Genomic DNA, 72089 nt, shown 5'->3' with positions numbered 1-72089 from the left:
GTTGGATCCTTGAATTGAACGAGTTTTATCTCATCGCACTGTCGTGCCTTCGGGTGAGTGTTCACGGGCATTGGCATTAGGTGAGGTTTTCCCTGTATCGATAGACGAGCGTATGTCGATATGATGTATTTAGCTAGTATCACATTTGAAGGATTCGCTAGCCTTTCGAAAAAAAACTCTCTGTGAATTTAATATAAATGTGTAGCATTAATGTTACTTTCATCTAACTTGTTGACATAAAGACTGTTTGGTGCTTTGTAGCATTCATACAAAATTAAAAGTGTTTGATTCGTAAACGAAAAGGAACCACCTATCTAATTTATTCAAGTCACTATTTAATAGACAATACTTACCATTCTATCTTATATTGACTTTATTTTTGCTACCGATCAACAATTATTTTTAGCTTTTCAGATTTTTTAACGACCAAGCGATCGCTTAAACCAAAAAAAGAACTAAACGGAAACCATTTAAAACTGAACCGAATTACGTATTTAATTTTTGGTTCAGTTTTAAATTGAAATTTCAGTTTTCAGTTTTCAACATGAAGACCAATAGACCAACACAACAAAGATGATCCAAACAATAGCAAATCATCACTATTGTGAAGGCCAAGACTAAGCAACATATATGATATACGAGTAAATGAGAAGCGTCCGAAACTAAGTCCACGACCCTAACTAAATGTGCTTGTTAGGGATTCTTGAGTTATGCATAACAGCCATCCAACTCCTCGATCTTCAACTGCCAACTAACTCTAAAACACTGTCAATTAAAAAACAAAATGAGAATTAACATATAAATAAATGTCCAGAAGCAGAATTAAACATTTTATTAATACTCATCGTTTTAACCGTTAATACGACGAAAATTGTTATGGCAATAAACAATTATTAGATATTTAGATAGATACTTGTTCATCTTTTTACGTTTTTGCATGAGTACCAGATTGTTAATTAGGAGGTATAATTTCTGAAAATTATATAAAGTATGCTAAACCAAGCATTCAAACAAAACAATTTATCTAATCAACATATCAAGAAATTACTTAAAAGGTTAAGAATACCTAAAATCGAATTTGAGAAATGATGAAATGAGGATGATGAACCGATGAGAAGATTGATATTCGATAGAATTGGATTTGAGTTGTTGCTACATGCTACAGCTTTCGTTTTTTTTCTTTCTAAATTTGAATTGATAAATTATCGCTTATCGCTACATGCCTACACACTCCCTTCAAATAAACGAAAAGTAATGTTGGCCTTTGGGAAACAACTACTGACTTTAGTTTCCACACTACGAATTGCCGGTTTGCCGCTAATCACTTTTTTTTTTAAATGACTAAATTTTTGCACTTTATAGGGTTTGAAGTCATGGTTTCCTATATCACACAACAATCACCTTACCACCTACCAAAACAGGGATGTGCTAATCACTTAATTGGTTCTAACTTTTTAACGTTAATGTTTAATTGGGCTTTGATTGTCAAAAGTAAGTATTCGGTTTAGATGGGCCGATATGGTTAAAAGCGTTAATGGGTTTTAATGGGCTTAAAAACGTTATTGGGTTTTAATGGGTTTAAAAAACGTGGACTCTAAATTTTTAAAGGTTATTAGATTTTTAAATTCTAAAGTTCGGTTTTAAATATTTATACATATGTTATGTGTTTAGAAAATGAAATTTTTGACGTTCGTTATAACGGACCCTTAGTTATGATGGACCCTGTGCGGTCGTTCACTATGCACGACAGTGTGTAGTGGGGTGGAATACCCCAATTTTGGGGCGAACCATATAGAATAGCTAATTGTGTGTGTTTAAACTTTAAACGGGTACATGGCCATATCCGTCACAATGTGTGAACCACGTAGAAAAGCTAAGAATCGGTGACCAATGTGTGTGTTTAGTGTAAAATTGTAATATGTATTGAGTGAATCTGTCATTGGTTGTTGAGGTTCTATTAATAGTGCTCAAGGGTCATCGATAGCATTTAATGTGATCTCTGTTCACGCTCTACTTTGGCGTTGGGTGCGCTTTGCTTTACCTTATCAGGGTCTTATTCGAGTAATAGTTTTCTAGGAAGCCGTCTCGTGTCAGAGTCTCGCGACTTGATATGCTTCAACGATTGATAAAATACAGTGTGACTGATGCTTCGTCCATGCACCTGATTGACAGGAGCCCTGAGGTTCGGATCCAACATCCGTCATCACTACTGTAACGCTTGGGGGTTGTAGTAGTTTTTGAATCCTGTGTAGTACTGTAACAGGTCCGCACATATGCCCCATCTAATATGATTGGATAGAGTCCGGACTCTAGTGCCTACATCATCGGTCCGTGTGCCAACACGTCCAAAATCCCGAAATCCAGATTGAGCATCCTTCATCACAAACCAAGCACCCTCATCTAATCAATTCTTTTATGACATAATTATTATTTTAAACCATTACTTTATTTCAATTTTTTCTAAAAACAAAGGTGTGATTCGATTTAAAAATATGAAAATCTAGAACAGAATATATAAGAATTATTAATAAGTAATATATCAGATTTTTTTTTTTTTTCAATGACCAACAAAAATTCATTAAAAAGTATGATTGGAAAAATAAAAAAAAAGAAACTAAAAAATGTAGAAGAACCTAAAAGTAGGATAATGAAGACGCTGAATGTCGGCAACTCCGCCGTGTAATCTGCAAGAACCTTCGGTAATATCATAGCTAGGGTTTTTAAGGTCTTTGGACACTTTAGGTTTCATAGCCTTCGAATCTTTTTACAATTTCAGCAACTAATTAATCCAATTAATTAAGGTTGTAAAACATGTCCCTGAATGAATTCTATTTTAAATAAACAGAAAAAAGAAAACATGTAAAGTAAAGGCTTAAATAATAACAGCAAGCAAAAAAGCTTCGAGAGGCGTTTTTATTAAATATATATTCATGTTTTATATATACAGATTATTCACTTAGGGAAATTTGTTTAAGAAAACGTCTTTAAAAGAAAAAAGAAAAATGATAAACTATGCATATTGGTTGGTTAATCAGTTTACATCTACTTGTCGTCGACTTTTCGTTTAGTTATTCAAACTATGAATGCTTGTGTTTAAACATTTTTTGAGTCGACAATAATGTTGTTATTTTAAATATGCAACCGGCCATTCATTTAATTATGGTTATTTTGTCTATATAGTAATCGAAATATATATATTAACAATATTTAACATATGTCTTTATGAATAGTTCAAATATACGGTAATTTTTGTGCAAAGACTACCGCGCTTATCAGGTTTTATTATTTCAGTTTAAAATTTGTGTTTTTGATTTACAGTTCGTATTTCCGTTGCATTTAAATAGGTTGATTGCTTTAGTAGAACAAATCATTAGGTTCATGTTCGCGCCATTTGTTGTCCTGGTTTCATTTAGTATTGTGAATTTGTGATGGCAGAAGACGGAAAAACAAACCCGTCTACAAGATGGAGCAAATGAGTTCCAAGGAAAGTTAATATCTATAATGGTGTAGACAATGTTATTGAATATATCGTCTGCCGAATAGAGTAAATATTTGTAACAAAGACATCGTTTTACATAACATTTGTGTGTGAGTTGTTCTAAGCGTGTGGAATCGGCTGACCACCTTTTGAGGAATGCTTCATCGCATCTTTGATTGGAGCGTTGCCCAACCACAACTAACCGAGTAATTTGGTGTCTTCGTTGGATAACTCGAATAAAAAGAATCTTTTGAAAGCATTAGCATGGACAACGTGGTGGGTCATCACGAAGTCCATATATAAACGAGTCTATATATCAAGCAAATGAATTAAAGAAGGAATTCATGTTTAACTTAAATTGTCAATTCTCATACCATTGGATCGTTAATTGAAATAGTAAGTTGAAACTCGGGTAGGACGATCATATTAATAGAACTACTTTACTTTTCATTAGGCAAACCAAAAAGGATGGCGATAAGGGTGACCAGACCAAGCCTAGTCTCCCGAAAGAACCATAATTGTTAGAAAAATTATATACATTTTATATATAATTTTGTTTTAAAATAAAAAACAACAATTGTTTCATTGGTTTAATCGAAAGAATGTTAGTTCATGAAACCAAAGCTAATGAGTTTAATTTCATGTTTAGTGTTCCTTTTTATCATTTAGAAAAAAAAAAAGAATTCATTTGTGTTTCATATGAGCCACTTATTTTTATTTTGCTTTTATCCGTATTGGAATTTGGAAATACAACTCAATTAGTAAAATTGTCAAATTATTATTTATCATCAGTGTTGTAAAATTCGGATTCTAATGCCTTGGTATCGGCGATTCCAAGGTCTCGGACATCAACCTTGACGCATTTCCTCAACTCGGCTACCATTACTCGCCAAGGTCCAATTCGGTCAAAAGTCGGAATGCTCAGGATTACTCGGGCTCCAAGGTCAACTCGGCCACCAATTTTTTCTTTTTAGTAAAAAATTAAAAATAACAACAAAACATGAATTTTTTGAATTATATATTTTTTTTCATATGAATTATGCTTATTTTAATATGAATTATGTTTGTCTTAACACATATATAATATATATCAAAAATAAATATTTTATGTTATATTTATAATGCCCGAGTACAAGCCGAGTACTTCCTACAAGGAGGTCAGCCATATAGGGACCGTCTAGCGAGTTTTACAAAATTGTTTATTATATGATTAAAAACGTGATTCAGGAGCCATTTTTTTACTTGTCTCGACACCGAAACTTTATTTTCAAAGACAATAATGCTAATTTTCATGTAAATGTAATTGTCAATTGTGATATTGGTTACTTCTGTTGACCAATATCTTCTTTTTATTTTAATCTTCTTGCTGCTCAAAAGAATTTGTAGATCTTTAATTTCAGTCTGTTTTTGTTTTCCTACACCTTACCGTTGTTAAAATATGTTGTTAGATCAGGTATTCAATTCTTTTAGGTAATAATAAATTTTGTGCGACAAGTAATCAAAGTTTGAATTAAAGACGCGTAAATAATGATAATGACGTGAAATCCTTTTGTTATTTATTTAATAACCCATTAAAAGTTATATTAGTATTCTATTGACTTGAAAATTATTATGATCTCTACGTTAATCGTACTGTAGTGGATCGATCATTCAGAGTTGGTGCATGGTGGATGTGTTTTTGGATGTATTGGAGAGAGTTGGGATTGTTTATATAGTAATCAAGATTATAAAAACTTTCTTAATTATCTTCAAAATATTATTTAAACGTACTACTAGTCAGGCCCTCCAACTAACCGGAATAATTCAGATATTGTGATTATTAATATTAGTTTTACAATTCCGTTTATGTATATATCACTACTAGAAAACTATACCAACGTACCGACAGAAAATATCTGTTCGCGACAATACGTCAGAAGCAGTGGCGGCCTAAGGTTTTTAGAGGCCTCAAGCTAACTATTAAGGCATGAGCTTTTTTTTAAACTTTTTCATATAAACACTTCTTCTTTACTCGGTCTTGGGACCGGGAATATAGACTAAAAGGTTTATAGTTGGCAGGGCTAATTTTGTATATATATTTTTTAGTTTTATCTTGTGTTTGTAAAAAAAATCATAAAATTCACTTTTATAGCTTAATTTGATGCAAATTGTTTAATGAAATAATTATGAAGCAGTAAACTAATAAGTAATTACTACTTTAAAAAAAGTAATTACTAACCTTCAGTATTCAATCCATTGATATTCAAATTGTGCAAATTCAAATTGGAGTGTAAATTCAAATTGAGTGCAAAAGTGCAAATCCAAAAAACAGTAATGACCAACAAATCCAAATGGTGGTTCACAAAAACACCAAATTACCCGAACCCGAAGAAACCGTGAGAGATTTGGGTTGGGTTTCGGGTCAAGATTTAAAACTTTGAAACCCGAAGAACCCAACCCAAAAAAACCCCAAAACTCGAACAACACCCCTACTTCACGCTAGCTTCAGTTTCTCAATTGCATTATGCAACCTAATTATCAAATATGCATCAATATAATAATTAGACTATGTAATATATTAATTATTTTAGAAAAACTGGGGGCCTTTATAAACATGAGGCCTTAAGCCCTTGCTTGGGTTACCTACTCATTTGGGCCGGCAGTGGTCAGAAGTACCAACGGATTACGAGGGTTAATGCCAAAATCCATTTTACTGTACTGGTTGCCGATGGTTCATCAGTTTGAAATTGTAAAAGTATTTTAAAAACAAAAGTTGCTCGTATAAATAGTTAACCTTACAACATTGGTTCAGTTTTTGTCTTGTGAAATTACCGACGGACTTCCGTTGGTAACGTTACATATTTATACAATTATACCCCTCTCACTTTCGTTCTAATCAGCAAACAAAATGTTGGTTCATTTTCGTTATCCTTTCCATTCCGTCCCTCACATAGGCAAACTCTAGGTGTTGGTTTCTTTAATTCTGATTAAAATGCTGACATTGGTTGTCTCAAAATTAAAATACAAAAGGTGGTGGTCTAGCAACAGCACCCGTCAAGTTGTATTTATGTTTTTTGGTTGCGCTGCCTCAAAGAACGGGCAATCTTAGAGATCCGAAACATGGATCAAAAGGCATATAACAAGTTTATATATGAACATCAAAAGGCTTGATTAGTAACTTATGTAAGTGGAACTGGTTTTTCCTTTCACTTAGAGGAATAAACACGTACATTATCTAAAGATGATTGTAATGAATCTAATTCACTAGATAGTGTCATTGAGCGTACGGCTAATGAATTTTTTTCTTCAATACTTTGTGATGAAAATGACATAAATAATTATATGTAACTTTTCAACGGGCCTGCTCGCATTTTGATATCTTGTCGGTATAGCATTGAGAGTGACATGTAAGTGTTAGAAACTCATTATATGGCCATTTTAAGTGACCACAAGAAGTCAAGTGCTCAACGAGACACTATGCAGTTAATAGCGGTTGGATATTGATTAGCGGACTTTTGCAAAATAGCGGTGCCATTAGCGGAACCGCTATTGATCGTTATTTGACCGATTGTTTATTCTTAAATAGCGATCATAATACCGAATTTCAAGTTTGGTATATTTTGGCTAAATTAAGAAAAGACCATAACAGCTCAAACTTCAAGTTTGATCTATTATTTGTTTATAACTGGTTTTTTTAATCCAAGCTCTAGAAAAATTACGTCCTCGCTCTTTTATCTATCAACAATTCCTTGGTTGATGTGGACTCGGATGACGATTTCATTGCTTATGATTGAATCATGCTTCAGTTATTGGTATATTTGTGTTTTCATCTTTTGATATTACTATTCATCACTACTAGAAAATAGATCTTTAATGACACGCCAATTATGACACACACTAATTTTATGACGTGCAAAGCATGCGTGTCATTAAAAAATGTCATATTTTATCAAATTTAAAAGGAGGGTGACAAGTATTTTTATGTGTCATCTTTTGTATGTCACTTTATAATTTTCATACCTCGCGCATAACACCCCACTTCCCTCGGAGCTAGGGTTACGATGATTTCTTCATAAACTGTGAGCCGATTCCTTCAGGTAGAGCCAGTTTCTTCCTTCGATTCAACCTTAATTAGATCCAATTTCTTCACAAACATACAACAATTCCTTCACGCAGAGCTGTACGGCGATTTCTTCGCAACCACAAACCTAGATTTCTTTCTTGATTACGAATTTGAAGCACATGCAAGTATAATTTTGTGTTTATTGCTAACTTAGAGTGTCTAGGTGCAATTAGGTTTTATTTAGTTCAAGAGAACACAACACATGTCACTCTGTTGCTCACTCCTATATCTTTCATTACTTCTTTTGCCCTAAATTAGATTCATGATCAACTATATGTGTTCATACTACAGCGGTTACCAAATTTGTGCCTCGGAGTACGCATCATAATCCACTCCTCAGGGACTTTAAAACCTGGTTTCAGAATGAGACACTCATTTTCAGTAAAAAGGGTTGAGAATTTCTTATCACAGATCTGAGAGACGCTGAGCAGGTTGTGGTTTAGCTGTTCCACCAGATTGACTTCATCGAATGTCAAAGTACCATTCGAGACCTTCCCTTGTTTCGTTATTTATCCTCCAATATCACCGGCAAAAGAAACGTGACCACCGTTGAATGGTTTGATATCGAACAACAGCGACTCGTCTCCCGTCATGTGTCGGGTGCAACCACTGTCTAAGTACCAAATACTGTTGACAGGCCGTCCAGGCTGTCCCTGCACACATGAAAAACCAGTTAGTGGAGGGTTTCCCGAGACACTCTTGTCTCGGGAAGGTTAAACACAAAATCACCAAGTTTAATTTTATGATTTCTGAAAATATAATCCTTTGGTGAGTCAGAATCTGAAGAACAATCCCTCGAGAAACTTGGATTATGGTTTCCTCGGTTTTTGAAAAGTTTTCTGGATTGCCTTCTTTTTGGTTTAGACTTAACCACAAAATCTTTTTGATTAACCTTTGAGAAAACCTTTGAAGGGCTCTTGGGCGTTTCAACTTCAGAACCCTTAGCTAACCGCTTTCTTTCTCTTTGGGTTAGACAAAATGGTTTCTTGGGTTTTTCGGTTCTTTTGGATCTTAAATTTGTCTCACTGGCTGAAGTGTAAGTTTGGTAAGGCATTTTCTTGGTTTGAGCATTATACCTAGGAATTGTCTGGCCAAACTTATTGTTGAAGTCTCTTTGTTGTTTATGCCAGTTCTTGCAATGCCTTGCAAGATGAGACGGATTTCCACAAATGAAACAACATTTTCTTTGGTTGCATTTATAGACATCTTGCTCACTGAGATATGTGGGATGAGGTGATGTTGTTTGGTTAACATGTTGGTAACCTCTATCTGACTGATAATTGTAAGCATTTGAATGATGAGTTGCAAAATAATTGATTGCTTAGGTTTCTGTCGCGAGTAATAAAAGGCACTATCAAGTTGATCATAATATTGAGAACTATTGTTATAATTTGTATTTTGAGAAAATGAAGTTTTCTTGGGTGGCACATATTTACATGAAGTACTTGGTTTTTCATTTTCAAAGCTAATTTTCTCTTTTATTAAGTTCTCAATTTTATTATCAGTTGATGAGCAGCTTTGACTAGTCTGTTTATTGACCTTGACTTTGACGGTTTCATCAAATACAGTTTCACATTCGGAATCAGAAGAGGAACAATCACTTTCATTGCAAACATTTATACAACCGTCATCACTTGATGATTCACAAAATACATCCTTTATCTAGACATTAACTTCCTATCATTGATTCACACACTTTGTTACAAACAGGATTGTTAATTGATTTTGTTAGACCCATACAGGATTCAAAACGTGGTTCTAACTCTCCCTTTGGTTTACAACCCTGGTTAACCTTCCCACTACTTACATCACCTGCTACACAAGACATGTTGACGTTAGAATTATCAGATGATGAAATTTGAGCTGTTGATGGAGAGGCAGCTGAAACAAATTTCACTGGTTTTGGTAGTTTACCAATACCATAGGCCATCTCTTCATCAGGAGAAGTATTATAGCTAACATGGGGTAGGCAAGTGTATTTGTCATTCATTGGTGGAGGCACCGCTGAATAATCACAACCTAGTCCCGATTTAACTTTAGTACTTCTCTGAGCTCTGATGAGATCATCTAATTGTTCAGATGATGCTTCAAATCTTTCAACTTGTTTTTCTTTTCTCGTTTATCAGAAAGATCAAGTTTCAACTTTTTAATTTCATCTTTTAATTTATTTACAATGTCCTTGTAATAGATGACATTGTGCTCTCCTTGAAAGATTTTAAGTTTAAGATTTGCTACGTCATCGTGATGTGTTTTAATATTTTCAACATATATATTGTCAGCTTTTACATACTCAGCATTTAGTTGACGAAGTTTTGCATTTTCTTTCAAAACTTCGTCTTGAAGATATCTATAATATGTAACCTTATTTACGCAAGCTTGAGAGCAAAGATTTCTTTTTATCTCATCAGATGGTGACGCATCAGAATTTGCAGCAGCAAATGAAGAAGCTTCATTTTTTGTGAGAGCCATGCCAGCCATGTTGAGAGGATTCTGCAGCTCTTGGAATTGATCATCCCAATCCACACCAACTTGGACCTTCGATTGGGAGACAAGGGCCTTTGAGTTTGAGCTTGAGTTGCCCTTGTGTGGATGACCTCCAATTCTTTGAGATGAGCTGCTTGGTTTCTGCACCTCATGCCTTTTTCCTGCAGCCTTTGCTGTTCTCTTCCTCTGTCACCTCAGTCACACGAATATCATTTGCAGGTTTTGATGGATTCGTGCATTCTTGGGAGAAATGACCCATCTCACCATAATTGTAGCAACGCAGCTTTGACTTATCAAACCCGATCCTTTTCCTGTCTGAATCATTGAAGCTATCCTTCCCGTACGTCTTCATGAAGTTAGTAGCTCTTTGCACCACCATTGCCATCTGGTACTTGATATCCATCTTTTCAACATCCTTTTGATTGATATCTCTTAAATCTCCATCTTCAAACTGTGGTGGCAATAGGTTTCCTTGCATCAACTCTTCATGGCTTGACAGAAAAGCGTGAACTATTGCGATGTTGGAGTCATTCAGCATGGGTAGTGCTTCACATAAACTTGAAGGTTTGCTTGGTTGAGGTTTTGAAGAGAGGAAATCCCTTGAGCTTTTAAGGCTTGGGCAACCGCACTGTCGACTGTCTTTTGAAACGAACTTGTATTGGAAGAATCTGATTGATTACTGGTTGAGATGAATGATGTTGGTTGTGAAGGTACACTTGGGTGTGGTCACTGGATACACATTCTGTTGAGCTTTGCTTATGAAAGCAGTTGGCATTGAGGAAGCAGAACTCACTCTAGCTTGATTCAGAGAACTTAGATGATTGTTCATTCTCATCTGCTCATCCATTTCAAATGACTTGATAGTGGATATCAAGTCAGTGTTTGACATCATATTTAGATTGGTAGTTCTCTTGATTGTGACAGTATTCGTACTCCAGCTGTATGGAAATGAATTCATCAATTTGTGGTTGACCTCAGCATTTGCAATGTTGACACTTGCAGCCCTAATTCTTACCATCAACTTCTCAAATCTCTTTACCAAATCCAAAACAGCTTCACCTTGATGATGATTGAACATATTGAATTCTTCCTTTAATAGGGTCTTCTAGTTTTCTCTAATTTCGGCATTGCCCCCAACTATTTCAACAAGTGCTTCCCACAGACCCTTGACACTTGTGTGTTCACGAAGAGTTTCAGTGATTTCATTTGAAAGGCAAACAGTCAATATGAGATAGGCTTTCTTATCTTGTGCCAACAGGTCCCTGTCTGCTTGATCATAGTTTTCTGGAGCCTTAAGTTGTTCCCCAGCATCAGTGCGAGTCACAGGAACATGAGGACCTTGTTCAAAACATCTCTTCAAATCAGTCTCAGTCAATGAGATATAATTCATAAATCTCCATTTGAAATCCACAAAGTTATCATCCAAGGTCATATACTTTGGTGGCTTTGTAGGTGTACCCACTTGGTTTTCTAACAGCAAATACCCCTTCAGCAGCTCAGAATTAGTACTCGTCATGATTTCAGTAGTATCTACCCTTAAACAGTTCAAAATTTGAAAACAGTTAACTTTTTCGCATGAAACATCTTTTCAAGCGAAGCGAAATGATGTCAAGCGAAGCGAAAGAGTCCCAAGCGAAGCGAAAGACTTCCAAGCGAAGCGAAATAGAATTCAGTTTTCTAGAAGCAATCTTCCTCGGGATCTGTTTTCACCTAATCTTGTCAGTGATGGGTCAAAAGTTGTTACACAAACTTTCATGCCATGAGAAGCGAAACTACTTCTTATCACCTTTGACTAACTGTTTGAACCCGTAACCCAAACTTTAACACCTTTTAACCCAAAACTTCTTAGATCTAGAGTTTGTATACTTGATATTTTTACCAAGAATACTTTTTAAGACAATTTTATGAAGATTTTGCCCGATTCTTTTTGTATTTTTCTTGTTTTTGAGGTTTTTGTGAACTTTCTTGTAAAGAGCACTTGTTTTCTTCTTCTCAAGATCGAAACCCAAGGTTGTGATCCAAAAACCCTCAACTAGTGAGCCGAATTCTGATACCAATTGTAGGTCCCTATGTGGGTGGATCTAACAACGTCTTTGGATCAACCGAGCTTAGTGCTAGCGGAAATCACACTAAGCCACCAAAGCGGTCTCGGATCTTGAGATGTTATTTTCTATTAGTTTGAGAGAAGAGGAGAGAGAGCCGAGACAGAAGAGGAGAGAGTTGCAAAAGTTTTCTTTTGGATTAAATTACTTTAAAAAATGAACAACCTTACTTCTCATGGCATGCTTCATATTTATAAGGAAGCATGCATAAGAAGTAGATTACATCATATGCCCAATGGGCTCTATAACTTATTTCTTTTTGGCCTATTACATTCAATATTGACAACTAAAGCCCGAAACACATAATTACAATACAAAAGACTAAAATAAAATGGGACTAAGATTGTCATATTCAACAGTAGTCTCAATGATATTAATGACCAATATTTTAGAACTTTGCAACATTAAGCATATTAATGTTCGCATACGTTTCAAAATTCAAAACCTCCCATGGTCCCACTATCAGACTTACGTTCTGAGACACTTCTCATGAAACATGATAGAGAATTACCAAATTATTGTTTGATATTCTCATATTCCGCCCATTTCTTTAATTAAGTGACATATATACTAACCAGATACTGCTAAACTTTGAATAATGATTGGATGACATAGGCATGCAACAGCAGATGCATCATGTGAATTAAGGCACATGTAAAGAATATTTTCATTGGGATTGCAATATATAGCACATGCAAACGCAGATAATCATTCCATTCTTATGTAGATTAAAAAACACTAAAATCCCTTTTCTTTAACATACAAATAGCTGATGTACAATCAAAGCTTGTTATCAATTTTTCGATGACATACAATCAAGAAAAAGAGAGAGAGAAGTGGATTTAAGATGTTCAAATAAAGAACACATGGTGTTTCATTAACTTTGTAACTCTAATAAACAAACTAACAAAGTAATTAAGAAGAAAGGGATAATCTGGTGGTTAACAACACAACAAAACAACAAAAGCTTCAAGAATGTAAAATTTCCAATTCATTAAGCTATATATCCTTTTTGAAGAATATATTCACCTAGCTAACCTTAGTTCAAGATCCACCTGACCCTCCACAACACCAATTACCAGTGGCGAAACCGCCGATGTCTTCTGCCTCTTGCAATTCACAACTTCTTCATCTTCACACCCTAGATACAAGTTTGTTTTAACTGGTCCAAGAACCAACAGTTCATCACAAACACAACTTTTTGCATCTGAGTTGCTAGCAAGAGAGGGACTTTCTTGACCTAATATAGGTATGGAAGAAACCCTAGTAGGTGAATCAGGTGAGGGGAAGAAACTAGTGCTTGTAGACTCCAATAAGAGTTTAGGGTTTTGTTGCACACTGTTTAAAGATTGCTTCAGTTTAGCTCTTTCTCTTCTGTGGACGTTCATATGACCACCTAGGGCTTGAGCTGATCTGAAATCTCTTCTACAGAAGCTACAAGAATAAGACCTTGGAGGCCATACGAACCCGCCAAGGGGACCTCGAGCATCCTCAGCGAAAGCTTCTTCTTCCCATGAGTGGCAAAATGAGTTGTTGAAGATACTGTTCTTGTTCTTCACCCACATCAAATACTGAGAGTATTGCTCCATAGATCTCTTATAACTTTACAATTTTCAAACTTGTTTGAAAATTTAGAGAAAGATAGTGGATAAGTTTTGTTGTGTTTTAAGGCTTGGTTATACATACTCATATAACTAGGACATTGTGTGTGTGTTTGTGTGTGAGAGAGAGAGGGTGTAGATTTACAAAATAATAAGATAGGTGAAAGTTTCTCATTTAGCTCTTTTGAGTGTCGGGAGCGTAATTGAATATTTTAAACATGTAATTTGTCCATCTCTCTTTTTAGGAACGTTTCGAACTGCCTCCAATATCCGAATTAGTCTTTTTAAGATGGGGTGTTATGTATCCATTTGATGTTTCAGGCAAGAACACCATTAAGGAGGAAACTTATCACTTTGAGAAAATCCCATTGAATCAGTTCTCAAACCTAAGACATAAAAATCTCAAACCTTAATCATCATCCTGTATCATAAGACTAAAAGGCCAATTTCAATCAGTTGTCCATCTTATAATATTGTTACTATTTCAATTCTTTAACTAATTAAAGCCTTCATCTTTATCCGAGGCCCAATATATGGAACCTTCATGTATTTCAAGCTCGTGAAGGCCGGATATCATTAAGGTTGATACAAACTCAAAAGTATTTCAGATAATTTTCTTATTCAGATGGTAAAAGCTAATGAAATTTGAGGCCCAAGATCATAACATCAAATCGGAAAACTAAACTACTTGAAAACGCTAATGAAAAACCGGCATGCGGACAATATAACACCTACTATCAACTATAAAGATTGATTATCATAAGTTTCTTGATTCTTATTCGAATTAAAAATTTTGAAATGCGTTTATAATGGAAATTTTCGATTCTGTCAAAATGGTTCTAGTACTTGTTTTGGTGTTTGTTGTTGGTTTGCTAATTTCTTCAAAGAAATTTCAAGATTCATAAAACTAAATTAATAATCCAATGGTCACTATTTCATGTTAAAGTCAATGAACAAAATTCTGTACAGAAGATTGCTAGATAGAAAAGGACATAAATAAAAACATTAGGCTAACATGTTGTGGTAATTAAATTAATAAAAGTAATTGAAAATGGATGTCTTGCTTTGAATGTTGTCATGTAAGTATATGCTCACTCAGAATATTTAAATGTGACCCGAATTGGATCATAGTTCAAGATAATTAATGTGTTTTTCTGTCTTATCGTCCACATAACCAAAAATTTTAAGTCAAAATTAAGCAGAATGATCAATATTTTATAATCATTAATTTCCCTCTAGAAAGTGATGGTTATATATATATATATATATATATATATATATATGTGTGTGTGTGTGTGTGAAGGTTCATGTACGTACATTTTAATCTTAAAATGAGAACGTAGGAAAATAATATCAATTTATAAAAAAAACGTAAGAAACAATATCAATCTATATAAACAATGATTTATAATAATAAAGAAAAAAACCTAAAAATTACAACAAAATAATTAAAATCAAGAACAAAATAATAACAACATATACTTATAACAGTAAAAGAAAAATTCAAATAATAACAACAAAATATAAATCAGCAAATACTTATAATGTCTTATAATCGAAAATTAGCAAATACGATCAGAAAATAACAGCAAACACCTATAAAAATAAACCTAATAATAACAACAAATTGGTTCTAACTATTTTTATGTTAAGAATAAAATGTATTTGATCATGCTTATATATATATATATATATGTATACACACACACACACTAGATGGGTGCCCGCGCGATGCGGCGAGATATGCACGCAAACATGACATCGAATGTGTAACCGGTGTTACATTTTAGTATATGCGTGACTTCACAACAGTGCATGCGTAACTTGACGATAGTATGCTCGTAATGTAGCATTGGAGCTTAGCCGGTATTAGTAAGCACGTCACCCAACAACTGTAGACGCGCAATTAGGTGTCGGTGTGCACGTAAATCTAAATTGATCGCATCCCCGCAACCCGTTCTGCCTGACACTGTTTTAATTCGAAATCTGTTTTAACTTTACCCATTTTGACCCGAACCTGTCCAAACCAGACCCAAACCAAATTAACCTTTTTTGTATCGACTCATTCCAAACTTAACATTTTTGACCCATGACCTAAAAAGTCGAACCCGCCCAACCCATTTGACGGTCCCTAATGGTAATTATGTAACACATGAAGTTTTTAAAATGAGAAAAGTATAGCAATACTATAATCAAATTAAAGAGAATAAAATACTCATTTTATGATATTATGTTTTTTAAAATTATTAACATGTGAAAATAACGTTAAACGTCGTGGGGGTAGTTAGTTTAAAATAAAGGGTATATATGTAACTATTCAATAAATTAACATAATGTGATCAAAGTTAAAGGACCAAACCTATAATTATTTTTTAATAAATTATAATCAATGTACATGATTTTGATAAAAGACAAAATTGTTAAAAGTCAAAATTGCCCTTAAATTGTCTTAATCTTATGCATTATGGTTTGCACTTAAAGTAATAAGTTTGATACCTCTTAAAATTTAAGATGCCCCTCACTCATGCTTTATATATAGTATAGATATATATGGAAAGGATATTTTAAAAACTTGATTAGTTAGTAAAAACTATAATAACTCAATATGGATCACACAATCATTTTAAAGGGTATAAAATATGTGGCTGAGATTAAATCTGATTAAAAAATTAATTAGGAGAAAAATAAAAAATGTGTGATGATTACACTAGTGTAGAGTGTAGACGTTAGTTACACCTATTTAAAAAGTCGACTCGGTGTGCAAAAAAATATTGTAATTTTTTTATGTACATGTAACCTACATATTACATATATATAAAAAAATTCAGAATTTTTTTTTTACATTGAGTTTTTTCGAGTTTTAAAACTCAAAGTAGCTTTAAAAAAATCATATATATATATATATAGGAGATGGATCAAATACAAACAAAAATACCATACTAATCGTGCGAACCAACTGAAATCACGATGGCAGATTCGTAATTAATATCCAAAACCAGAGAAGTGAAGGAAACACATAAATTAAACAATGGAAAAACCTAATTTGTAACTAATCGTTCTTCTTCGGATAATATCAATCAAATCATAATCGACCAGTTCATATTTGTTTATCTAACCCAATCGGTCATCCAATGAAATCGATCAGATCATATTCGCAAAGCTAACCTAATCAATCAAATCTGATGAACTGGAGATTTTGATTGATGAATTGAAGCTTGCAAATCATATTTGATTATTTAGTTCAGCCTTGCGAATTAGATTAAACTATCAATAGGTAGTTACAGAGTGAATTTTGAAGGAGATTGAACAACTAAAGCTTTTTGCAAATGGAATTGAGTAATGATTTGAAACTTGCAACTAAGATTTTCTAAAACAACCAAAAATTTAAAAAAAAGAGTATAATATGTTGCTGGTTATTACGCTTCAAATGTTTTCAAATGCTAACTAGAGTAATTATTTTCCTAAATAGAGTAATCATACAAATGGGTATTATAGCCTAAACATATAACTAGAGTAATTTGTGTTATAAGTAGAGTAATTATGTTATAGAGTAATTTTCAATTTCAAATAACGTAATTTTTTAACAAATAAACAATTTTCAATTTCAAGTAGTGTGTAGAGTAATTTTCAACTTCAAGTAGTGTAATTTTCAATCTCAAGCAATGTAATTTTATATTACAAGTAGAGTAATAACTAATTTATAAGTAGAGTAATGTGTGAAACAGGAGTTTCTATTGATGGTTTGTTCATCAATTCTAGATTAGTTAATGGTAATTTTTTTTATTTCATAATTGCTCTAGCAGAGCAATTATCCTATCTTATTCTACACCTGAACATCATTTAAAAATCCTAAAAACTTCATAATCTTTAATTTTGAACTAACGGAGTGTTTTCAAAAGTTTCAGATAATAACATGTGTTTTCAGTAATTACTCTATTAAACAACTTGCCGATTTGTTAATAGCATATGTCTAGAAAACGGGTGGATTTAATTGTCTAAAAGTGAGTTTCTTGAATGAAGTTGGAGGTATAGATCGATTATGGAGATGCTGGATGTGATTGAAATAAATGAAAAGATGATTTATGTGGGAGATGGGGTTTTCTTGTTATTTACAATAGTGCCACCGCCAATTCTTTTGGATTTCTTTGATTCGCACGATTAGTACCAAAAGTTTATTTGTAAGTTAACTTCCCTATATATATATATATATATATATATATATATGCTAAGTATAAAATGAAAACCCAATTTAGTTGTGAAAACTCTAGAAACTCATTCTCAACCACATTTTTTAATTAATGTTTAAATCTTGTGGTCTATAATTAAAGTGAATAAAAAATATAAATATAAATTTTTCTCTCTTCTGAAAACATATATAACAATTAGTAAAAAATGTTAAAAAATAGCAAAACATTTTTTTTTATGTTTCAATGTTTTGTATTAAATGTTACAACATATATTACATGTAACAACAAAAAAAAAAACGATGTTACATAGGGTTTTTGCGGGTTTTCACAACTCAAATGGGTTTTCATTTTAACCTAACCCTATATATATATATATATATATATATATATATATATATATATATATATATATATATATATATATATATATAATACTCTTTATAATTATTGAAATTATAAATTTTAGTGCAATTTGATTTACTTGTCAACCAATGTTAATTAAATATAATAACTAATGAAATTTATACTATTTATTATGTTAGATATTTTTAGTGTGATTGGATTTAATTGTCGACCAACGTTGATTGTAATATACAATAAATAAGTCACATGGGCGGAGTGCACCCTTGTTTTACTTTCAGTTGCGGATCTAAAACACAATTTTAGCGGTGGTGTAATTTTTTTTTTAACAATACATTAAGAAAGACTTTTTTCACGAGTGCGGAACGCATTTCATGTGTACCGGCAACTAGTTAGGTATTTTGCGTGTCCCAGGCCATGTTTCCCATTACGCCACGTGTCGGCCCGGGATACCCATTTGGCTTGCACCGGCGCGCAGTAATGCCTTTCGCTTGTACAAGCGGCCGATTAACCGTTTCCCGTGATCCGGGCCTGTTTTCACGTTACGAACGTACCAGCGCCGAATTACCCATTTGGTATGTGCCGCGCCCGGTTGCCCATTTGACGCGTGCAGGCCCCTCGTTGCCCGTTTCTTTCGTATCAACACTTGGTAACGCGTTTCACATGTGCCTTTGCCTGATTATTTAAGATGGACTTTTAAGTTTTAATTAAATAGTTGACTTTTTATCATCTTGGGCTTTTTAATAAAACTTTGAAAGGTGAAATTTTAGGCTTTTAAAATTTTTGGAGGGGAAGTGTAATATAATTTTAGAGGTTACGTAATAGTTAAAACGTAAAAACAAAAAAAAAAAGACGACTCTTAGCTAGAAAATTTGAGGGGTAGTGGATGCTACCCCTCCCAACAAGCTACATCTGCCCCTGTTTACTTTATTACAATGTCTGGGGAAAAACCTAACGAATGAGGATTCCAAGAGCCAGTGCCCCTGGTAGCAGGGTTAAGGGCGTTAGCCCCTGGCATGGTCAAAGGATTCGCGCCTAATGTTGTTAAATTAAAAAACTCACTAGAAAAATAAATTTTCTAATATGCCATGATTTACATAGTTAGATTCTTTTTTTTTTTTTGAACGACCAACAAATAGAATACATAGGTACTTTGTACAGGGTGACCCAATGGCTAAAGGTCACCGCCAGCTGGTCAATCCAGCCATACGGAGCTCTTAAGTGCCTCCAAGTTATCTCCAGTTTCGGGGAAAACCCACCAGCCCGAAGGCCCACTGGTGGTAAAACCCGGATGCCCTCAGGATCAAATTGGATATCAGAAAGATCACGATTTTCCTTCATTGAGCCATCCATGTCCCTCCAAAATGTCGTAAATAAGAATTGAACTTGGGTTTTCATTGAGAAACCCAAACTCCGTACAACTACACCACATTATAAATGACACATAAGTTAGAATTAAGAGGGAATATTAATTGTTTTCAAAACCTAATCAGTATATCCCGTTTCTTTTGGTTGAGCTTTTATTCTCTGGTTCACAAAATTCACTTTCAATATTCATTCTTGATCTCGCTTGAGTTTTATCTAGTTAAAATTTTTGAAGAACCACCAAACTAGTTTTAAATAGAAAGTGCTAAACGACTCTCAAGTTATTATCTCGAAATTCCCCAACAATTTATACAATTAACTAAAATATTATGATCATTAAAATACGGGATTAATTTTTCTTTTAATTTTGTAAGCCACGGTGAGCTACAGTGTTAACAATTATTTTTATATTGATAATAATTGTACCAAATTTTGGAGCATTTGAATTGGTTACTTGATATGATTCCTTATAATCATAAAACTTCAAATACCCTAAATTCCAAAACTTTGATTAAACTACAAGCACAAGGGACACATTGCTTCTTTCCTACGACAACAATTCATAACTAATTATTAATAAATACAAGTATAATTTGACTTATGTGAAGACTAGTAGCTAATCCCAACTAACCATCAAATAAAATTGTAAAAAGACAACAGGAAAGGACTAATTAGCCCTTTTAAGACCATGTTTCATTTATAATTGCACACCTTTGTACTTCTAGAAGAAAGCATTTTCTAACATTTTGGGTAAAATATTTACCCACGGTGATCATGGGTCTTATCCACTTATCAACGAGATCATGGGTCTTTAAAGACCGTTAGTAATTTTTATTTGTATTAAAAATAATTATATTAAATAAATCTAAGATTCTTGGAAGTAAAATATATATTAATTTCTAGAAATATATATAAACTGATACACTGGTTTATGTAAAACAAGCATGTATAAAAATGACGAACTATCTAACCTAGGAGAGTCGGGGAGAGTCCATAGTCGTTCTTGCGTTGAGCTTAGTTTCAACATATGCCTTCTGAAGTAATTAACCAATTCAGTAATACGATTTAACAAAACATAAAGTATTGGCGCAATTATATAAATTTTTTTGGGATAACAACCGTAAATCAACTTGTAAGTGATATTTAAAAGCGTATGCAAACTTTAAAGACCGTTAGTAATTTTTATTTGTATTAAAAATAATTATATTAAATAAAATCTAAAATTCTTGGAAGTAAAATATATATTAATTTCTAGAAATATATATAAACCGATACAATGGTTTATGTAAAACAAGCATGTATAACAATGACGAACTATCTAACCTAGGAGAGTCGGAGAGAGTCCATAGTCGTTCTTGCGTTGAGCTTAGTTTCAACATATGCCTTTTGAAGTAATTAACCAATTCAATAATACGATTTAACAAAACATAAAGTATTGGCGCACTTATATAAAGTTTTTTGGGATAACAGCCGTAAATCAACTTGTAAGTGATATTTAAAAGCGTACGCAAACTTGTATCTGCTAAATCTTGTGTTCCTTTACAAGGTCACTACTAGAAAAGAGCCGATTTTCCTACGAAAAATTCCGACATGGATTTCCTACAAGCAAAGCTTCCAAGTTCCAACAGATTTCCAACAAAGTTCCCACAGAGAAAAACACCCTAATAATTTTAACAAATTTGCTGCAATTTAGCGACGGAAAAACATGTGTTGGAAAAGTTTCCGATGGAGTAGGTTTTTCCCTATATTCCGACACATTTTCTACGGATCTTATAAAAATCTTTACGATTATAATTAATGACATTTTTATAAATTGCCATTTACAGTTCCAATGCTCCATTAGAAATTCTGACACATACCTCAGCTTGTATTATGGGATGTTTAGGTTGCATCATATTCTGTATTTGATATTTGATAATTAAGACTTCTGCCTAAACATATGAATCATATTTGACACAAAAATGATAAACTGCATTAATGTATCGAGATTTCGATATAAATTGGTTGATCGTTTCACTGTTGTAGGTGCTAAAGGATATATAAAAAGGATCCGAGAGTTCTATATTGATACAAGAGAGTATCTTCTAATAAAAAAATTGCAAATTTGTAACATGTGCGAATCAACTTGGGTTCCCGGCCGACAGTGGTGGGATTCTATACATCTAATGTAACAGTCGTTAATATTAAGATATTATTTAAAGAAAACGATCTCAAGTATATAGTATGCAACTTCCACTCTTTATAGCTTATTTTTAGTCAATAATACATCTAAAATGGATTTTTGTTTTTAAAATTCACGAATAAATCCATAAAAGAAAGTAAACAGATTTATTTTGAAAACTAGTAGGAAACCCGCGCGGCACGACAATTTGCAACTTGTTACTTGTTTCCAGAAGGGTTTTTATTTACTTACCTAAAACGTGAAACATCTTAATTACTTAGTACTTCAGATTAAATAAATAAATAAGAGTAAATACCTAGTCTTAAGTTTTGTTTCAAAAAATGAATTGCTATATTTGTATGCAATTGTTGTTGTGGCGAACATGCCATACATGTAACTTCAAATGTTACTAATAAATAGTAAATAATTGTGCAAATATATGTGTGAAGTGGCAATGGCTAACAATCCTTAGACCTATTATTCAACCAACCACAGCCAAAGCCACAAAAGTTCATACAAATTGAATATAAACATGAGGTCAAATGGGCCTCTAGAGTCTACACAACTAAAGAGCAAACCAATTTCATAAACGGTCAATATACTCCCATCTAATCTAACCTAATCGTGTTCTTCATCGAGATTCAAGACACAACCGCCATAGGCTTCTGGTAGCCATGCTAGATTTGTTTTTCTGGTTATGCATAAGCCAAGCCCATCCAATCAACACACAGGCTTCTAGTCCTAACCCGGTTGTGCTCAAAGTCAAAGTCAACAGTTCAGTTAAGCAAAGTGAAGGCGTAAAAAATCATTGTGCATTAGAGGATAGAATAAGTTATATAAACTGTTCAAAGGACAAAAAAAATCATTGAACCCCATATAGAGATGCAAACCTAAATCCATAATCAAAATATTAAAACATGATTTCTGTAAGTACAAGTCATGATAATCAGTTAACACATTTTAAATGCAAGGCATCATTTTATTTATTTATTTATTTATTATTGTGCGATCACCTCAGATGCTAGATCAAGACTTCCTTTATTCGACTGGAATAAATGTTCCTCCATTTGTTTCATGGGTTTTCCTTCTTGACCAAAGATCTTCATCTAAGTCAGCAATTTCAGTTAAAAAAAAAAGACTTTTTGAACTTTTCTTTTATTTCTAAAACAACTCATTTTAACTGTACACTGGTTATGGATTCGATGGTGAGACCCGCCAGACCCAATCGAAAATGCCAGATCCTATACAACACAAAAAGAAAGCTTATTTACATTCTTAGTATGAATCAAGAGTCGCTAAGAAATACCAAGTGTAAGTGCAACTTGGTAAAATTCAGAAACAGAAAAAGAGCACTAACCCTAACCAGTTGTAATAGCACCATAGGGGAAACCAGAATGCAGATATCAGTACTTTGCCCATACACTTGTCCAATGCTCAATTCATTCGCACACACGCAGTTTGAGGTGAACTGAAAAATAACAGAAGAAAACATAAGCGAAAAATAGAAAAGGTTAGACCTTGGTTAAATCTTCGGACCTATCTGACCCTGAGTTGAGTTGACGCCTCCCTGTAAGAACACCATAAATATATTCATACTTTCATAGTGAACAAAATTTGATGCAAACTGAGGATAGAAACAACTAACTGGTGAATGATGCTTTATAAAATTTAAAATACATGATAGTCCAATAATGTGTGTCTAATAAAAAAATATATGAAACCAAATCTATTGACAGACAGGAACCATGAGAAATTATGAAAAAACCAGAAAAGCATTTTTCATAGATCCAATAAGTTGGTTGTTTAGATTATGAATAAGAGGAGTTTATAAAATTATTATTGTTGTTCTTTTAATGAGGGATTTGAGGGAAGAGATGATGTATGACATGAGTTCATACGTCATGATGTATGCTACAGATCCATCCATAGTCCTCCTTTTAGATAACTCCATTCCTGTTACACCCGTTATATAATGTAATCATTTTTATGATGAAATTCAAAATGGAAAAAATGGTTGGTTTAAAGTTCATACCTTTTACGCTCGTGACCATGACGATGCAAGCAGGCTTACTAAATGAAGCCAAATGACAAACCCCTCCCTGAGTTTTAATAATCTCCTATTTTTTTTAATGAACAAAAGGATCCAATTACAATAGAGAAGTGGGTAAGCGGGTAACAAGCTAAATCAATTCCTTACGAACTCAATTGAAGTTTTAATAAAGAAACACGATTATTAGTGTAAAGAAAAGGGAAGAACATGATTGATACCATCAGAGTTTATCCTCATGACCTTACTGGGTCCACTAAAACAATTCCTTACGAACTCAATTGAAATTTTAGAAAGCAACAAAAATTCTACACGAGCCTCAAGTTAATTGGTATTATCAATCTGCCAAATTAACTGAAAATTACCTTCATTCAAAATTGTGCTCTTGCAGGTCATTGAAGAATCCATTAACATCGTGTTGTAAGGGGGAACCAAGAGACAAGATGAAGCAAACAAAAAGTATTGAAAAAATAAAAAAATAAAAACAAGGTTTAGTAGCAAAGACTTTGGTGATAGGAACCGATATTAAGAACTTGATTACTGAAATTGAAACAATTGAACAAGGTTTAGTAACAAACCCTAATTTTGACAATAAAACAACAATCTCCAAACAATTGAACATACGGGTACTAACACTAACACTAACACGAACAGTTAACAAAACTAAGAAACTGTTCCCGCCGTTCCTATTTTAACGAATTGGTGTTTGAATTAAAGGCGGGAACTGAAAACTGGAATTGGGTTCGTATCAGCTTCAGAGCAAGAGAGATGGAGTGGGGAAATCGATCAACGCCCAATGCTAGAAGAGTTCGTGAGCCTGCGAATCCAACGAAACCCTAATTTTGTGAGTGGTGATTTTGTGGAGGGAACAGTTTTATGGTTTTAGTATGAGGGACTAATATGTATTGGTTTCTATCTATAAAGGTAAAATTGCTTAATTCAAAGGGACCCCACTAACCTTTTATAAACAGTAACTAAAAACTTGCATATTGATGTTTCATAGACTTGTACATTGAAGCTTTACGAACTTGTACATTATAATAGACACCATATTATTGAATGAAATTTACATCGAAACGTTGACAAAAATAAGCACGTCACAACGGTAAATTTGTTTTTTTAAAACATAATAATATATTAAAAGATATCAAAAGAATATGAATTTTAAATAACGTTGCCAAATACATAGATAAACATGAGGGAGCAAATGTATAATTTTTCTTTAATTAACAAAAGTCGGGTAACTTGTAACTATATTTTGAAAGAACAGATAAAAAGAACAAATTCTTACTTGTTAGAGCATTCTCATCAAACCCCTTATTTTATATGTGAATGGTGTTTTTATAATTTAGAGAGTGATTCAAGTGTTGTGAGTGGAGAGTTTTTATATTTTAGAAAAAATAGTGATTTTTCTGTATATTTAAAAAATTACTGTTCATCCCCTATAATTTTTTAATATATTTTGAGAGTGGTTGTGAGTGAAGGAAAGAGAAAATGTAATGATAAAAGGTATAAAAGTATTATTTAATTGAAATGAAGAGAAAAAAATGTAATGAGTTTTAGTGTAATTTTTAATTTAAAGATAGAGAGTAGGATGAGAATGCTCTTGCTTGTTTATGATGATATAGATATAAAAGTAGAACATGATACTAATATTTTTGAAAAAAGAAAAAAAAAAGGAATGCACTATAAATAAGGCATCGACATACTCATGAATTCTACTATTCTAATGATATGGTGTTTTCATTAAAATGATGCTCGTTTAAATCCTTATGTTTAGGTGTAAAAAGTTGTTATTTAGAAAAATAAAAAATCTATAGATATACACATTCTTTTTCTTTCTGAGTATCTTAATAGAAAAAACAAAACAATCCAAAACTGAAAAAAAAAGGAAATCAAAATGGGTTCAAAACCCACATTCTCTAAGTAGAATTAGAATAAGAATAAAACTATATGCTATGGGATAGGTGAAAAGGCCAAGGTGAAAGGGAATCGCAACATGTTAACGATCTGGTTGCAAGGGGCTTTCACCTTTAACACACCAGGGTGTTATGGAAGAGTGAGTGAAAGTAGCAAAATAATAATTAGTTGGAGTGAAATGATTGGTTATATTAGTAATTAATATTAAAGAAATCAATGAAAGAAGCATTCACGCCCGCTACCCTCATGGTAAGAGTGTCTTTCATGCCCTTTGGCGCCACATGTGTTGCGGTGTGTGCCGTAAAACTTGCCCAGTTGGAATTTTGGAGGAGTGCTTGATATGGCGCTCCACAGCTTATGGTCCAAGTTTAAGAGTTTAATAAATTAACAGCTCTCTTTGGGCAGGTTTCCAAGGAGACAGCTATCACTTCATTGTGAAAAAGAAATTGAGTTCCTAACCACAACCTACAATGTTTAATCAAAACTTGTGGTTTGCCAATTGCATAGCTAGGTGGCTAGGTACTTCAGCCATATAACCATATAACCCCGGATCCCACTTAGAGGTGCATAAACCGGTTAACCGGTTAATATGCTAACCGGGTTTTCTCCTTTTTTTTTAACCGGTTATATTGGTTTTTCGGGTCGGTTACCAACCGGTTTTGACAGGTTAGAGAAACGGTATTGACTGGTTAGATCGAACCGGTTAACCGGTTAATAACAGAAAAAACTGGGTTTTAAACAAATAATAATAAAAATTATCGGTTAACCGGTTTTGAAATCAATAATATAGGCCGGTTACTAACCGACAGTTAGGATCAGTTAGTAACCGGTTACAATTTCGGATACGAACCGGTTAGAAACCGGTTCACCGGGTTTTGTGTGCACCTCTACTCCAACTGGCACTATCAAAATCAAAATCGATAAATTCCGTTTCCCACTAGCCCATACAAACCCACGTTGTTATCATCCCATTTAACATGTTAGCCCATCTCCACCATGAAATTAACCAAACAACCCAACTCTTTACATTTGGGCCTAGTAACTAACATCTTCCTACTTAGCAATTAGCATGTCAATTTTTGGCCCAAACATCATACCTTATTTTAAAAAGGCATTATGGCCTTCATAAGATGTTCAAGTCTCCAACTAGGACTCGGATTACCCACTAAAATACATGCAATATTCCATAGCACCAAAAGAGTTGTATTAACAACTTTATTTCATATTTGACCTTAAAGTTTGATACTTGTACCTGTTGTTATGCTTCTTTTTCCACACTTCAATTTTTTTAACTGTCTTCGTGTTTATAATTTCCTCAATTTCTTAGCCAAATCTATTAGAGAATATTTATTTCCAGGTTTGTTAAGAATATTGATTTTAAGCTCTGTTATAGGAGCATTAATCAAAACCATAACAATATTTAGCAGGGGAGATCAAAAAACCAAATTAACCGAATCGAAACAGAATTAACAGAAAAAGCCACACTGAAAAAAACCAAACAAAAACATTAACCGACGGTTAATTTTTTGTTTTTTTTGAAAAACCGAAATATCGTGTTCGATTCGGTTATCCATTTTTAAACAACGAAAAAACCGAACCGAACCGATTGATAATGATAAAGATTATCAAGATGATGAGGAATGAACTAAACTTTTAAGATAAGTAAATAAGATAATGAATGAGATCGGGACTAAACTTTTAATGCTTTTTAATTTTTAAACTATATTTAGCAACTTTGTATTCGTATAGTTTCACGTAACACATGCATATTTTTGTTTTTTGAATTCAATATATGTGTGGACTGTGGTACTCTAACAGGTACTTATACAAGCTTAAAATATTCATGTTAATTTTTATTTATTTATTTTTTATTTATTTATTTTTTATTTATTTATTTTTTTTGCAATGGCAACACATAATTGAAGAAAAAACCGAAAATAAACGAACCAAAACCGAAATTAACCGAAAAACCAGAAAACCGAACGGTTTGCATATTCAAATAACTGATTACTTCGGTTTCGGTTTGAGTTCCGCCTAATAACCGAACCGTGCTCAGCCCAAATATTTAGAGGCTCATAGGAAATGGATCTGGATCTGACCCCCACTACTGATCAATCGAATTTGAATTTAACATGATTCTAATATTAGAATGTGTAAAATCAATTGGAATTTGAAAGTGTTGAATTCAGGTTGATTTGAATATACCCGAAATATGAAAAGTATAAAACTAAAAATATGTGTAACTTTTATTAAAAAAATTTACATTATTCTAATAATTTGGGGTTGGTTTGATTCGAAATTCATATATTCGAATTCAATTTGATAAGAACATGTTTCAAATGTTCGAAACCAAAATTTGAATTCATTTAAGTTCAAATTATATGTGGTCTTTCAAATTTAATTCGAATAAACACCCCTCCAGTTAACCTGTTTAAAACTCAACTTGTAAAGATATTATACTCGTTTGGTTAGGAGAAATATGTCACTAGAGTCCATAATTAAAAACACAAACTAGTTCCTTGAGTAGTAAATAACTTTTAAGAATCCCTCACTTGTGGCTTAGTGGTAAAAGGCTTGTGTTCTTTAATTGAGACTGAAGTTCGATTCTCAGTTGAGTCACTTGGATGGATATTGGCAATGTATAAAAAAAAATATTGGCAATGAAGCATTTAAGTTAGGTCTTGTGCAAAGGTTGGCAGTTTGAACCCCGATCCCACCCGGGTTTTCGTCTCGGGGGGCTAGAAAGTTCTGCTATTGTGGTGTCACAACGACTATCAAGTGGCAGCCGCCGGTATGATTTCCCGGGGGAACACCCAAGCCAAACACTGAAGCCAGCGTGGGTTCGGTTAAGATAACATAGTCTGCTCAGAGTAAGATAGCGGGGCTCCAAATTAGAGAACGCGGTAGTCTAAATACAAGAAAGTCGTCGTTTATAAAATGACTTTTAAGAGCAATTTCATCAAAATTCGGCAATTAAGGTTCTAAACATCATATTTATTAAAAACAATTTATTTGTATTTTCAATAATTTCTTAATGTCTATGATTGACATGTTAACATATAAAACGTCAACTTAACTTAATTAGCTCAAGTTCCCCCAAACCCACATAGGCATTTCTTAAGGTTCATCTTACCATCATCATTAGTTATTTTTATAACAACTCTCAAACAGCTAATATGGCATATTGAACCAATTAACGCGACTTCTCTCATTATTTTCAGTTCGAGAACTGTTCAAAGACGATTTAATGCAATTTTCGACTTCAAGTCTCCTAACTTAATTATCTTTCATGTTAAATAATAATCATTAAGTACTATTAAAAATATAATACGTATTAGTTAAATGATTAGTTATTGATCAATAATAGTCCAAAGCTTTTTTTTTCTGAAGCATAAATAATAGTCCAAAGCTTGACAGCTGCTCCTCACATGTCAAGTTATTTTATATTTAAAATAGTTTACACGTTTTAGTCAAATTTTTTTTATCAATATTAAAGTTTAAAAGAAATATTTTTATTTTAGCTTTTAACTATTGCTTTTGTTTTGCGCATTTGGTATTAATCAATCAATCTTGTTAAAAAAAAGGTGATTAAAGGCCAAAAACGACATACACGTGTCCTCGTCACATCGTGTAATCATACGTGATCTTATTTTAAGGTTCCTGTTCTTCCACTCACGATATCAAGCCTCCACTTTTGTCCTCAAACCCACACTCCCCGGCCGAAACCCCCATCCGAGGTTTTACCGACCAGATTCAAGACATGACAAATGTTTTTCATTACAACAAGAAGTCATTTAAGCTAACGTCTCTTATCCTCGTAATTTTTTCGGCCGCCTTTGTCGTTCTCTCCGCCTTCCGCCGCCAATCGTCACGCATTCTCCACCGGAATATTCCAGAAACAACCTACCAAGATCGAGAATATTCTTACTCTTACTCTCTCCTCGGAACATCCGAACAGCCTACTAATATCTCACACGTGCTGTTTGGTATTAGCAGATCGGCTCACACGTGGCCGGATTGTCGACACTACTCCGAAATCTGGTGGCAGCCGAATATAACCTGAAGAAACACTAATCAGCCCCGGGCAGATTACGGATAATCTGGGGGTTAAATAGATGTTTCCCACGAGGGGTTTAGATCCGGCAAAGATGGTTCTTCTGATAACCTGCAAAACAGACACCGTGAGCTCGTCACTGAGAAGGGGGGTTCCTCCTTGTGACCACCCTCCGGCGTGAGAATCAGACTAGATTGCTCTTGAATATAAGTATATATTAAGAGATTGCTAGAGCAGATATCAGATATAAGATATAAGATACAAGATGAGATTAGATGATCATACCATTTGGGGTATTTATAGCCGAAGGTAGGTTTCCAAGAAGGTATAGCCGGCTGAATAGTATTCCTGTTCTACCAACTGTGGCCTACGCACGTGCCATGCTGGTAGTTGGTGGGTAGGCAGCGGCTGACAGTGACCAGGCCTGCTGTGTACTATTCCTTTTCCACCAACTGCCGGCTATGCACGTGGTATGACAGGAGTTGGTGAGTAGGCAGCGGCTAATAGTGACATACAGTACAAGAGCATGCTGCTCGCCATACTGTTGTCAATGAGCTGTCGTATCTCTGGTCAGATCTTTTGCCCATACCTCGTCAGGTACAGTACAAAAGATCCTCCAGTATCGTACGGACTGGCTTATTTGGGCGGGAGTATTCCCCCTCCCGCCTTTGTGCGGGATTGTTCCCGGCTTTGCTCATTCCTTCAGGTGACTACTGAATTATTGAGAGCTAAGTGCCTTGTGCGTGTAGCCTTGCTGCGCGGGTGGCCTTCCCTGATAGCTTGTATCCGCAGCTGCGAGAACAGGCGGAGTACTTCACCATTGGGAGGCATTTCCTGCGGGAACAGCTTGCGTACTGCGCGTAAGGACGTCACGTCTCTGAGCATGGTGGGTCCTGCGGATCCAGTTGGTTTCTGCGCAGACGTCTCTCTTCAAGGTGAGTCCTGCGGGTCCAACTGGGCTCTGCTGGGACCTACCTCTTCAAGTCCCCCCAGTCCAATGTTCTTCTCATGAATGTTTAATAAAGTGAGGTGAACTTTTGGACTTAAGCAAAGGGTTTTGAAAAGGGTTTAGTTTTAAGGTTTTCCATGGGGATTCTTCCCGCGGAAGTCCTAATGTCACTTGCAGAAATTCCCGACTTTCCTGCTTGATCTTTGGGTATGATGCGGGTAGGTCGGTAACCTCCTCGCAAGTCAGGAGCGTTGAGTCCCACTTGTGTGGATTCTCCATGAGGTTTTGGTAGTTTTGAACATAGTGATCAATTATGTTAAAACCACCAATTCCATCTTGGAGCTTCAAACAATGTAGTTCTCGACGTTCCCGCTATGCTGGGATGTTATTCCCGTTTCCGCAAGCATTGCCCAGAAGATCCTTCTTGGTTTCAATTCCCTGCGGAGCGCTAGGTATGTGAAGGGTTTTGCCTTGACACTGTACCCGCACTCGTCTTACGGTTACTTTACTTCCAAGGTATTCCTGGCGTCAATTCCCTGCGGGTGCTAAGTATGTGAAGGGTTTTGCCTTGACACTGTACCCGCACCCGTCTTATAGTTACTTGGTCGCCGAGGTATTCTTGGCTTCAATTCCCTGCAGGTGCTAAGTATGTGAAGGGTTTTGCCTTAACACTGTACTCGCACCTGTCTTACAGTTACTTGGTTGCCAAGGTAAGGGGTATTTTCCCGCTTACTTTTGAATCTTTTTGAATTTTTGAAATTCGAAGTTGGTGAAAGGATAAGAACAGTCCAAACTGTTGAAACGTCGTCCGACGGTTTCTTCTGAATGTGTCAGGACGTGCAGGAAGTTATGGCGACATGACAGTACATGGTCATTCCAGACGCTTTTTCAGGCGCGTGGGCGCGATTTTTCGGGCGCGTGGCCGCGAAATTAATGGCACGCGTCCTTTCAACAGCTGTTTCCAGCTTGCTTTTTGCCACGTGTCATAGTTTCATTGCACCTGCGATTTCTCTCTCTTCCGCATTAAATTCATCGCATTGATTGCGATTAGTATATAAAGGGGGAGAGGGTCCTTTGTAATCCACACTTTCACTTTTCTCTTCATCTTCAAAACGATTTCCGGCGAATATTCACCTTTTCAGTCGAGCATTCTCTTAAAATCGTTCTCTTCTTTCATACCTGCAAGATGTCTTCTGCTCACGATCTTGAGGCTACAGCCTAGGAGGCTGGGGTGTACGCCGAGAACCCGTCATCCACGTCCGACAAGGATGACAAGAGTACTGCTGGCGAGTGCCAGTGTGCTCTGCATGTCGATCTATATCAGTACATCGTCAGGAAGTTCATGCTCGAGTCTTTCGACCCTGAGTTTCCTGAACCTCATTAGACGGTGTATGATGCCCCCAGAGGCAAGATCGGGGTATATGCCGCATTCTTTGTCTATGGGAATCTTAGGTTCCCCTTGACGAAGTTTGTGTACCGTTTTCTGGAGAGGCACGGTGTACACCTGACCGAGGTACACCCGATGGCGATCGCAAAGATTCGCCACTTCGAGTGGGTGTGCCGGATTATGGGCGTTGAGCCCTTCGTCGACCGCCTGATGACCTTCTACTCTTGGAGGTGCATCCAAGGGTGGTATACTCTGATAACCCGGATCAAGGGTTTGAAGATTTGCGCAACCGAGCGCAGTCTTCGTTCATGGAAGCGGGAGTTCTTTTATATCTCCGCTCGCGCCATCCCCCTTGCCATGAAGTTTAAGAATGGGCAAGCACTCCCCAGCCTTCACGCCTCCAACTACCAGGAGGCGGAATGGTTCTCAAAGATTTCCCGAGTCCAATCTCCGGTTTACCGCTTTGCGGAGTCCGGGATGGTGATGCTCGGGATGAGCCGGGTGTGGAAGGATGCGGAGGCGCAAAAGATCCCGATCGTCCTTGAATACGGTTTGAACTCTGTCCCTTACGGTATGCTCTGTCTTCTTTGTTTATATAGGTTTGTCTTCTAACTGTTTTTCTTTTATTTCAGAGGGGAACGACTTGCAGTCGCTCCTGCATCCGCGGGAGGCTGATAGTCCCGCTCGGATGGGTACTCGTGCTCTAGATGAGAACGAGTTGCCCATCCTTGAACAGACGGCGGATCGGTTCGTGGAGGTCTACCCGCCAGGCCACGAGATCCTGAGCGCCAGGCGGCCAGGTAAGGCGTTATTCAACCCTCGACCCCTCAATGCTGAAACCTCTGCTGGAATTCCTCTAATCTTGTGTTCTGATGAGGAATCCGCAGATGGTCCTCCGTTGGTGCGGAAGAAGAAGGCTGCCGGCGGGAAGGGGAAGGCGAAGGTGGCCTCCACTGCCGATCCGGTGCCTCGGTCTGATTCAGAGACCGAGAGCGAGGAGGTGGCGGGGAACCCTGGTGGTGATAAGACCACTGCTCCGGAGGCTGCGACGACTGTCACCTCCGGAGAGCCCAGGATGACGACGGTGAGCGGCGTAAAGAGGCCGGCTCCATCGGGTTCGTCCCCGCCTGTCCGCACTTTTAGGCTCAAGAAAACCCGTAAGTACAAACTTCCTTTATTTTTGACTTCATAGCTTTCCATCATTAATACTTATCTTCCTTGTGCAGGCGTGGATGCTACCGCATTCCAGGGTGGAGCGGGGAGGAGTACCTCCGGACCCATGACGGTAGGCTTGGTCAGCCTACCTGAGGCGACGACCCAGGCGGCTGGGCCTGCTTCAGTTGGTTCAGTTGCTCAGCCAGTTGAGCCAACAGTTCCAACTGTGATGACATCACCGCCGGCTGTCAGTGCCATATTTACTGAATCTTTCACTGAGTCGGCGGTTACTTTTTCTGCTGGTACTTCCGCAGCGGCGACCACGGTTGTGAGTTCACCTCCGTTGGTTTCTACCGCGGCGGCCTCTATGCCTCCTCCGACACCGGCAGCTACAGCCGACCCTTCAGGTATGCTTGGGGCTTCTCGCCAACCTCTGCCTCCTTCCCATCTGCCTGACCTCTTGGATGGATTTCCCTTGGGTTCAGGTGATGGGTTTGGCGGCTATCGGCCTGTTGTCGACCCTACAGGTGCGTAGGGTTCTTTTAGCCCTTTTTTATCATCTTTTCCTAACTGCTTTTTGTTTTTTGCAGTGTCGGATTCCAATGAAGTGTATGTTCCACGCTAGAACATCCGCCGAGGAACAACCCTTCGCACGCCTGTGGAGTGTGTGGAGTGGGCTCGTCACGCAGCTCCCAGCGGTGCGTTGGGGGAAGCTATGGCTAGCTACCAGGAGGGTAGGCTAACCAATGAGCTTCGGATTCTCCTGGCCCGGATGCAGCCGCGCGTCGAGCTGCTTTGTCGTGAAAACGACAAGTTAAAAGCAGCTCGCATCCAAGAAGTAGCTCAGGCGCGGGCTGTCCGGGAGGAGGACAAGAGGCTTACCGCAGTGGCTGCGGAAAAGGAGAAGGCCTTCAAGGCCCTCGAGGTTGAAGTTCAGGCCCGTCTCGAGGCCCGTTCCAAGGCTGAAGCTGTTGCTGAAGCTGCACGGAACGGAACTGAGAGGGCCACCAAGGCTGAAGCTGTTGCTGAGCCTCTACGCCTCGAGAATGAGGAACTTAAAGCCAAACTAGAGGCGCTCCAACAGGCTCATGATGCCTTGGCGATGGAAGACGCCAAGAAGCTCCAAGAGATCTTGGACCAGAGGGGGGTGCTTGACCATACTGAGCGGAAGCTAAAGGGCGTTGAAGAGGCTGCGGCTAAAGAAGTGTTGCTTGCCAACCTCAACAAAAGTGAAGCCGAACGCGCCCGTAACCAAGCTCAAGCTGCCCTCCAGGAGGCTCTGGTTGCCAAGGAATGGCTTCTTCGAGAAGCGTTGTCTCAGGTAAGCTTAGCTTCATAATGTCTTTACGCTTTTCTTTGTAAATAGAAAAGGTTTTGATACTTGTATATTTTTTTTGTAGGTTGTGCATCGAGTCTTCACGGACACATCATACGACGATGCCATGAGCGCAGCCCTCAACGCTTCTCATGAGGATGGGGAAAAGGCCGGCTTCCTGCTTGGTCTAGGGTTCGTTGAGAAAGGCATCCCGTCTTCCAACTTCCCTTTGTATGATGTGGATACTGAAGCTGTTTATGACCAAGCAGTGAATCAGTATGCCGCCTTCCCGCATCCGGTGGTGGAGAAGGTGAACGAAGTTGCTGCTGCTGATGATGGGCTAGCTATCCTTAAAGCTTTCCTTAAACCGCCACGCTCTACTGATGGTGCTGGTCCAAGTGGAAGTGGTCCTGAAGCTTGATCCTGAAGATCCCTTCCCACTGTTAGGATAGGTTTAGCTTGTATAGATTTATATTCTTGTAGGCGGGTAGTTACCCGGCCATTCTTGTAATGAATATTATGAAATATAAATCTTTGTGCGGGTAAGACCGCTACTTTCACTGGATGACTTGCTTTATAAACGTTATATGACTTGCTCATGCATACTTTAGTTTAAATTAGCAATTTTCAAAGTGTTTAGAATAAGTTAACCTTTGAACGTGGTAGATAATTGGTTGAAGTTTTGCTACCTCCTTCGTGATTGTGCGGGTAGGACCGTCACTTGCACTTAGTAGGATGGCTAAACTTTACCTATATCTGACCTGCGTGGAGGTTTTCCTCATCTTTTTAGAAATTTTCTAAGTGTTTAGAATAAGTTAACCTTTGAACGTGGTAGATAATATGTTGAAGTTTTGCTTCCTCTTTCGTGATTGTGCGGGTAGGACCGTCACTTGCACTTAGTAGGATGGCTAAACTTTACCTACATCTAACCTGCGTGGAGGTTTTCCTCATCCTTCTGTTAGAATTTTTCTAAAGTATTTTGAATAAGTTAACCGTTCGACGCGCGGTTGTCAATAGGTTCGGTTTCCTCTCATGATTTGTGCGGTTAGGACCGGCACTTTCATTTAGTTGGATGATCAAAGTTTACTTATGACTGACCTGCGTGAAGGTTTGCCGTTTTTTGGGTTTATGCGGGTTTTGCCGCTTTCCCCACGCAACGACTTTCCACGTAATTATGCGGTGAAAACCGGCATCAGTGTTGAGTAAATTAACCGTTCGACGCGCGGTTGTTAATAGGTTAGTGTTCAGTTTCCTCTATCATGATTCGTGCGTTTAGGACCGGCACTTTCATTTAGTGGGATGACTGAACTTTACTTTTAACTGACCTGCGTGAAGGTTTGCCGTTTTTTGGGTTTATGCGGGTTTTGTCGCCTTCCCCACGCAACGACTTTCCACGTAATTATGCGGTGAAAACCGGCATCAGTGTTGAACAAATTAACCGTTCGACGCGCGGTTGTTAATAGGTTAGTGTTCAGTTTCCTTTATCATGATTCGTGCGGATAGACCGGCACTTTCATTTAGTGGGATGACTGAACTTTACCTTTAACTGACCTGCGTGAAGGTTTGCCGTTTTTTGGGTTTATGCAGGTTTTGCCGCCTTCCCCACGCAACGAATTTCACACTTATGTATGCGGTGAAGACCGGCATATCCGTGTGGAAAGTTCATAAGTATAAATGTAAAATCATCAGCGTCGATGTTCTAAGGAGAATCATTTCCATTAGAAGTGGCTCTGGGCCTTTTCTTTACAAAGTTGGAATTGATCTACATGCAAACTGTGTAATTGAGCTCCCTTCCATGTTGTTGGGATGGGAGTGACATCGAGCCGATATGCACCTGGCTCGGGATCTCGTTGTTTACGCAGTATGTAGTCTCCAACATTGAAGCTGCAATTTTATTCGTGTTTTCCCCAACTAGGGTTCTACACGCATCAGCCTGCTCAGCGTTCATTGCGCCACGAGGTGCGCGAGCGTCCCATCTCTGACAAATGCTTCGACCATGTCCTTTACGTCTGTGCATTCTTCAGTGTTGTGGCCTTTTGTCCTGTGAAAGTCACAGTATTTGCTCTGATCAGCATTGTGACGATGTCGGATTATTGGAGCCTTTGGCCATGGGAGCTCCTCAGTGGCGAATATCTCGGTGACGCTTTTGGTGAGTGGCGTCCATCTGGAGTTCTGGTTCGACTGTACTTTATCCCTTCCGCCTAACCGATGTTGCAAGCCGGATGAGGTGTCAAAGTTTACCCTTGACTGCCAAATGCCTAGCTTCCGCTTTTTGTTTAGTCGGGCGGTAAGGACGTTGTTTTCTCTTGTTTTCTGGGTGTAGAGGTTTGTGCTCTGGGGGAGATCTCTACCCAGTTGCTTCTCCGTTTCCGCAAAGCGTTTAGCTGCTGTCATGATGGCATCCCATGTGGATGGCATGCCATCTTTACCCGTTAAGGTACGGATGAGCTCTGGGTCGTTCGCGCCCTGGATGAAAGCAGCGCGAACAAGATCTTCGCTGATATTACCCAGACTTAGCTTCTTTGAGTTGAAGCGAGTGATGAAGTCTGGCAAAGATTCATCTTCCTCTCGAATGCATTTGAGGATTGTCCATTGCTCTTCGGTATACTTTCTTTGTTGGCTGAAGTGTTGGCTAAACTTCTGTTGGAAGTCTGCCCAGTCGTAGATTTGGTTGACCGGTAGACGATCGAACCACGCTCTAGCTGGCCCAACAAGCGTCATTTGGAACATGTAACACCACGTAGGTTCCGTCCAACTACTGACGGTTGCCCCCCGCTATGAACCTGTTCAAATGATCGTCTGGATCAGATATACCATCGTAAGTGCCGATGTTGGACATCTGTTTGGCACTTTTCGGGACGATTGCTTCCGCAATGTCCCTTGCAAATTTGGACGTTCCCGCCTTTGCAGCAGTTGGTGTAAATGTTTTGGAGAAGTCACGTGGGTTTCCACCCGCGTTTTTTGGTTTGAAGGTTTCTCCAAAATGCCTTCTCGGTTGGGAGTCCGTTTCCTTACGCTTCCCTTTCGCCCTATGACGAGGGTTTGCGTCACTATCGGATTCCTCCGAATCATCGTCAAAGTACTCTACGAATTCATCAGCCTGTTGGAGTAAACGTAAGCGTTCATCCAACTCAGCTTGGAATTCTTTTTGACGTGCTTCCGCCCACGCTTTAACTTCATCGAGTGTTTGGCGGGGGAGCCTCGTTCGTTGTCTCTCTAACTGGGTATCGGTGAATCCCAGTGAGCGATTATTTACTGCACTTGCCCCAGCTTGGGTAACTGGGGTAGTGTTCGTAAAATTTACTGCACTTGCCCCGGCTTGGGTAACCGGGGTAGTGTTCGTAAAAACTGTGTAGTCGCCGGTATTCCCCCCAGTAGCTGGGGTTGTGGTTACCGGAGTTTCTTTAACCATCTTTCCAGAAGTTTGAAAAAACTGAAAAGAAATGAAGTTCTAGCTTTTATGCACGGATGGCGCCAATGAAGAAACACTAATCAGCCCCGGGCAGATTACGGATAATCTGGGGGTTAAATAGATGTTTCCCACGAGGGGTTTAGATCCGGCAAAGATGGTTCTTCTCACACGTGCTGTTTGGTATTAGCAGATCGGCTCACACATGGCCGGATCGTCGACACTACTCCGAAATCTGGTGGCAGCCGAATATAACCCGAGGATTCGTTTGGATAGATGAAGAACCCGACCCAAAACTATTCTCTCACCCGAATTCACTCCCTTTTAAAATCTCCGAAAACGTGACCGGGTCGAAAAAATCCGGGTCAAACCCGAACCCGGCGGTTCGGATAGCCCGGATTGTGTTGGAGTCGTTCAACCTCGGGTTAGCGGATGTAAGATGGTTTGTGATGGGGGACGATGACACAGTGTTTTTTGCAGATAATTTGGTATCGGTTTTATCGAAATATGATCACCGAAAGATGTACTATGTAGGTGGTAGTTCGGAGAGTGTGGAACAAGACGTGATGCACTCGTACGATATGGCGTTTGGTGGTGGTGGGTTTGCGGTGAGTTATCCGTTGGCTGCGGAGTTGGCGCGGATTCTCGACGGGTGTCTAGATCGGTATAGCTATGTGTACGGGTCGGATGAAAGGGTTTGCGCGTGTGTGAGTGAGCTTGGAGTTGGCTTGATGAAAGAGCGTGGGTTTCATCAGGTAATTATGCGAGTGAGTTTTGTAAAGTTGATATTTTAAATTTAGAAGAGACATAAAAAAGATGATATGATGGTCGATGACATGTGTCCCCGCTAACATGTGGTGTCGAAGGATCATTCATCATTCTATAGTACTATAGTGAAATGAACCTCAATCGATAATCTTGTTGGAGTGGGCATCGTAATAAAACTAATATGAAGGGAGATGTTTGGAATTTTTTTTTTAAATCTATAGTCTTAGTCCAATAATTTTAAATTTGTGATTTTCATCCGGTGATTTCATTTCGTTTACAATTAAACCCGAATTCACTAATCCCGTTAAGTCTAGTTTTGTCCCCTTTTTCCCCAAATACACCCCAGCTTCTCACGTGAGGGGGGTTGCGAATTAGGACTGGGGTTTATTTGGAGAGAAAAAGGACAAAACTGCCCCTCACGTAAGAGGCACGCTGATGAGTTTAACAACCAGACTTAACGGGGTTAATGAATTCGAGTTTAATTGCAAGTGAAATGAAACCACATGGACGAAAATGACAAATTTGAAACTATTAGACTAAAACTGCAGATTTGGATAAATCATAGGAACGAAAAATGCAGTTTTTTTAAATGGTGTTTTCTTGGAAACTTATATCACAAATGGTGTTAAAAATATTTTATTTTATGCTTATAAAGACAGGAATGTGAGTGGTCTTCGCTAGAGGTGTGGAAAAACCAGTTAACAGAAACGACTCAAAAACTAAATCGGTTTGAAACTGATTATGTAGAAGCCGATTTGGAACCGGTTAACTGACATAAAACCGATTCATATTACATTGGTTATTATAGATCACTGAGATAGTGACTAATCCGATTCATGTCAAAGTCTTCGTAGTCACTGAGATAGTGACTATCTCAGTCACTGAGATAGTGACTGAGATAGTGACTAATCCGATTCATATTACACTGAGATGGTTATTATAGATCACTGAGATAGAGTCTTAACTCGCAACTACTTTGCATGAATCATCATTAAAGTCTTCGTAGGTACACTTAATAACATGTTCATGTCTATACGTCTCGGTGTATACTCTTGTCTTTATAAAACATTCCACATTTCCACTAAGCTTCTTATTTGTAAGAATATCCGGGTTTTACAAATGTTTCTAAGAAAACAAATAAACTTACCCATTAAGATCCCACTCATAGCAAAAGCTACTTGTAGGATCAGGGAAGGACGGGACAAGGGTAGACCTTTCTACTATCCTATGAAATCAAGAGTCCGCTCCCACTAAGACCCCTGCCTCTAAAAACCTGCTTGTAACATGTGACATAAAGTGTGACTAAGGGAAATAAAACAAACAATCTGCAGAGGATACTAATAATAGAAGTAGTAGTTACTAGAAAACACGCGTTTGTGTGATAACTATGTTAGTAATAGATGGCAAATCTACGAGCACATAAATGAGTATTAATCCCTTGTTGGTTATCACAGATGGATATTAGAGGAGACGCGTATGGTCTCCTAGCAGCACACCCCATGACACCACTTATATCACTCCACCACCTTGACTATATAAACCCACTATTACCAAACCTAACAAAGTACGAGTCATTGGACACTCTCATTCAGACATACCGCCTAGACCCACCTCGAGCCATGCAGCAGTCGTTTTGCTACCACAACACATGGTCCATATCTGTCTCATGGGGATACACCGTTCAGATATACCCCGCTCTCTTGAGGGCCCAAGAACTTGCGATGCCATTGCAAACATTCTTCACATGGAGTAGCTTTAAAGATGGGCCTTTCACATTCAATACCCGGCCCATGTCCACCAACTCATGTGAACGTCCGGCTATCTATTACATTAGTCGGGTTCAAGAGGCACAAAATGATACAATGACCACATATATGAGAGACAAGTCGGTCAATATATGCAAAAACAAACATTATCCTTACAAAATTAAGAAGGTTGTAGTTTTGGCATCGAAGATGAACTCAAATTATTGGATGCAGGTAAATGTCTCTGTTTCTGTTCTAATATGGCATCTTAATTCATGGCTTTGCGATATATATTTTAATGGTAGATTTTTTAGAGGCACCAATGACAAGTGGTATATATATGTTTTGCAGGGGCCAAGGAGACAATGTTGTGACATCATGAAGTGGAAGTATAGTAGTGTAAAAATACGGGTTAGAAATTGTAAATATGGAGACTATCACTACCTAGAAGGTCATATAGTCAAGCAGGTTAATATTAGTTAATTTTCAAATGAGTTGATGTTACAATGCTGAGGATCAAATACAAATAGATTAAAACACATTGCGGCATTTTTGAAAATAGTGTAATTATATATGCTTCTAAAAAATTACTCTCAAATACTTGTTACTCCGAATAAATTATCAGGCTACTTAAGTTTTGTTGCGGTTTAATAATTATTACACTATGATAAAAATTACTCTAAAGCAATAATTTTTTCCTACTTCAAATTGTTGAGTAATAACCACTTAAGAGCTTTGCATAATAAGAATTAAGTGCTTCGCATAATAAGAATATTTCGCCCGTTAAAATCTATTTGTAGATACCATCTTAATTGAAGTCTAACATTATAATGACAAATTTGTTTAAAGCATACACCTGCTAAAATAATAAACATTAATCGCTTAACATTTTTTTTTAGATGTCAATTTATGTTTTCTTTAAAAACAGTGGTGGGCTTATGAATTCATTTTTTTTGTTGGTGGGTTGGGGACAGAGGAGGATTTTTATATACAATAACACTAAAAAGAAAAATTTAAGCTGGGATTCATTTTAAAAGTTACATGGAAATTACACGGTGAGGTTAGAACTGTAATCGAGCATAAAATTGAAGGGAAGAAATTGATTATATTATTTGTGTATATTTTTACAATAATAAGCCTTACGCTTTATAGGCAACCATTATAACTATAAATGGATACGGAATAACTTTTGGAACAATTTTAGGCTAAAAATTTGTACCCGTGAGCTATTATGTTGTCATATGGGAGATGATGTTTTCATTTCTTTTGACTGATCCCAATATTTACTAAATATATCTTTCCAACATTCCCCCTCAAATTGAATGGTGGGACCTTCAACGTTTAACTTGCCCAAACATTTGCTAAAGATTCTTTCATTGACAACTTGTGTTAAAATATCGGTAGCTGATATTCAGATCGAACAAATGGCAATTCAATGACCCCCGTTTCTATGTTTTCTTTAATAAAATTCCGATCCATCTCAATGTGTTTTGTTCGGTCGTGTTGTACCGGATTCTCCGAGATTTGAATGGCAGTTTATTGTCACATAAAATTTGGTTGGGTTTATTTGGAGGGAAAATAATCTTGGTGAGGAGTTTTTTAACCAACCAAACTTCGGTTAAGCCTCATGCTATCCCTCTAAATTTGGCCTCTGCATTGGGAGGAGCCACCACTTTTTGTTTCTTGCTTTTCCAAGTGACAAGATTTCCACCAACTATGGTAAAGTATCCTGAGGTTGGCCTTCGATTACTTTTATCTCCCGCCCAATCTACATCAGTATAGACTTGAATGTCTAAATTAGGGATGAGCTCGGTACCGTACCGGTACCGACCGGTACCACCGAAAATACCGATCCCGAAAATCGCCAAATCTTGGTACCGGTACCAAAATATTCGGTTCAGTACCGGTACGGTACGGGTACCGGGACGGTACCAGTATTGAAGGTAAAAATTCGGGAAATACCTGTACCGTACCGAACCGATCCCAAAACTCAAAACTTTGGTACCGATTCGGTACCGACGGTACCAAATCGGTACCGATTTCGGTACCGGTACTGGTTCGATACCGGTACAAAGTACCAAATGCTCATCCCTAGTCTTAATGACCATTTTTAAATAACAATACCATGGCGAGCTATCCCCTTGAGATACCTAATAATTCTTAAAACGGCTTCCATATGAGGCTTTTGGGGATGATGCATGAATTGACTTACAACCCCTACTACATAGACTATGTCTGGCCGAGTATGTGACAAATATGTCAATTTTCCCATGATTCGTTGTTACCTACCTCTGTCGACCAATTTTGCCCCTTCCTCCATAAAGAGTTTTTGATTCATAATCACAAGGGTGTCTAAAGGTTTGCTTACAGTCATGTTTGTCTCTGCTAACAAGTCTAGAACATCTTTTTTTTGACAAATGTAGATCCCTCTGTTCAATCTTGGTACTTCAACTCCAAGGAAGTACTTGAGTCTACCTAAGTCCTTCATCTCGAATTCTGAAAATAAATTTGCCTTCAACATTTTCATCTCTTCCTCATCATTTCGTGTCACAAGCATATCATCAACATAGATAATTAGATAGGTAATGAGCTAGCCTCTTCGTTTAAGGACAAGGTATGATCCGAGTTGCTTTGTCTGAATCCATGTCTCTTCATAGCTATGGTAAACCTGCCAAACCAGGCTCGAGGGGATTGTTTTAGACCATATAGGGATTTCTTCTGACGACATACTTCCCCTAGTTTAAAGCCTTCAGTAAATCCGGGTGGAGTTTCCACATATACTTCTTCTTTAAGTTCCCCGTGTAGGAAAGCGCTTTTAACATCAAACTGGTGGAGTGGCCATTGTTTGTTTGCAGCTATAGAGAAAAGACCCTGATGGTGTTGATTTTGGCAATCGAAGAAAAGGTTTCGGAATAATCAATTCCATATGTTTGTGTGATCCCCTGGATACCAATCGAGCTTTGTGTCTTTCAATTGTTCCATATGGGTTGTGTTTTATAGTGAACACCCACAGACATCCAATGGTTTTTATTTTTTGGGAATGATACACTTTTCCCATGTGGCATTTTTTCGAGGGCTTGCATTTTAGATTTCATGGCTTCTTTCCAGTTCTTTGATTTGAGTGCTTGCTCAACAAAGGTTGGAACTTCTTCAGAATATAGGGAGGCAACAAACGCCTTAGCTTCTTGTGATAGATTTCCTTTTGTCAATATTTCTAACAAACGCCTTAGTTACTCGGAACTTGTGATTCAATCAAAAGAGCACGTGTTACCGTCTCTGGACATGGCAGCAAGGGTTTTGATAGAAGAAGAATATGTGATGAGTAGACCAGTCCTAGAACCAAAGACACTGCTCTGATACCATGTAGTCGAGCATAAAATTGAAAGGAAGAAATTGATTTTATTATTTGTGTATATTTTTACAATAACAAGCCTTATGCTTTATAGGCAAACAATATAACTATAAATGGAGACAGAATAACTTGTGGAACAATTTTAGGCTAAAAATCTGGACCGTGAGCTGTTATGTTGTCATATGGGAGATGATGTTTTCTTTTCTTTAGGCTGATCCCAATATTTACTAAATATATCTTTCTAACAAGAACAAGCGATTAACTTGGGAAGCATTTGGTTGTGTTGTAAATGAGCTTAGTTGAGTGTTTTATTTCTAAGTGACTTGATAAAGGCTTAAATATGCTGAGTTCGTGTATACATATGTGACATGTGAGTTAGTTTATGACTTCTAGAGATTCGTTTTAACAACACATAATTCTTAACTCATAATTAAACACCTAAAATGATATATTAAACCCATCAACACCTGACTTCTTTCATTATACTCAGAATTATGACCAAGCCAATCTTTTAGATAAGCTTTTTTTAATCGAGTATCAAGCGATTAGCAATTTTAAATTAAGTAATTGATAGTATACTTTAATTTAACTTGATGGTATAAGGATCAAGTCTTTTAAATGCATTCCGATTTCCAGTCACCTTAATTTGACCACTATCAACTCGGAAGGGCCATCATTGGGGCTGCAACTTAATATTAAGAAAACCGAGGTTTTTTGGCCAGCGTGTAATGGGGTGAAAGTCAAAGATGGGCTCTTCCCTAGTAGGATTGGTAGACCAGAGAGAGGGGTAAAGCTCCTTGGAGGGGCTGTTAGTCGAGATCCCTACTTTATTAAGGAGTTGGCGAGGCGGAGAGCATCTCGTGCGGTTGATCTTATGAAACTCTTACCTTGCCTTAGGGATCCCCAGAGCGAACTCCTCCTGCTTAGGTCTTGCATGGGGGTTGCTAAGTTGCTTTTTGGGTTACGAACATGCCACCCCCATATGATGGATGATGCGGTATCCTGTTTTGATAAGGGCTACGAGAAGCCATCGAAGACATAGTTGTATGTGGAGGCCCGTTCTTTGGTGATCTTCAGTGGCGACTTGCATCTTTACCGATGCGCTTAGGGGGTTTAGGCCTTCTTTCGGCTCATGATGTTGGGGTTTACGCTTTTGTAGCGTCGAGGGCTCAGTCTTGGAAGCTACAGAATCACATCTTAAGGAATAGCGGAGTTGTCGACCTGGACCCAGACTACGTGCAGGCCCTGGAACGCCTAAATGGCGCTCTCCCAGACTTTGACATTGGCGGTTTCTCTAATATGGACACCGCCCCACCAAAGCCTCAAAAAACTTTGGCGAATGCCCTTTTTGGAAAAATCGCTCAGAGCCTGGGAGAAGTTTTTGGATTGTCCCCTCAACAGAAGGCGGTTTTTGAATGCTTACAAGGTCCTCATGCCCAAGATTTTCTGACCGTTATCCCGATTGATGGCTTGGGCCAAAGCATGTCTGCGGTCGAGTATAGGGCCATTCTTAAGTACCATTTGATGGTCCCAATGTACCCAGAAGACGAAACATGTCCGATCTGCCGTAAGGCCTGCCTGGATAAATTCGGAGAGCATGCGGTTCATTGCAAGGAGATGCCTGGGTTCAAATACCGACATGATTGGGTGCGGGACGTTCTTTGGGACATCTTAAGGCGAGCTGGGATATCAACTAAAAAGGAAGCCCCCGTAAACTTCCTTACAGACCCCACGGAAGGGAGATCCACTCTACGACCGGCAGATTTGCTCGTCTTTGGTTGGGCCGGGGGAAAACACGCTTGTGTTGACCTCACAGGGGTATCTCCCTTAGCTGGTTTGAGGGATAATGGGTTTGTAGCTGGGCAAGCAATGAAAAGGGCTGAAACGAAGAAGGTGGAGAAACATGCTAAAGCCTGCGAAGAGAACCAACATGTTTTTGTCCCTCTGGCTTTTGATACATTTGGCTCCTTGGCACCGGAAGCTATCCGTTTTCTAACCAGGGTCCAACAGGTTGTGCATAGCAATGTGTCGACTCCAAAGGGGCAGGGGTATGTCTTTAGCAGGTTAGGGTTTGCAATTCAGAAAGGGGTGGCGGCGTAACTTGTTGCCCGCCTACCTGCTATATTGATGTAATATCTATGTTTCTACATATTGGAACTATATATTGAAATATTATATTCAATGTTGGTCAAAACCAGACAACCAGTAGAAAGCCTGACAACTGTTCCTCACATGTAAAATTGTTTAATTAAAGGTATCAGGTACTGTATATTAAAAAGTTTTCCATAAATAAATTTATATAATAACCACGGCTATCACAATCTTTTTTATCAATATGAAAGTTTCCTAGAAGTGTTTTGTTTACACATTAAATTCGTCAACTCAGTGGTTTTGTTTTGCGCATCTATCTATATCTATTAAAAAAATATGTTTTTGCCTTAAAATTTTCATAAATAAAAAGCATTTAAGTCTATTAACCATATATTACTTTACCTTAGAAGTGTTTTGATTAATTTTCATAAATACAAAGCATTCTTGGAATTTCTTGATAATATAATAATTTAAAAATCACCAATATCATTTTGAAACATAATTTGCATTTATGTCTATTAACCATATGTTACTTTGTAATTTTGAATTCATTTTGAAACCTAATTTGCATTTATGATTATTAATCATATATTACTTTGTAATTTTAAATAAATGAAAAGAAAGGACAACATGAATTTCTATCTATTTAACTTTAATTTTTAAATATCCTTCAATCAACAGAAAATTTTCAAACGGATTAATCCCAACAAGTAGGTTATATATTTATTTTTATGTATGTCTAATTTCATTAACTTAACTCATAGAAATTATTTGCTATCTTTTTCTTTTACCAGGTTCAAGGCATTAAATAAACAACTAAGAAAGCTACACGTCTTCTTTCCTCTCATACACAATATACACCAATGCAAACTTCTTTTATTTTAGTTTGGCTTTGTTTTCATTTATATTTCTATCATGACTATCTGCTAAAAGTTTAACTTTGTATACATATATTTCTAAAAGAATAAAGATGTCTTTCAACTATAATTAGTTAATGTTCTTCAATCTAGATGGAATTTTATAGATAAACTTTATGTAAAATTCAACACTTTATTAAATAGTATATTAATTTTTTAATTATTGGTATATGGTTAAATGCTTCCTAATATGCCAACAATCAAGCTCAGAAAAGATGAGGACAGAGTCAAAAATTAAAAATCTTGGTTTATTATTTCAAAAATTAAGAAACTAAACAAGGAGGTTGGATTATATACATCATGTATATTTCTTTTAATCTTTTTTCTTTTCAAAATTATTCAACCACATTATAACTTACTATTTTCCCTTTCTTATTTTTTATAGTAAACTTTGCACTATAACACTAAATATTAGTTTCAAACTTTTCTTGAAACTTGATTTGTGAGTAGCGGCAATGTATATTGAATGCCATTTAAAAGTTCTTTATAAGCATTCTACTATGTAATGTAATCTTTTATAAGTCTATATCTTTCAATTTTATGTTTCTATTTGAATGACTTGCATTTATAAATCATGTTTCCGTCCCAACAAACAAATAAGAAATATATTGTCGTTTGAAATTATATATGTTTAATTGACAATTTTTATATTTCCACTCATGTAGACACGGGTCAATCTATCTATACTATTAAATCAATAAGATTTTTGTACATTTGTCTTCTTTTCATTGGCCAACTCTTACAGTTTCCATATATCTATGCATTTTAAGGTTTTCTTGTAATTTAAATAATTCAAAATTAAAATGTTTTTAATGTTTTGGATGGACCCATTTTTTTTTATTTTAACCCTATACCCTATTCATGATAAACAACAACTAACCGAAATCACATTCTTTCACCCTCATCACAGCCCCATTTCTCTTTCAATCAAGCGTATTCTTAATCCAATCGATTAATGAAGGTATGCTTTCTGGTTCAAATTAGCGATTAGTGAAGGTATTGTTGGATAGTCAATGTCTTAATCGATTTATGTTTAATTAAATTAGGGTTTTAAACAATTTAGGTTCTAATCGATTTATGGTTTTAATCATCGAACAATTATATAATTGATTAATACCATAAATCGATTTATTATTACTCTCATTGTTTGCTTATTGTTACTATCAATTTGAATCGATTTATTGTTTTACATCTTTATACTTTATGAATCTGTTTATGTTTTTACACGATTTATTGTATCAATCTATTTAGGTTTTAATCTATATAATTCGGCTTTTTTTACAAACAATGAATCTCACAAAATTTTCTTTTTTGAATTTGTATTTCCGGTTGTCAGTTTTTTGTTCATATCATAACATGAATTGGAACCTGTTATATGGTTCTGCAATTGAATTATGTGCATGAATACAAATGTCGGGCAAGCCGAGTTACATTTGAGTTTAAATTTGATTTTAAATTATATTCATTGTTTTTATTTGTGATTTGATTTTAGAAATGAATGATTGGTTTTAATTTGATTTTAAATATGATTTTAAAAAAAAGAGTGCTTGATTTTTTGTAAATAGTAATGGCTTGATTTTGACTTTACAAAAACGAGTGTTTGTACCTTAAAATTTGAAACATAAATTCTCAAATAGGAAGTGCCAAATATTCGGGCTGTCTTTATTAATTTAATAGGAAATGCTTGAAATATGTCATTTCCAAAAATAAATGTACTTATGCTATAATAGAATGGTCAACATCTTTTTTAATGAAAGATTAATTTACGGCTATATTGAATACTGAACTTATTTTTAATATATTTAGTCATGTCTTAGTTAATATTTCAACCTTAAGGTAAGTATTTTGAATTCATTTTGTCTGATTAACATACTTTTGAAACCTAACATAATAAACAACATTTAATTTGATTGTTGATAAGTTTGTTTATACGTGTGTGTCATTGATGTGAAGTTTATTAGGGCTCAGTTTTGGTTACTGATTTTAATTATTTTGAGTTTTTTGTTGGGTTTGTTGAAGTCTTTTAGTTTGATTGGTGACAAGTTTGTTTATGTGTGTTTATGCATATGAAATTTAAGTTTGGGCTCAGTTGCATTTACTTATTTTTTTCATTGCTAAATTTGTTTAAAAGAATGTTGTTTTTAATAAATTTGGGGCCAAATCCACTACTTGATTCAAAAGATGATTCAATGATTAGAGATTTATATGATTAATAGGTTATTATTATTATTATTATTATTTACCAGGTATTGTTGCATACCTAACAAAATTTACCAATTTGTGACCTCCAACATACAACTTTCTCCACAGTTAGAAGCCTATGACAAACGAAGCATAACAATCACTTCTTGTGGTAAGACTTCATATACGTGTTAACCATTTAGGCTATATTTTACTTTTTATTCATATAAGCTCATTAAGATTTGCATTAAAAATCCTCTTATGACATAATGAAGAGGAAACAACTGATTTTCACGTTTGGTAAATCAGAGAAGGCTGAATTCGGCATCCTTATCGTATACAGAAATGAACGAAAGGTAAGCAATCGTGAATGTATTTCACAATGGTGAGGCTTTTTTTTTTTTCATTTGTAGTTTTAACAAAGTATTACATTAGTTCTTTAATGATGATTATTTAAATTCCTCTCTATATACTAGCAAATGCAAGGGGAGGAAGGAGATGAAGTTGTTTTTGTTAGAAGCCGACTTCAAAATGCAAATTTGGATATGGTCGGTGGAGGTGTTAAAATAATGCTTGAAAATTTCTCAAATGAGTTGTAAAGTTCCGATCCTTCATTTTACTTTTGAGAGGTTAAAGGGGAATTTTGGTAATTTTTCATAATTAGCTGTTTTTTTTTATTTAAGTTGGAGAGGAGATTCAACATATAAACTACTCTTGATTCCCTGAAATTGACAGAAGTGTATTTTGAGTTTTGAAGGTCAAATGGCAGGTGATGAGATTCGAAGTTAACAATTCTTGACTTTGCATTTTGTAATTCAAGCGAACAATTTCTTTTTTTTCATGTTCACTTATTTGTCCATTTGTTTAAGACCTAAACAAATAATTCACAAACGTAAATGAACATAAACAAACAAGCCCAAACAAGCATTAACAAACACAAATGAAATAATTGACTGAACAAAAACGAAACAAACAAACATAAGTTAGCATTAATGAACACAAACGAAAAAGTCTACTACATCACAATTTAAAAGAGCCCTTTTTACATTTATTTTTTCATAAATATAACTACGTATGCATTTATTAAAACTTAAACAAACGTAAATGAATAAACATAAACGATTTTAAATTTGTTGAGCTGCTCCTTGGTTCAGGGTAATTTGTTGCAGTTTAGGCGTTATGGGCATAAACAGGATTCAAATTTGCATAAGGTGATTGGTTGGAAGATTAAGCTCAGCATGATGAGATACGCCTTTGGTGTGGTACATGGCAATGTCTCAGAGCAATGACTGACGAAAATGTATATCTGCAAGATTTGGAGGTGAGGTACATTCTTTCATGTCTAAGGTTTTTGCGTTGGGATTCATTTGTGTCCCTTTTTTATTGAGTTGAATGGCGATCTTGGTATGGACGAGAATAGCCCAATTATGCCTTCTTTTGCTGTTCATATATACGCACAATGCCATAAATGCAGGTTCCAAGTATTGATTCACACAGGTTGTTTGACAACGTTTTGGACTATGAAAGGTATTGGCTGATCTTGCTTACAACCAATCAGTTCACATCTACTTTGATTCCCCATATCTAATTGAAGCTGGAAACAGGGTAATTATTTATTTACATCATTAAATTTTGAAATAACACAATACTTTATGATCATATTTATTTAAAAAAAGGTATTTTGAAATAACATGCGTGACTAACGATATTTAATTTTGAATTTAAGAATTTTATAATTTATAGTCAACGTGCCATGATGACCTGAGTGTTTTGTGCAGGTGATGGAGGATATAACTGTAATTGTTTGTGATTAATATGGTTCGTTATCTTGAATGTATTGCTTCCATGAGCAGGATCACTATACATTTCTTGTAAATCTTATAAAATTATTTTTATTATTATTTATTGATTTGTAAATTGTATTTTAAAGACCCAACAAGTTAGAGGGTTGACAACGAGAGATGGATATCCTCCACCTATATTTGAGGTTGAGTGTGTGTCGGTTGAATTCTAGAGGCACTAATGACTGATTTTTGGTGTTATTTAATGGTGAAGAAATCGAGTACCTAAGTTCTGATAGTGTTAGTGATGATTTCGATCCAGCTTTATAGTTATCAAATTTTCTAAACTGTTTAAAAATGTCTGGAATACCTAACCAAAGATTGGTTTTTAAAGTAAATATGCCAATAATGTTACTAAGCAATATTGATCAAAAGAATGACATATGCAACGGAACTAGACTTCAAGTTATTCATTCGGGTAGGCGTGCTATCGAAGTCAAAGTAATTTCATGTACCAATATTGGTTATCGTACTTATATTACTCGTAGTGGTCTAACACCTTTAGATAAGAAACTTCCATTTAAATTGAAGAGAAGACAAATCTGGTTTCAATTTGGCTTTCAATGACCATTAACAAATTTCAAAGGCAGTCTCTAGCAAGAATTGGAATATATTTGAGAGATCCAGTTTTTACTCGTGTTCTACTATATATATAGCTTTATCAAGAATGAATAGCATATGTGAATTAAAAATGCTTATTTTTGATAAGTAAGGTAAAATTACAAACAAAACAATAATTATGATTTTACTGAAAATATTTAATGGTTTACGAATTTGCAATTTTTAAAGTTTTAGATTATGTTTCCAAACAATGTACTATGACTTTTTTTTTCTGTAACTTTATATTTTTAAGTACTTTGTTTACATACAAGTTTGAATTGCAAGTATATTAAACAATCCTCCCAATAAACAAATAACTAAAACTTTTGTCATCTTAAATAATATGTGTTTAGTTGTCGATTTCTATATTTCCACCCGTGTCGTACACGGGTTAATAATCTAGTTTGGTATTAAGGAATTTTGTTTTCTTCATATTATTTACGACCAATTACAAGAGTCAGCTGTAAACGAGTAAAAATACAAATACAAAACAAGATAATTATGGTAAATTAATAGGTGCTAATAAATAAATGAGTCAATATAGAATATGAGATGATATGGAAGAACATAGCATTTCGTTGACAGTTTTAAGGTTCATCTATTTCCATATACACATGATACCTAGCTCCAATTTTGTCCTTAAATCCGCGCACGAAACCCCTTGCATGAGGATCATTCGAGGTTTCTTCGACCAGAATCAAGAAATGACAAATGTTTTTCACTACAAGAAGATTAAACTTGTAACGAAGTCATTCAAGTTAACGCTTCTTATTCCCGTAGCTTTCTCGGCCTCCTTTATCGTTCTCTTCGTCTTACGCCTTCTCCAGTGGAATATTGATCATGAAACAACCTCCCAAGACCAGGATTTTGTCCTCGGAACATCGGAACTGCCAACCGAAACTTCACACGTGCTGTTTGGCATCTGTGGGTCCATTAACACGTGTACGGAGCGTCACCACTACTCCGAGCTCTGGTGGCAACCAAACGTAACCCGAGGATACGTTTGGTTAGACCAAGAGCCCCACCCGGAATTATTCTCTCACACAAATTCCATACCCTTCAAGGTCTCGGAAAATGTGACTCGGTTGAATAATTCCGGGCGGAACCCTCGCATAGCCCGAATTGTGTTGGAGTCGTTCAAGCTCGGGTTACCAAATGTAAGATGGTTTGTGATGGGGGACGACGATACTGTGTTTTTTACGGATAATTTGGTATCGGTGTTATCGAAATATGATCACCGAAAGATGTACCACGTTGGTGGGAGTTCGGAGAGTGTCGAACAGGACGTGTGGCACTCGTATGATTTGTCGTTTGGTGGCGGTGGGTTTGCGGTGAGTTATCCGCTGGCCGCGGAGCTGGTGCGGACTCTAGACGGGTGTCTTGATCGGTATAGTCATTTATACGGGGATGATGAAAGGGTTTTTGCTTGTGTGACCGAGCTTGGGGTTTCCTTGACGAGAGAGCGTGGGTTTCATCAGGTAATTTTGCGTGTTATTATTGTAAATTCGATGTTTTTAAATCGATAAACTTGGTAAGAGTTTATACGGTCATGAGCATGGTTGTAAAATTCCTAACTAAAGTCCGATTAATCCTCTAATAATCCCGATTGTTTACCAATCTTTCATACTTTTACATATTGGTCACAAAACTTTCGCTATACAAGTTTGTATATATTTCAACTTTTTGCACTAACTTTTACATTTAACTTTTGTTTTCTCAACTTTTGTCAAAAGACTTTTAGCTCTTTAAATCTCACATAAAACTTTTACATTTTACTTTTTTCCTTATAACATTTGTCACAAAACTTTTAGCCCTTTAAAAATGGGCACAAAACTTTTACAGTTTTACAAATTGCGTAAAACTTTTAACCTTTCAACTTTTGCTACAAAACTTATAGAATTTTACAAATTGATCACAAAAGAATTTACACCTTTCCACCTTCAATTTTGGTCACAGATAATTTTTTTAGCTGTATCGTAATAAGCCGAACCATTTCTGACCGGGTTCTCGTCACGTCTTCACTGCTGCACGCAGGTTTAAAGGAACTTGTTCCTATTAGTTAGGAAGTATAGTTTTAGGTGGTTTTGGTATATATTTATTAGTATCTATATCTAATAGGGTCTTGCTTTAGTCTTTTTTTTAATCAATTTAGTATTTTTCTCTTTTTTTTCTTCGGGTTACATAACTTTTAAACAGTTTGTCTCCAAACCTATGCAGTTTTTTTTTTCTCTTTGTTCATCACATATTATCTGCTAATCTTGATCAAAACTATTGAAGGGCATTATCATATATATTCATTTTTTCATACCGTTACAACATTTTTTTTTTATTTTTATCTGCGTTAGAAATAAATTTATTCAAACCCGATCATACGTGATTGTACGGTAGTTTACCATTGCTATGCTATCAAAGAACTTTGTTTACAAAGTGGTTAACGGCCAAAAACGACTCCGGCTCATTTAGGCAAATACCTTGAGTACCCACACCAATGTTGTTAATTTGTGGGAAGCCCGTATCATGCGGATATGATTTGGCCAGACAACCCCCATTGTGGGTGAAGTCCGTTTGGGCCACGTTCATGACTCTAAACGACGTTAGAACAATACGACCTCCATTATCTTGTCTCTCACACACATATTATTATTTTAGTATTTTTATCGTGTTTGTAGAGTTTTGTTGTTGTAGAAGAAAATAAGTAATTTTTAAATAAGTTTGTAATATGATATGACCATTTATATATAGAGGTTTGTTGTCGTGAATACTTTTATACATGTCTTGTGGTGTTCATACATTCTTGTGCAAACACGCCCTTTAAGCTTCTTGTTCTTCCATATGCGATATCTACTTATCTAGCCTCCACTTCTCTTCTTAAATCCCCCGAAACCACTCAAATACGAGGATCATCCTATGTTTTAAGGAACAGATTCAAGAAATGACAAACTGTTGTCAGTACAAGAACGCAGTCATAATGAAGTCGTTCAAGTTAACCCTCCTTGTTTTCCTTCTATTTTCAGCCTCCTTTATCATTCTCTCCGCCTTACGCCGCCAACCTTCATGCTTGTCGACCGCACCCGAATATTGGCATCTCCACCCGAATATTCCCCAAACACACGAACCGCCTACGCCTACTGAAATTTCACACGTGCTGTTCGGTATCAGTGGTTCAGTTCACACGTGGACTGATCGTCGACACTACTCCGAACTCTGGTGGCAACCAAATATAACCCGAGGATTCGTTTGGTTAGACAAGGAACCCGACGCGAAACTCTTCTCTCACCCGAATTCGCTCCCTTTTAAAATCTCAAAAAACAAGACCGGGCTGAATAATGCAAGCCCAGCGGTTCGCATAGCCCGAATTGTGTTGGAGTCGTTTAAGCTCGGGTTACCTAATGTGAGGTGGTTTGTGATGGGAGACGATGACATGGTGTTTTTTCCTGATAATTTGGTATCCGTGTTATCGAAATATGATCACGGGAACATGTACTACGTTGGTGGGAATTCGGAGAGTGTCGGACAGGACGTGAAGCACTCGTATGATACGGCATTTGGTGGTGGTGGGTTCGCGGTGAGTTATCCGCTGGCCGCGGAGTTGGTGCGGATTTTGGACGCGTGTCTTGATCGATACCATTGGTTTTACGGGTCGGATGAAAGGGTGAGGGGTTGTGTGACCGAGCTTGGCGTTTCGCTTACGATAGAACGTGGGTTCCATCAGGTAATTTTAGCTGTTTTGCGTAAATATGATGGTTGGTTACAATTTACAATGTCGGGTGTGGTCCGTGTGGACATGAGTCCCGGTAACGTAAATACAATGGTTGATCACTGGGTCTTATTGTCTAGTGAATCTTGCCCGGTTGTTGGAGACTTGGAATGGATAGTTTGGATATGGTCAATGCGTCAATCAAGGCTGATTTTTTTTTAAATAGTGTGTGAAGAAAAAATTGTCAAAACAAATATTTTGACGTTTAACTTTCACTACATTTTTTTAGAACCTTTAGAAACGCGACTTTCTTTATCTGTTTAGGTTATCGCATTCTTTAATTTGGAGAGCTATGTTGTCCTACTCTGGCCGAACTATATTGTTTTAACAGAACTCAAACTGAGTTTGGTTTAGACGTTCCCTCGGAAAATCATACAGCCGGCTGCCACTTGGCAATCGTTGTCCCACCACCATAAGGGAAGAACTCTCTGGCGTAATATACGGTGGGACGAAAACATAGGTAGGCTCGGGATTCGAGCTGACAACCTCGCAAGACCTAGCTCAAATCCTTTATTGCCAATATCCACCCGAAATGACACAAGTGAGGATCGAACTTAGGTCTCCTAAGCCAAGCATTCGTCCCACTACGGCACAGGTGGGATTATTGATTCTTTTTATTTTAATAAAATATTATTTTATTTAATTTATTTTTTATTAAGAAAATAGTTCCTAATGGAAATTTACCGCGCCACATTGAATTTCCTACGCCATAAAGGAATTTGCCGTGCCATATTAAAACTGTTGAGCTAAAGTGATCTAGTATGCTATGCTGAAGTTTGTTTCGCCACAATAAAACTTGATGTGCTAAATGAAACATATTGAAACGAAAGTTGTTCTTCTACTTGACTATCTTGAGCCTTACAAGGTTTTTCACTAAATCCGCTCATAAGGGAAGGGCAGGTCGACGCTCAAGCAGTGAGTGTGGCAGATGCTTGGAAGCACTTTGATTTCATACGTCGTAGTTGTGTAATAAATAGTTTAGCGGACTTGTTGTACAACGTGCGATAAACATTGTATAAGAACAATGGGAGTTTTTAAAGAAAAGGTACAAAACGGAGGATCCCGGAACAAAGAAACTTGCGGCCCGTTTCTTGGACAAAATAGTTGATTCCAAGACAAGTGCAAGAGTTACAAGTTATAAGTTACCATATCCACACCTAGGGGATGACCCTTAGTAAGACTTTTTAAATGGAAACAGTGATTGAGAAGTTGTCTCCTAGACTCCTAGTCGAATAGAATATAAGAACTATCTAAAGCACAAATGAAAGGAAATGACTGTGGATGAACTTGTTCCTCTTCACATTCAAGAGAACAACAAGTTGGCTCATTAAAGTAGCGTTTTGCAACTTTCTACAATGGCTAGCCTTGTTGAGAATGGCCAATCCTGTAGTAGCAACCACAAGAACTAGGTACCCAAAAAAGGTAGAGGAGACCAAAAGTTGTGAACTTTGGACCGAGGAACCGAGGCTGAGAACAAGAAGTCTCAGCCATTCTTAGGGAAAGACTACAACTGCTATTAAGCAAGTCATTGGTCTTAACAATGCCAGCAACCAAGGCATGAGCGGCGCGCCGCTGATAATGATATGCCTCTAGTGGCAATGATAACAAATTTATTGACTAATTACTGCGGAGGTCAACACTATAGGAAGCAACCCCAAGGGAGGTATGTTAGCAAAGGGCCACTCGCCATGTTTTTGGATACAATACCTTCTTCTCTGTATTCAAATAGGTTGTGGTCGATCAAAAGCTTTATATAAAGAATGCGGCTATGACCTGACTGACATCAATTGGGTGGGAGGCATGCTCGTGTGGCGTGCGCAATAAGCACAATGTTGCCCTTTGATTGCGCATTTGGCACTTAGAGTCGTCTTTGTATTTTTGAAGGATTGCTCAAAGTAGCCACCAAGTTCCTGATTGTCTACCGCCCAGGTGCCCTAGGTCATTAATTGTGCTTGATCGGTTGCTACCACTCCTAGTTTACGCAGGTGCTACTGGATGAGCTGAAACATGAGAAATAATCAATTTCAATTAATTCTTTAAACAAAATAACTAGCATGGAAGACATTTAATGTAATTTGTTTTTTAGGTTTAATTTTTGATAGAGCTAATCCAGTCGGGTTTCACTGTAAAGATTAATAGATCCTTTAAATAAAAATATCAAGATAAACAAATTCACAAAAGTTCTTCCAAGCTATCATTTAATTGTATACTTTCTATTTCAAAGTACTATTTCAAATGATGGTGTCTTCTCAGATAGTACTATCTGAGAAGACATTCGTTGAACATTAATTTTCAGCCAAAACACATATTTTCGTCTCATTCTTGCCATTTCATTTTTATTGTACATGTAAAGTTTTGTAACCCATTGCTTTCCTTTTAGATTTGGCAATTAATTCAGTAACAGTATTTTATTTATGTTACTATAAAGATGGTTCTTACATTTTAAGTTTTTAACCCTTAATTCTTATGATAGATGAATATTAGAGGAGATGCATATGGTCTACTAGCAGCACACCCCATGACACCACTGGTTTCACTCCACCACCTTGACTATATTAACCCACTTTTACCAAACAAAACAAAGTACGAGTCATTGAATACTCTCATCCAAACCTACCGTCACGACCCACTCAGAGTCGTGCAACAGTCGTTTTGCTACTACAAGACCTTGTCCATATCCGTCTCCTGGGGATACACGGTTCACATATACCCGACTCTATTGACAGCAGTAGAGCTCGTGATGCCAATGCAGACATTCGTCACATGGGATAGCTATAAAGATGGGCCTTTCACGTTTAATACCAGGCCCTTCCCAACCAACCCGTGTGAACGTCCGGCTATATATTACATTAGCCAGGTTCAAGAGGCGGGAAATGATACGGTTACCACTTATACAAGAGATATGCCGGTCAAGATATGCGAAAACAAAGATTATCCTAGCAAAATTGAGAAGGTTGTAGTCTTGGCATCGAAGATGAACCCATATTATTGGATTGAGGTAAATATTTTTGTGTTTATTATATTGTGACAAGTATCATGATTCTTGGTTTTGTCAAGGGCTATTCACGAGTCGAGCCCGAGTCAAGCCATGGTGGTTTCGAGGTCGGGCTCGAAATTAAACGAAGCAACTTAGCAAGGCTCTAACTCGATTTTGAAGTTAAACGAGTTTAAGATCGAGCCAACGAGCCAAGCCGTGACTCGAGCTGAGCTGGGTCGATTTTGGCTCAGTTACAAAAATAATCCAAATCAGCTCAGAATATTAAATCAATTTTTTATAACCAGTTTTATTCTAACTTTTATCGAGCGAGCTTTTATAACAGCGAGTTGCATGTTGTGCAGGGGACAAAAAGACTGTGTTATGAGATTCGCAAGTGGAAGTATAATAGTGTCCAAATAAGGGTCAGAAATTGTAAATATGGAGACCATTACTGACGGTTAACTACAACTTGTCAAGTGAGTTGATATTATTTTTTTTTCTCTTTTCAACTGACTTGATATTTGATTTTAAAAGATATCTTTAAACTTTTTAAGTGTTTATAATTAATGAATTTGTTTAAAGAATACAAACCTATTAAATAAATATAATAAACATTAGTTACTAGTATAATTATTCATTAGTGTCACTTAAGGCATCCGGAGTGGCGTTCTTTGCCCCTACACTACTACACTACTTCTTGAAGTTGAGGGCATTGACCCTAAGGCTTTGCTGTTAAAACGATGTTAAGCAAAAACTAGGGGTGAACTCTCTTATTTTCAACCAATCTCCATCATTCAGTTTATTAATTGTTTAATTTATTTATATAATTTAATCATTATTTTAATTATATGGGATGCGGGAAACTATTATGCATCTTTTTTAGTGATGCTTTTTCTCCAGAAGCTTAGGTTTTCTAATCCCGAACAATTAAAATCTTGATTGCTTTACGAAAAAAAATATTATGCTAGTGTGGTATCCGACGATTAGTGTTATGCTAGCGTGGTTGACCTTTCTTCATACCATTTCATGTGGGTTCAAGTGGAGTTCATATGTATGTAGATCGGCTTATTCACGAACCAAGATCGATAAGGATGATGGGCTAAAGGAGAGTTGATGATTGGATACTTCACCATCGCTTCCATCGTAGCCATTCTCCCTCGAATCCACTGTGCATGAAAAATCCAAGGGAAAGCTATAATGAAAACAAATGTGAGCGAATCAAAGCATGTCACAATTAGGTTTTAATCGGGTGCTAGGTTAATTTTTTAAAAATAAAGAAAAAAATTTGAGACCATTTTCTATAATAAAATGTTTTAGTCGTTAATAATGCAGGGTACTATTAAATATGGGTGCGACATCACAAATCCCAACAACCCGTAAACACATTTAGCTAAAAAATTGTGTTCTAACATTTGACTCGTCTTTTTTTTTTGTACTTATTACTAAAAAGTGTTTGTTTTATAAGCTAAACCGATCGATATCTTGTAATAGGATTAATAAATCTTTTTAGTTTAAAAGTAGTAATTTTTATGTATTCTTATTTTTGTTGTAATATACAATTTTAAAATATAAATATGTATAAATATGTAACAAAGACCCGTAAGTGTACATAACTTTAACTTCATATCTTTCCGCTATTATACTTATATATCTTGTCTTCGTGCAGGCGTGGATGCTACGGCATTCCAGAGTGGAGCGGGAGGGAGCAGCTCTGGACCCATGAAGGTAGGTTTGGTCAACCTACCCGAGGCGATGACCCAGGCGGTTACGCCTGCTTGCAGTACTGGTTCAGTTGCTCATCCCGTTGAGCCAACTGTTCCAGCTGTAACATTATCCCCGCCGGCCGTCAGTGCCATTTTCACAGAATCCATCACTTAGTCTCCCATCACCAACCTGTTTCTTCTGAAACTAAATGTTGAGGTTAGGAATCGAACCTGGGTCATATGGAATACCAAGTCTCTCTCTTGCCACTTCACCACCAGCTCATTGGCGTAATATGTTATGCCTATTTAAGTTTTTTTTAAACAACAAAATTTCATTTTTTCCGTGCATTTGCAAATGTTTATACCCACAAACTCATATTTAAACCCAATACCTCAGCTGCCACTTGATAGTCATTTTGCCACTACTCATTAGCGTAACACACGGTGGGACGAAAACCTAGGTGGACTCGGAATCCGAACTGATAACCTTGTATAATGGATAACTCAAATCCTTCATTGTCAATATCCATCCAAATTGACACAAGTGGGGATCGAACTTGGGTCTCCAATGGAGAACCCACGTTTTCCTGCCACTAGGCCATAATTGAGGGGGATATATTTATTTATGTTGATTGTAGTTTTAATGAATTGTTTCTTTTTAATTTAACGATTTATAGAATAATTTAGTGTATTTCATTGGTTGAATATGTATTAAATAAACACAAAACATATGTTGTATATATCTTTTAGCTGGTAACACTAAGAGCTTCTTCAACGTGGGCGTCCAGATCTCACGTGGAATGGAGCTGGAAGAGCAAGAGAGGCAAAAGGAAAGAGAGAGCGTGTGGCTGTGTGGAATTCCGGACGGGTTTTTTGAGAATAAAGGATTGGATAGGAAAAAGAGACGGACGACGAAGATGCGTTGCGGATGCTCTAGGGATATCTCCAACATGATGTATGTAAAAATCCACATCCAATGTGGATAAATGCAGGATGCGTTGGAGGAAAAGTTTGTGGATAATGAATGCAACAAATTTGAAATCAACAAAAAAAAAATTACCTTTACGAGCTAAAAGAAAAAAAAACACAAATATTACAAGCAAATCATACGGCCATACCCAACTAAAAAACAAAATAATAATAATGGATATTGCAAAACGAAATATTGTGAAAATTTTCTTTCCAATATAAAAATAATTGGATGGAAAGAAAAGGAAAAGAGATAAAATATGTGAAATGGAAAGGAAAAGAAAATAAAGTTTTCGTTTTCTTTCTTTTCTTTCATTAGGTAAACTCGGGAACACAAGTACACAACAACCCTCGTTGCGTTCTCTAAACAATGTTGAAAGAGGATGACAATGAAATTAGATGTTTTATTCCGCACTGCTTCACACTTGGCAAGTGAAGGTTCAAATAGCATCACAGCCCAAAGTAATTTTATTTTTCTTGAAAGACCGAATTTATATTAAAAAAAACAAAAAAACAAACCTCCTAACCAGTAGTTAGGAGCCCAATAAACATATATTTAAAAAAAATGTTGTGGAATAGAAACTCTTTTATTTTGTATGTGTTTTTCTTTTCTTGCCTACATAAAACTGAAAGCCAACTCTCCCATAAAGAATGTCAATGTTCATGTGAGCAGGAAAGGTAGAAACAGTCTTTAGTCAGAAGGATGGCTAAAATAAAATGTACATCTCTCTTTTCACTCAGCAAGCATGTATGTAGCTTTTTATTAAATTTAAACCTGGCCATGGGTCTGCTGGAAATATATTGAAATTTTCTTATCAAGTACAATGCGTGTTTCACTGACTTTAACCATAAAAAAGTTTTAGTTTTTTAAGAAATGTACTTAAAAAAGTTATATAATAAAATCTAAGTAAACAAGTGAAAGCTGAAAAATAACTAAAAAGTAATATTTAGAAAATTTTGAAATTAGCCCTTTTATATTAAAATAGAAAATTAAGAAATCATTTTATATGGGCATGTAAAATAGTAGTAGTTTGTTAATAGTATGCTGTATGCATAGAGATTCTTTAATGATTGACGCTTGCAATGTATCAACGGTAACCCAAGTTAAAAGGATGGGGTACCTTTACATTTTATTTGCTATTTACCTAATAATATAAAACATTACCTCGTAACCAAATACTAGGTACCAAAAACAATAATTTAATTATTTAGTGGGCCAGAAATAAATTATAAATTATAATCATAAAACGTACCAAAAAGTGAAGTTTTACTTATTTTAAATTTAAACCGGTCCTTTTCCTGAGATAATAATAATTATAATATTTTGAACACAACCAGCTTTTAAAAAAATTTAATTTTTAAAACCTAAACTTTAATCTGGTCTAATAAACATTTATGTCTTGGAACTTAGATCTCATTCTCACGTGAGTGTGTGAAAGGTAACCAAATGCAAATGTTTGGTCAAAAATGGAATAACCAGCCAGTCAACCTTTAGCCAAGAAACAAAAAAAAAATGTTTAAACATTAGATTATTTATTTATGATATGCCAGCAACAGCTGTACTTCGTGTTCCACAAAACACTATTGGCTCATTCTAGAGACCACCACAAGATAGATAACCTCAACTCAATCTAAATCTAAATCTAAATCTAAATCTAAATCTAAATCTAAAACCGCCTTTCTTTCTATATTCCAAATACTACTGCTCTCCCTTATCGTACGCCTCTCTGCACTTCCTGCTAAACGTACACCCCACTCACACCCTCTTCTAAAAAAACCATCATCATCATCACCACCTATAGCTTCTTCAACTAGTAGGCTGCTAGCTAGTCTATGCTCTTATCACCTTTGCTCTGCACATCTATAGCTGTGCTTATTCGTACACATCTGGTTTAATATAGCAGGTTTCAAATATTTGAATCTTTACCTTTTTTGCTTACTTACAGATCTAGGGTTTTCAGGTTTAAGGTGTTCATGCAAATTATTATTTGGGTTTGAGTTAACTAAAGTTTTGATCATGGCGAACCGATGGTGGGCTGGGAATGTGGGCCAGACGGCGGGTATTCACTTAAGGCATACGCCGGCGCCGGAAGATGACAAGACGGCGTTAGATATCACCGGAAATGGTGCAAACCCTAACGAAGATGAAGATGAAGAGTTTGGTGAGCAAGAGCATCTTAATAATATTGTTTCTTTGGAGTGTCCCGAGCCTACGAGCTCGGGTGGGGGCAGGCGGCCTCGTGGGAGGCCGCCCGGCTCGAAAAACAAGCCGAAGCCCCCGATTGTGATAACTAAGGAGAACCCTAATGCTCTCCGGAGCCATGTGTTGGAAATCACTAGTGGAAGTGATGTTTCCGAATGTATCGCCACGTTCGCTCAGCGCCGACACCGTGGGGTGTCGGTACTGAGTGGAACGGGGATTGTTACTAATGTGACACTCCGTCAGCCCGCAGCTCCGGGCGGGGTGTTGAGTTTGCAAGGACGGTTTGAAATCCTGTCCTTGTCTGGGGCGTTTCTCCCGCCCCCGTCCCCGCCTGGGGCCACTGGGCTGACGGTGTATTTAGCTGGTGGTCAAGGGCAAGTGGTGGGTGGGTTGGTGGTCGGGCAACTAGTGGCGTCTGGGCCGGTGATGGTGATTGCAGCGACGTTTACTAACGCGACTTACGAGCGGCTCCCGTTGGAGGATGATGAGGAGGGGGGTGAAATGCAAATTCAGCAAACTTCAGGTATGAATGCTGGAACTAGTCCACAATCTGGAGGGGGGGCTCCTCAAGGGGAAAATATTCCATCTTCTTCAATGCCAGTTTACAATCAGCCCCCTAAACTATTGCCAATTGGGCAAATGCATCAGGACATGTTTTGGGCGACTCCACCGCGCTCTTCACCGTCTAATTTCTAGCTTTTTTCTATGCAAGTGCAAGATGGTCTCTTTTGTAGAAGAATAGGGGTAGTTTCTAGAAAGGTAGAAGCTTCATATTTTGTTTAATGATAGTTTGGTTAGGATTACCGCTTTCTTATGTTGTAATTTGACTCACTCTTATGTATTTTGTGGCTTAGTTTGATGGTTTATGAATTATGAAGCTAGTTTTACTTAATTTTTATTGCCTTGTTTGTGTTTTATGTTAAAAATTTGAATGCTTGAGTAGCAGAATGGGGCTCAATCGAGCCATGGGGACTGCCATGTGAAAATGAGAAGGTTGAGGTGAAAGAGCCTTGAAAACTTCACTTGGTCAAAAGGTTTGCTTATTCGAAAGGTTTAGTTATTCGAAGTGTATTGTAAGCGAAGGCCTCCCTGGTTTAGTAAATGTTTTGAGCTAAACTCACAAGACTACGACGTGTAACCTTACGAATTTACATATACATACCTCGTTTTGTATTTATAGATGCGTATCTCGTTTACAATGTAACATGATAGGTTACAAGTTTTAATCCCGCTAACTAAAATTTTCATTTTATTGTTTGGTATGCTAGAAAATAATTACGCATACTTATCTAGTATACTACCATATGTGTGATATGTCATGGTTTACATAAATCCCTTCATTGTTTATCAAGTCACAAAATAATGTTAATATAAATTAAATGTCTAAAAGTGGTTTCTTGAGGTATCGTTGTTAACGGGATTCCTTAAGAATCATTCCCAATACTATAGACTCGTGAGCCTATTTAAGTTCGAAAAATAAAGATGAGGTGCGCTCAAACGTAAAGATATTAATAAAATAATGTAAACGAAAATAAATTCGTATAAGTAAAATACTAATGTAAAAGTAGAAAGATAAAATTTGAGTCAAAAAGGTTTAGGAGGGTTCAATCATATTTCACCAGGTATATATTTTGCTTTGGTTTGAAGAATTGTCCACTTGCAGACGGTGACGACACTATTATAATATAATAATTTGGGATATTGATAAAGTTGCCTTGTGAGTTGTGAACTGGTGACCACGTCCACAACGCCCTAGCCACTAGACGAAAATACATGACAAATATTTTTTGTTGGTTTTTAGCTAGCTAGCTACTAAATGATTGTAATTAAATATTTAATTTAAAGAAGAGAATTATATCCGTCACTTGTTGATGATTACTTTTAATAGTAGTTCATACTCAATAACCTTAAGGCTAAGGGGTGTGGGGGGCTTCAGCGGGGGCTCCAGCCAATAATATTATGACGTGTGGCAGAGAGAGAAACTGGATAAGGGGTGTGTTGGAGCCCCCGTTGGAGCCCCTGGCCCTAGTGTGGAGGGGCTCCAGCGAATTTTTTTTTATTTTTTTATAAATATATTCAAACAACGTGTTATTAAAAAAACACACATTTTTTTTAAAATTCAAATTACAAAAAAAAACATACTAAAAATTAAACAAACAATAATACTTAATAATAACACTAATCTAATACAAGATCATCGAGTATGACGACATTTTTTTTTAAAAAAAAGTTGGGAAGATGGGTTGATTTTGGGTTTTATTTTGAAGTTGTGGTGATTGATATGGGTGAAATGAGGTATTTTATAGATGAAATGGGGTATTATTTAGGGAAAAAATATATTTTTTTTTAATTTAATCCCTTCCCAACGGCTCTTTTTACCTTCCCAACGTCCATTTTCTCTCTCTTCTCCCGCGACCAGCCTCACGCCTGCCTGGATTTCTGCGCTCGCGCCCCTGCTCGCGCCCCGGTGGTGTGGGGTTAGCGCCCCGGGGCGCGAGCGGAGGGGCTCTAGCGCCCCGGTTAGCGGCCCACACCCCTCAGCCTAAGAACACATTCGTTTCATATTAATAAAACTGGAATTTGAATTTGCATAGAATTTGAAATTTAAATGATTGGATTTGGAATCTAAGCATTCCAAAATGTATTGGAATTGTAAAGAATAGAAATCTAATTTCATCCTTGATGTGTTCGTTTGACAAATGAATAGTAACCTGTAAACATAAATTTTGGTTTTTTTAACGAGGATAACAGTGGAAGCATTTTAGTTTCTTTTTTATATTTTTTGTTTTTGTTTGTTTTTTTTTTTGTATTTTGCGTTATGATTTTTTTATTATTTTTTAAGGGTTTTCTATTAGCATCAAAAACCCTTAAAAATAATGATAAAAAAAATTCATAACTCAAAATATAAACCAAAATCTAAAATGTTTTATTCATTGTCCTCATTCAAAAAAGATCTCGATAAAAGATTCTAATGAATTCACTTGAAGTTTTTCACATTTTGGAAAGATTTGAAATCCCTTTATTTAAAAAAATTAAACTCCAATTCCAATTCTTTGACAACCGAACACACCAAAATGGAATTAAGATTCCAATTCCAACAAAACAAACACGTCATGTCATGGAATTTTAATTCCAATTCCTTTAAATTCCCACGAATTCTGTGAAACGAGCGCGCCCTATGTTTTATATGTCAAGTATTTAAATATTTGGTTAGAATCAATAGAAAAAATATTATAAATTTCACTAAAATTAATTAATCCATATGCCAAAGTGAGAAGGAAATACTCTTTAATTGAATGTTTAATTAATCCATCGTGTATTAATTTTGTGAACTTATTGTAGTTTCCATGGTTAAATCAACTTAAAATGGAATGCTCAAAGAGCGTTACACTATACATGTAACACCCCGACCAAAGGCGGATTATACATCGGGGCGCCACATATTGTTTCATTACTCGTGACACTATTGGGTGTCAATATTTAATAAATATATTCGTTCGCGCACGCGCAGGGTAAACACAAGATAACATAAAGCAACATAATTCAATATAATATAAGGCAAAATATTCGAACAACAATAACTTGTCTTGATACATTTTAATCTAGGTCCAAAAGTAAAAACGTCCTACGTGTCCACAAGCTCCAAATGTAGCTACAGCAACCCTGAACATGTGTTAAAATAAAACGTCAAACACTTGCGTGTTGGTGAGAAATCAAGTTTAATACAATACATAGATAACCATAAATCTGCGCGCAACATGTGTATGTCTGGTTTTCAACAAGGGTGTAATCTGATCGGGACCAACTCTAAGATTCATAAGACTGCCAGTGCTCACAATTGAGCTCACAAACAAGACAAACTGTGCATGTGTAAACAAAAGAGAAAATCATAAACGATAGTTCTCCCGTGTTCATCTAATGGTACCATGAGAACTGCGGAATAGACCGACAAGACGGTTAATGATCCACACATACAAATAAACAGCCAAGTCTACGTCCTCAACACATGGGATACTGCGCGACTAAAGTTCATAAACAAGTTTAAGACTCTAAGTTTGTATGAACACATGAACATCCCAAAACATTAAAAGCAAAAAGGGATTAGGTACGAGATTACTCACTTGAAAAACGATGCGGTGTAAGATAAAGCAAGAACCAACTTTAAACAAGCACAAGTTAACCTATAAATAAGATTATTGTTTTAATGATTTGATTTAAGTCTTGATCACAAGTTAGCATAATTAATAAGTAAATTATTATATATAATATATATATATTACCGGAAAAGCAGGACAGAACAGGGAGGAAGACGGAGGCAGAGAGGAAGACGGCAGAGAGAGCAAGGGGCAAGAGAACAGGAGAGATTAAGTGTTTGTGTGTGATGTGTTAGGAAAAATAAGATTATTATTTATAGGAAAACCCTAGGAGACATAATCCCTAGAAAAGGGGAAAGGATCTTTAACAGGATCAAGCAAAAGATATCAAAAAGCAAAAGATATCAAAAAGCATAAGAAAACAAAAGCAAAAGATATGGAAAGATATGGCAGCTGCAGGGGGCAAGATAAAGCTGACAGGTTAACAGTAAAAAGCATGGGCGGATCAGATAAAGGTACTGGTCAAGCATGGCAAAAGCAGATCTCAAAAGATAATGTCAGTCACTTTTTCTGCCAACCAATGGGGTTGGTGCGCATGCTGCGCCGAAAGTAACTTTTCAGACATAAAGCAGATTAGGTCAACAGCTCAAAAGATAAGACATCACAAAAGCAAACGGCTAGATTCAACAGAAGAAAACTCAAAGGGTTAAACGCGAGAAGGCTAAGGCGCGAAGGCAGACACAGAAGGTCAAGAGAGCGCGAGCGCGAAGGCAGTCAGAAACAACCTTAACGCGTCGCGGAAAGAACTACATTTCTAAGCGCGCCGCGGGAAGAATCACATTTCTTAGCGCGCCGCGGGAGGAACTAAAATTCCTAGCGCGCCGCGGGAAGAACTATAATTCTTCGCGCGTCGAGGGATGAACTACGATTCTTAGCGCGCTGCGAGGAGAACTACAAATCCTTAGCGCGTCGCGGGAAGAACTACCGTTCTTCGTGCGCTGCGAGAAGAATTACAATTCTTAGCGCGCTGCGAGAAGAGTTCATCTCGCGTATCGCTGGAACAGATGGTCTTCACGCAGGATTCCTTGTAAGGGGTCTGGCGCGTGGAGCTGCGCAGACAACCTTAGGCGGGAAGGAACAAAGGACAAGCAAAGAGTTAGAAGAAAAAGAGGGAAACAAGGCTTAAGGGCGGGACGGCGACAAGAGGGAAAAGAGGGCGGAAAGAGAGAAGAAGAGGGACGGGACGGCGGAAAGAAAGAGAGAGAAAGAGGCGGGAAGGAAAATATATATTATTACTAAAAGTAAAATATAAGTAGAAATAAATATTAAATCATAAAAGAAAGAGATCGGGTCAGAGAAACGGGTACCTGGGTCGGGTCGGATCGGGGCAGATGTTACAGTCTCCCCTACTTTAAGAAATTTCGTCCCGAAATTTTTCTCGAAGTAGGTTGCGCAGAGAACAGGTGCGGGTACTTGATCTTCATTTGATCTTCCCTTTCCCATGTAAACTCGGCTCCGCGCTTGGACTCCCAACGAACTTTCACGATAGGGATACGACTGCGCTTGGTTTGCTTTACCTCGCGACCCATAATCTCAACAGGCTTCTCAACGAAATGCATAGTTTCATCAACTTGAACTTCATCAAGTGGAATGTGAAGGTTCTCGTCAGCTAAACACTTCTTGAGATTGGATACATGGAACGTTGGATGCACATTACTGAGCGCGGGCGGCAGGTCAAGTCTGTATGCAACTTTTCCTACACGCGCGAGAATCTTGAATGGACCAACATAACGAGGAGCAAGCTTACCTTTCTTCCCAAAGCGGACAACACCTTTCCAGGGCGACACTTTGAGGAGAACAAGATCACCAACTTGAAATTCGAGAGGCTTTCGCCTACGATCTGCGTAACTCTTCTGTCGGCTTCTGGCAGTCAGCAGATGATCACGGATCTTGGCGATTTTATCGGTTGTCTCTTGAACAAGTTCGGGTCCTGTGATTTGAGTTTCTCCCACTTCGCTCCAACAAATCGGGGAGCGGCATTTACGACCGTAAAGTGCTTCAAATGGGGCCATACCAATACTGGAATGATAGCTGTTATTATAAGAGAACTCAATCAAAGGCAGGTGTGAATCCCAATTACCTCCAAAATCAAGAACACAAGATCGGAGCATATCCTCAAGAGTTTGAATAGTTCGCTCAGACTGACCGTCAGTCTGAGGATGATATGCCGTACTCATGTCCAAGCGAGTTCCTAGCGCAGATTGGAGAGATTTCCAAAAGCGAGATATAAAACGGCCATCGCGATCGGATATGATGCTCAAAGGAGTACCATGGCGGCAGACAATTTCCTTGACATAAAGCTGCGCGAGTTGCTCAACACGGTAGTTTTCACGAATGGGCAGGAAGTGAGCAGACTTAGTCAAACGATCCACTATTACTCAAATGCTATCATGTTTGCTTGCTGTCAAAGGTAACTTGGTAATAAAGTCCATCGCTACACATTCCCATTTCCACGTAGGAATTTCTGGTTGTTCGAGCAAACCAGATGGGCGTTGGTGTTCAGCTTTTACTTTAGAACAAGTCAGGCATCTAGCTACGAACACAGCAATATCCTTTTTCATACTGGGCCACCAATAAGTAATGCGCAAATCCTTGTACATCTTATCAGCGCCGGGATGAATAGAATACCGAGATTAGTGCGCTTCACTCAGGATATCAGCGCGAAGATTCTCATCAAAGGGAATCCGGATGCGATTAAGATAACAAAGAATTCCACTCAGATTAGGCACAAAATGCGCTTCCGCGCCACACGCTAACTCGGCGCGAAGGTTACCATTACTGATGGATGCGCGCTGCGCGTCACGAATACGCGATTCAAGGTTGCTTTGAATCGGCGCGAAGTGAAGCTGCGTGCGCGGCAAAATACAGTTAAGCTGGCAGGGTTTTCGGCTGAGCGCATCGGCTACCACATTAGCCTTACCAGGATGATACCGGATCTCACAATCGTAATCGCTGATGAGTTCGTTCCATCGGCGTTGTCTCATGTTAAGTTCCTTCTGATCAAAGATATGCTGAAGGCTTTTATGGTCAGTGTAGAGGATACACTTAGTACCATAAAGGTAGTGTCTCCAGATCTTTAAGGCAAAAACAACTGCACCAAGTTCGAGATCGTGAGTTGTATAATTCTTTTCATGATCATTGAGTTGCCTTGATGCGTAAGCGATAACCTTGCCTCGTTGCATAAGAACACAACCGAGACCTTGGTTGGATGCATCGCAATACACGACAAAATCATCATTACCCTCAGGTAGCGCAAGGACAGGAGCTTCACACAACAAACGCTTGAGCGTTAGAAAGGCTTCTTCTTGCTTCGAGCCCCAAATATACGGTTTACCTTTGTGCGTTAAAGCTGTTAAAGGCAAAGCGATCTTCGAGAAGTTCGAAATAAATCGCCGGTAGTAACCAGCTAAGCCCAGAAAGGAACGGATCTCGGAAGGAGAGGATAGCGTAATCCAGTTCTTGATTGCTTCAATTTTGGATGGGTCGACATGAATACCCATCTTGTTCACAACATGGCCAAGAAACTGTACTTCATCAGACCAGAATTCACACTTGGAAAGCTTAGCATAGAGTTGCTCAGCTCTAAGCTTTTGCAACACCAACCGAAGATGTTGCTCATGCTCGGCCTTGGTCTTAGAATACACCAGAACATCATCGATAAACACAATCACGAAACGGTCCAAGAAAGGCCTACACACCCGATTCATTAGATCCATGAAAACGGCGGGTGCGTTGGTTAAACCGAAGGACATGACCAAGAATTCAAAATGGCCATAACGAGTTCGAAAAGCAGTCTTCGGAACATCTTCATCGCGGATGCGCAACTGGTGATAGCCAGAGCGGAGATCAATCTTCGAGAAACAAGAGGCACCTTGGAGTTGATCAAAGAGGTCGTCAATACGCGGTAAGGGATACCGGTTTTTAATGGTGAGTTTGTTCAACTCGCGGTAATCAATACACATGCGAAACGATCCATCTTTCTTTTTAACGAACAACACCGGAGCACCCCAGGGCGAAGAGCTAGGGCGGATGAATCCTTTAGCAGTCAACTCTTGAAGTTGGCTTGCCAATTCTTGCATCTCAGCGGGTGCAAGACGGTAAGGAGATTTAGCTACGGGGGAAGCACCAGGGACAAGATCAATACGGAACTCGACTTCACGAGCGGGAGGGATACCAGGAAGATCATCAGGAAAAACTTCAGGGAAATCACGCACAACAGGGATATCGCGAAGCTTCTTTTCTTCAGCAGGTTTAACCTCATGGGCTAAGAATGCAATACACCTCTTCCGCATGAGTCTTTGGGCTTCGGCGCAAGACATAAGCTTAAGACCGCGGGAGGGTTTCTCACCGTAGATGTGAAGATCACCATTTTCTCGAGGAATGCGAATCAACTTCTTGGCGCAAATAACTTCGGCGCGATTATGCGAGAGCCAGTCCATACCAATGATAACATCAAAGCTTCCAAGAGGCATGGGGATGAGGTCGATCAGAAAATCGTTTTCGTTAAGGTTAAGCGTGCAATCTTTAATCACTGAGTTAATTAAAATAATTTCACCATTAGCCAATTCAACTGAAAAATCTTCTTTTAAATTATCGCGCGGTCGCGCAAGCTTCTGTTCGAGGGCGCGAGAAATAAAACTTCGATCGGCGCCAGTATCAAAAAGTATAGAAGCATAAAATCCGTTAAGTAAAAATGTACCATTAACTACGTCATTATTCGCTTGCGCTTGGTGCGCGGTTATGTTAAAAGCTCGT

The 72089-nt window shown here is 37.2% G+C and overlaps 3 protein-coding genes and 1 pseudogene across 3 annotated transcripts; 3 read left to right on the top strand and 1 right to left on the bottom strand.

Annotated features, from left to right (window-relative positions):
* Positions 1–13191: 13191 nt before the first annotated feature.
* Positions 13192–13755, bottom strand: LOC143593455 (putative transcriptional regulator RABBIT EARS). Its single transcript, XM_077073083.1, has one exon. It carries the CDS (start codon positions 13753–13755, stop codon positions 13192–13194), a length of 564 nt encoding a protein of 187 aa, XP_076929198.1.
* Positions 13756–33719: 19964 nt separating this feature from the next.
* Positions 33720–40733, top strand: LOC143593460 (uncharacterized; the record flags this gene model as incomplete). The annotated part of the gene is made up of 3 exons (XM_077073085.1): positions 33720–33770; positions 38223–38831; positions 40299–40733. Coding segments are annotated over exons 1-3 (1095 nt in total), but the record flags the coding sequence as incomplete, so codon positions are not given.
* Positions 40734–52743: 12010 nt separating this feature from the next.
* LOC143593454 (uncharacterized) lies at positions 52744–58472 on the top strand. The gene is made up of 4 exons (XM_077073082.1): positions 52744–53049; positions 54522–55283; positions 57802–58326; positions 58386–58472. The coding sequence occupies exons 1-4, from the start codon at positions 52744–52746 to the stop codon at positions 58470–58472; spliced, it is 1680 nt and encodes a 559-aa protein (XP_076929197.1).
* Positions 58473–62808: 4336 nt separating this feature from the next.
* On the top strand, positions 62809–64045 carry LOC143593458 (AT-hook motif nuclear-localized protein 20 pseudogene; annotated as a pseudogene).
* The last annotated feature ends 8044 nt before the right edge of the window (positions 64046–72089 follow it).

Source organism: Bidens hawaiensis, unplaced genomic scaffold, assembly GCF_021521415.1.
Source record: "Bidens hawaiensis isolate Kalapana, Puna unplaced genomic scaffold, B.hawaiensis_p1.1 tig00042242_1, whole genome shotgun sequence".
In the NCBI taxonomy this organism is placed as follows: Eukaryota; Viridiplantae; Streptophyta; class Magnoliopsida; order Asterales; family Asteraceae; genus Bidens; species Bidens hawaiensis.
The sequence above is the reverse complement of the archived record's forward strand: the minus strand, read 5'-3'. Positions and strand labels throughout refer to the sequence as shown.

Excerpts from the sequence above, each read along its gene's own strand:
- LOC143593455 (XM_077073083.1), bottom strand. The coding sequence starts at position 13,755 with ATGGAGCAATACTCTCAGTATTTGATGTGGGTGAAGAACAAGAACAGT.
- LOC143593454 (XM_077073082.1), top strand. The coding sequence starts at position 52,744 with ATGGGGGACGACGATACTGTGTTTTTTACGGATAATTTGGTATCGGTG. Across the intron at positions 53,050-54,521 it reads GAGAGCGTGGGTTTCATCAG|TACAAGAACGCAGTCATAAT; the intron begins GTAATTTTGCGT and ends AACTGTTGTCAG. Across the intron at positions 58,327-58,385 it reads ACCCATATTATTGGATTGAG|GGCTATTCACGAGTCGAGCC; the intron begins GTAAATATTTTT and ends GGTTTTGTCAAG.